Source organism: Haliotis rubra, unplaced genomic scaffold, assembly GCF_003918875.1.
Source record: "Haliotis rubra isolate DU_JTF1 unplaced genomic scaffold, ASM391887v1 Scf521, whole genome shotgun sequence".
Lineage (NCBI taxonomy): Eukaryota > Metazoa > Mollusca > Gastropoda > Lepetellida > Haliotidae > Haliotis > Haliotis rubra.
The window spans coordinates 134142-206230 of NW_025767215.1; the positions used below are offsets into that span (position 1 = coordinate 134142).

Here is a 72089-nt window from a genome sequence, read left to right on the forward strand (position 1 = left end):
TACAATTGTCTACAAGTGGTCTCTGTTTGGAAGTTGTTCGCCTCTAAGTTACAATTATCTGTTTCACACAAGTCGTCTTTGATTGCATCAATAGGAAGCTAAAGTGAGTGCATATGTCCCAATATGTATAATACGAACCAACCCGTTTAGACAGGATATATGATCCAGGAGAACTGAGAATCTTAAAGTTTGGTAAATCTTTTTCCACTGGGGAATTGTTCGTTCTTAATATGTAACGTACGTAACATCGATGAAAGAAGACGTGAAGTCGATTTCTTCTAGGTGTGATAAACTTGATAAAACAGTTAACCTTATCAAATCGGACAAAGAGAACATGAAACAAACTAGCGAGACTATGTATATGGATTTTGACGCCATTTCGGAAGAGGTTGATTACATTGACGAACGCATGACCAAAATTGACGACGACTTAGATACACTTGAGGCATTTAGTCGATTGCGTGTAAAGAAACTGTGTTGTCTACATTTGGCAAATACTTGACTTTTAAGACATGGCTATCGTCTGATGTGATTCGTGCACACCGCCTTGGCGCTAAACGTCAACAAGCAACAAAACCACGTCCCATCATTGTGGAACTCGCACAGTCAAATGAAAAGGTCCGAGCTCTGAAATCGAGACCAGTCCTCAAGGAGAATGGTCTTAGAATTTCCAGCGACTTCACGACACGACAGAGAAAACAGTCACAAGTCCTTAAGGAAACCGGTAAATTCGGATACTTAAAAGACGGCAAACTCATAACGGTAGATCGTGAAGATTCCAGTGAGTCCACACGTAGTCAGATTCAAACACGTCAACGCAAGCGGCAACCGGCGACCGACTCTTCACGTAACAGAAGCAAGACGCCTTCTCGTTCGGTACACTCATAGGGCAGCGGCCGAGGCCTGGTTATTATTTCACAAGGATCTATCGGCAATGACACCACAAATACTGACTCCGAGAGTGGTCTCGTGACTCACAACACCACTCTCTCCCTTTTGTGCTGGAACGTTAACGGTTTGAGGGACAAAATAAACGACTGTGAATTTTTAGAATATCTTCGGAAATTCAAAATAGTATGCCTTGTTGAGACGTTTGTTATCGACATGTCAAATATGAATTGTTTGGACGGGTATGACGTTTTCTATAGCCCAGTAGTAAAACTATCTGGTTTTGGTAGACTTTCTGGTGGTGTATGTGTTTGTATCCACCATTCTATAAGCAAAGTGTGCACTTTACTATCGCCATTAGTTGACAATTTGATCTTCTCTAAACTGCCTAAAAAGTTTTTTTCAGTTGCAAAAGATATCAACTTAATATGTACTTATATCCTACCCTTGGGTTCGCCGTATTATTCTAACAGAGATCATAAATGTAACATTGAACAAATCGAATTTAATAAGCAAACCTAGAGAGAACAGATAAAATATGAATTATGTATGTGGAATATTAACGAGGAAAGGTAAGACATTCATGGAGCAACCTAACAAAGTCACATGAAATCTTTTCTTTCTTTTTTTTCATGTTTTTATTCCCATAAATATGTTTACAGACTTTATCGCAGTAGTACAGTACAGTACAGGTAACTTTCATAGTATACAGGTACAGTGTTTCCTTGATCACATTGTCAAATATCATGCTGTTCACAAATATGTAAAACGGTCAAACTAGGCATGTATATGAAGTGTTACATGTTTACAGACTTTACCTCAGTAGTAGCATAGTACAGTATAGTACAGTACAGTACAGGTAGCTTCATATAACACAAGTACAGTGTTTCCTGATCGCATTGTCAATATCATGCTGTTCACGAATATGTAGAATGGTCAAACTAAGTATGTACATTAAGTGTAACATGTTTACAGACTTACCTCAGTAGTACAGTACAGTACAGGTAACTTCATAGTATACAGGTACAGTGTTTCCTTGATCACATTGTCAATATCATGCTCTTCCCAAATGTATATGAAGTGTTACATGTTATACGAGTCTGTGATAAAAGTTTAATTATTAGCAAATAATGTATGGAAGGAGGACCAGAAGCTAAAAAATTTTGGCATTTTGTTGCTTCATAATATTTGATGACTTCTGCTTTAATATATCTAATATTCAGAGTTTGCTTTTTTCTGCTTCTTCTATAAATAGCTTCTTTAACGACCAAAATTACAGCATTCAATGGATTACTGTGTTTGTCTTTAAATCCAAATATAATATTCTCTAGAGAAAAATTATTTTCACCCTCTGAAACAGTTTTCAGCCATTTTTTGTACTTCCTTCCATATCTTTTTCATATATACGCATTCAAACAGCGGGTGTACCATGGTTTCTGGATCTTGTCCGCAGAATGTGCATAAGTGTGATTCAGATATTCCTATCTTATACAAGAAGCTTTTTGTTGCTAAAATATTATTCACTATTTTAAATTGGAACCATGTCATATTCACACTCTCAGTACATCTATAAGACATCAGATTAAAATTTCCTTGTTCTGATCTGTCAACTTTCCTATTTAAACACTTTTGACATTTTTCTTGGGCATCTGTACTGAAGTCTGGAGCAAATAAAATCTGATAAAACATTGTACTGGCCTTTTGTGTATTGTTTATGCTGTATACATTAAGTGGGAGAGTAGGATCATATATCCTTTCTTGGTAATCATTAATCAAACTTCTTTTTATATATTTCGCTATTGTGGACTTGAGCCCTTGATACAGGATAAAATTGTCTCTAAATTATATGTTTCTACAAATTTGTTAAAGGAATAAATTTCCCCCTTTTCATTAAACATATCCTTAATAAAACATATACCCTTTCCTATCCAGTGCCTATATTCAACCCAATTGCCACTAATAGAAATATTAGAGTTGTACCATAATGATTGAGTCTTTATGTCAGAAATATTTGTAATCTTATCATAGCATTTGGATAGATACAAACCCCATGCCGATACAACATCCCTCCAAAAAAATATTTGTAATATAAGGCACTAAAGTAGTGTTCATATATAAGTAATCCACCAACCATAGGGTATCTATTCCTGGGATGAAAATTCCAGCATGTTTGACCCAATATGACTTTCTATACAGTCTTGTCTTTAGTTTAGGTATTGGTGTTCGTGCCTACTGTGATCCTGACTGGTACGGCTCTGATTGTCTGACATACTGCAAGGCGCAAACTACTGACTATTACGGTTGCCAGGTTTCGAGCGGGGCCAAGATCTGCTTCCAAGGTTTGTTATGAATAGTTTTATTGCACATTGTTCACAAATATCTGTTTCATAAAGTGGATGAAGAATGTAATCTTTACTGCAGGATGGAAGGGAGATTACTGTACTCAGGACGTCGACGAGTGCACTGAAAGAGTGGACGTGTGTCAACATGATGGCAGCTGCACAAACACAGCTGGAGGCTTTCAGTGCCAGTGTGTGGAGGGAATCACAGGTGAATAGACAGTTAGTGGCACACATGCATTCTCGCATACTAGATTGAAGGTACTAGACTATACACGAAGATACAACAGTAATGATAATATCACATGTAGACTTAATAAGTTAACCCATTAACCAAACGAATTAGAGCAAAACCAATAAATAACAAACAACATCTGTTTCAGGGAAGAATTGTGAACTTGTAACTAACCACTGTGCCCTGAATAAATGCCTGAACGGAGGGATCTGTAATGAAAATGAAAGAGACTTCAAATGTGATTTTCCATGGACTGGAGAAACGTGTGATCTAAATGTTGGTAAGTGAATAAGTTGGAATTTACAGTTTGTACGTACAATGTCCTAATGTTTTAGTTATCCCCTGCAACAACGAAGTTGCGGGGGATATAGAAACGAGTTCCGTCCGTCCGTGTGTCCGTCCGTCCGTCACACTTTGTCCGAAGCATATCTCCTAAACTATTCATGATAGCTTAACCAAACTTGGCACACACGTCAACAATGATCCCTAGATGTGCCTTTTGGGGGTTAGACCCAGATATGATTGTATTTTTTGCGGTGTCCATGCAAACATGACTTAGGCTGTGACTATGAGAATGTCATCTTGTCCAGCGCACATCTCCCAAACTATACATGCTAGCTTCATCAAACGTTGTACACATATCAAGCATGATCCCTAAATGTGGCTTTTGGGGCTTAAACCCAGATAGGAATTTTATTTATTGCGGTTTCCATGGAAACATGACTTAGGCTGTGACTATGAGAATGTCATCTTGTCCAGCGCACATCTCCCAAACTATACATGCTAGCTTCATCAAACTTTGTACACATATCAAGCATGATCCCTAAATGTGGCTTTTGGGGCTTAAACCCAGATAGGAATTTTATTTTTTGCGGTTTCCATGGAAACATGACTTAGGCTGAGGCTATGAGGATGTCATCTTGTCCGGAGCTGATTTCCTAAATTATACGTGCTAGCTTCATCAAACTTTGTACATATGTCAAGCATGATCCCTGGATGTGCCTTTTGGGGGTTAGACCCAGATATGAATTTTATTTTTAGCTGTTTCCATGGAAACATGACTTAGGCTGTGACTATGAGGGTGTCATCTTGTTGCATTTCCATGGCAACAAGTTACGCTTCAACTGAATTTGGTGGTAGTGTTCCTTTCTTGAGCAGATCTTAAAAACCTTTCGGTACTCCCCTTCCACTTTGCTGTATACTCTTCAAAACATTTCACATAATGATAACTAGCAGACATATTCATAAAGAGTATTTTGCCGTTGCGGGGGATACTGATGACTTTGTCTTCTTGTTGTTCTCCGCTTGACTTGTCTTAATATGACAATTTATGTTCTTTGTGTTTCTTTGAAACTATCAAATATTCTTATATTATAAAGGGGATTATCTTTTATGAAGCATATGTTCCAACACCCTAGATTTCTTAACAAATATTATCTTGGGCAATGGTCAGCAAATAAACAACGATGTTTTTTTTGTACTCCTTTTTTAAGATATTACCAACATCACCGTCCTTGGAGTGATTAATCATAACAACAAAGGCAGTCTCATTACTGGCTTGAGGAAAGTCGTCAACGATCTTGGAGGAATACAGGGGCAAGTGAATGTCGTGGTCTCAACACATATCTACAGTGAAAGCATGTATGTTTATCAAAGGTGTTTCAAATGATTCCACAATGACATCTGAACACCTTCATACCTTCACATCCTCAGATGTTTCGAAACTCAAGATGTATCAGGGTTTCATTCAGCACACACTCATAATGCTATATATTTGAAGCAAACACTATTTTGAAACCATTTAATGAGGACTTAGGAGTTACTGAACATTGTGTTATTCAATAGCTACAACAATATTTATTCTTTCTGTTTACAGATATACCATGAAATATATTAACAAGTTCTTATTCTTATTTCAGAAATATCACCACGCAAGTTCAGTTTTATGTGACACTGGAAAATGGTACTTTCCTAACGAGTGACTTTGTAAGAGAGATCTTTACATCACACAGTGATACTGACATCAACCAACACCTCCCCCTTCCCCTCTACCCAGCGAGGGACACAGATGACGAGGAGATTGGTATCACTACCCAAGAAAATATAACAGAGGTTGTCGCACGTTGTTGATATAAATATGTTGTGTGATGAACATTAAAAATGTTTCAATGCCTATAGACAAACATTATGTTATTACGTCTTTGAATAGCAAAGGTAAAATGCATTTACATCAGGTGACAATATATTCCCCGAATGTTATCATAAAAGCATTATATACAAATTGATCAGCTGTATTTCAACAAGCATACTCTCCCTTCAATCTCATCCGTCCGAAAATATATATGTAATATATGCAACATTAAGGAATTGACATTTTTGATTTGTGTGTGCATGTGACATGGATGTGATATCAATCTGATATCCATGTGTCTGTTACAACAGGGAAGTTGGTTCAAGAGTAACTGGTATAAGGTGGTTGGAGCTCTCTCTGCTGGACTTGTGCTGGTGGCACTGTGTGTATCATTCCTCATGTGGAGAAAAAAGTCGTAAGTACTGTGTCTGGGTTAGTTATTAACTGCATTTGACATTAATTATTACAATGTTTTTCTCATTATTACAAGTTTATTTACCTTTGAGGGTTTATGTTTATAAATGCTGACACAAATATTTGTTGTTTTTATCTATTCTCAAAATGCAAATTGTCTTCACGGGTTTTAACTATATATGAAATTTTTGGATGTTTGTTTAAGGCATGGATCGGGACAAATGCTTGAAGACAATCAGGGAAACGTCATTGAAATGGATGTAGTAAACAGGACCGTGCAGGGCCAGCACAGACCTACCTCAGGCTGTGAGGAGGACGCAAGAGCATCCACAGACGGATACAGACGTTCCGGAGCCGCAGCCAGACACAGCTCGCGTCAAGAGGTCGCTTCCTACAGCCAACCATTTCACGACACGCGTCCTGACGAGAACCGTTGTAGTCGTTTAGCTACACCTACACCAGACAACAGCAACTATGCAACACTTGGTAGCTGTGAGAAAGGATCCAATGACTACACTGTCATCGATGACGTTAATGTAGATGGGGCAACGGAGAATCTTTATGAGGACGTACATTTTTAATAACCGTGTTTTGCAAAGGCTAAATAGGTATTGAAGCATAAGCTATCATTTTGTGTACTAATTTCTCTGACTGCAATACACATTGTACTAGAAGTAGCAGTGTAATAGATCGTAGTCCCGGCACAAATTCTCCTGAACGTGCAAAGGGTCTTGTAGATTAAATGAAACTGTAGACAGTAGTTCCACTTTGTATTTACCCGTGTCAGTGACACATTAAGAATTGCCCCTTGAGCATACATACATAAATGTATATGACGTGATATTTTTTGGTCAGGATAGTGATGTGCGGTTCAGTCCCGTTCGTGTGTCCACAGCATTTTGCAAACAAATTGTATATGCAGTAAACCTTCGTTACCTGTGACGTATACCAGTAGAAATGATTTGACCCAAAAGACAAGTGCGCGCTTGCTGTTAAACGCCTCACCCAGCAGTAGTTAAGCTGTATTGTATGAGAGCAGTCAGAAAATAATCAACACAGACGTGTTTCAGTTTATACAATGACGAAGATGTACTTTGTTGGCAATTATCCGTTTACAACTGACATTTGACTCCATCGAATTCTAAACACTCACCACATGCATAAAGTAATGTCATAGGAGAATAGACGTAGATTTGACTGTGGTAAAAGTTGAGTTTCATATAGCTACACTTTCGGATCTGCTTATGTTAAGTCTACAGGAAGTATACCACTAATATGGAAGCATACTAGGTCTATTTCCAAACAACATCTTTGTTCAAACCATTTTCGAAAAGTACATATTCATTCATTCGTTCATTCATTCATTCGCTGCAGCCGTTCTCTGCAACGAAATTGGACATATTCTAATTATTCATCCTCGTGTACATGTGTTTGCTTTGTTCAGTCCATGTTTATGTTTACATTTTTTTCATCACAGACTCGATTTTTTTTAGTATTCAACAAATATCTAAGTCAAGGAAATTATCAGAGAACATGTTCTTTTGAGAAAAGGTGTATTGAAACGAATACTTGAAATTTCCTTAGTATAATTACCACAAGAAAGTTAAAACATAACAGTAGGATGATTTATACATGTCCCGATATTATGTTTTTATTCATATGTATAAAGTTTCCTTGCATGTATGAATCTATGTTTCCCTTTCATATCCGTGACCAGTGTTCGCGACGGGCACTATATCCTGTTTGAAACTAGTTTTTGTAATATATTAAAAATACCTTTGTTATCTGTACTGATGTAATAATTCACAAATAAAAGTAACAGAAACACTCAGTCATCATGTTATGTTTATACACGCTATATCTGACAATATTACTCTATATTTGGACCTAGTTCCTGGTAACTACCAGTATCGTCATTGTTTTGTCAGCCTCATGTTTTAAAGGTACAATTATTACCACAGCTTCACAAAGACTATGGTCAATATGAGCTCCAAGCAACGGATGTTTCTCGATAGAGGCGACTAAATGGATCGGACACGTGGTCAATCTCAGTTGGTGGGTAAGGAGGCCGCGTGAAAAAGACTCTTACTATATCAGTTTAAAGGTTTGTTCGATGTAGACCTTTTTACTATATTATTCAATATAATATTTACAAATATTATTTACACGTTTCTCTTAAATGCTTAGTAACTGATATCCAAATGACTGCAACACAACACTGACTCACTCCGTTATATTTCCGCAATAAACAATCAAATCTAAACCTGACAATGTAGACAAGTGAATAAAGACTACAATAAAAAGTCGAAGCAGTTAACAAAAAGACCCTCACAAAATTTATCACAAGTTTGTTTGATGAAAGCTCGATTTGTCTCCTCAATTATATTATTTACCTATACTATTTACACATTCCTCTGGAATATTTGCTATTTAATTGCTGTCTGCAACACACCATTGACTGACTCTATGGATTTCCGTATGAAACAATCAAATCGAAACCTAACAATATAGAGTATACATAAAGGGTAGTAGTGAAACTAGAATACAAACGAGTCAGCAATTAACAGGAAGTGGTGAAAGCATGTTAGATAAGTCATTCAGCTATATAGTGTGTTTGATACACTATCCAAAACCCGATGCCGGTGGCAAAGCTTATTCTTAACTACTTGGAAGATGAAGACGACGGGAGGACGCCAAGGGGTGACTTTACTCCTGTGGCTGTTAATAACAAGGGAAGGTACTTAATACTTTTATCACCGCCGTCTTGTAGCCATTAACGTCAATAGACTCGTGGACGCTTCCATACATCACACTGTGAAAATGTCCATTTCGTGATATGGTTACTGATCACATGCTAGAATATTGCCCACGTAAAGAGGGCTAACTGCTGGAACCTTGAAATCATTCCCCTTGCAAGACAGTCTTCGTTTATTTTGTTCTTTCTTTATTGCTATGTAACTATCAATTACAATTCATGATTATATTTTGTGTTTAGTTTTGTTGGCTAAATCAGTGGAAGGGAATTTGATTTTAGGCAAAAACCGAACGATATCAGATTACCGATATACTTGAAACTTTCGTTAAAATGCTAGTCCAAATTTCCGTGTGTTCAACTTCAAATTGATATGCATAAAGAGACATACTTTAGCTGGAAGGGAAGCACAATTGGTGGCCAAAGGTATGTTTACTCACTGTTTATGTCTTATCCGCAAATGTTATACAGATGTTATCGACGAGGAAGGGTCAGTGAAGTGTTATTTAATGAACGAAGAGACATGTATATTGTATAATGTTCTTGTGGAATCCTGTATTCAAAAGAGTCCATACAAGATAAAATATTGGTCACCCATTTTGATAGTTTAAACCTCCTATCATTCACCACATCAAGATTACACTAACCATGTCTCTGATTATATTATGTTATTTTCACAAAATCTTTGTCTCATCCCCAAATTTCCACACATGAAGATCCGGGCTACAACTGATCTTCAGTAACCCAAGCTTGTCGTAAGAAAAGACTAATGCGATCGGGTGGTCAGATTCACTGACTTGGTTGACACATGTCATCGTATCCCAATTGCGTAGAACGATGCTGATGATGTTGATCACTGGACTGTCTGGTCCAGACTCGATTATTTTACAGACTGACACCATATAGCTGGCATACTGCTGAGTGCTGTGTAAAACTAAACTCCCTCACATTATTGCCTAATTACACATGTATAATATCAATGAGGAAGTTCCACATTTCACAGATTAATTTTGTTAGTACACATCATAAAGTTCTAAAGTTTAAGTAGGCGGAGGGGTAGCCTCCTGGTTAAAGCTTTCGCTCGTCACGCCGAAGACCCGGGTTCGATTGTCCACATGGGTACAATGTGTGAAGCCAATTTCTGGTGACCCCCGCCGTGATATTGCTGGAATATTGCTAAAAGCGGCTTAAAAAGCTAAACTCGCTCACTCTATAGTGTAAGAATGTGTATTGCTTTTTTTGTGTAAACATTTTACACTGAATCAATCAAACAAGACATTTCCTCAATAAGTATCATCGTGAATTGTCCAATCCCAATTTTCTTTTTCCCGAAAATCTATTGAGCACAATTATTTGAATTGTTTATGTTTCTGAGACAAGTAATACATCATTAAAGTGGAATTTGTGCTCTAATTATAAAATTTAAACACATGTGTGATTCTTATCTTCTTGCTTCGACAGCGTGCGAGGACTGACGGCAAACTGGACATTCGATTCATCAGTTACTGGTCGGATGGCAAGGAAATCAGTGGGAAGTTTTGTGACAATCATCTACGCGTGTGGTGTAATGACAAGTGCGACCCTAAGTTTACCATTTGCATTGATGGGTGAGGAACGTTTACTCCTTCAATAACAAAACATACTAGTAAGGGAAACACATTTTGAGTGAGTTTAAATGTTACGTCGCATCGGTAATATTTCAGCCATATTGTGACAACAGGAACTCATAAATTAAGAATGAATCTAAAGAGAATTTTTAAAATGGTGTCATCGAAGGACAGGATTACATCTAGATTATCACATATTTTTAAAACTAGTCTGTAAGCAAAGGTTTGTACAAATTAAAACCATCAGTACCAGAACCACACCACCCCTTATTTGACTTCAATAGAAAGTGCGGAATCATGCTTGTAACGCCGATACATTTGGTTTGAAAATCATTCTGGCTACATTAACTATTGCCCAAAGAAAGTATACACCGCAAAATATTACATAAAAATTCACAAAAGTGAAAATGAAGTGATAAAACCATACTCAGCCAAGTCAAACACGTACAGACCCATTCTTTCCGGGAACAAACGGCGAAAAAGTTAACGAATCGCATATAATGTCGCAAAAAAACAAAACGACGTTTTCTGATGTATGACGAAATGAACGTGCATACTGACGGTATAAAACAGCCTACGCATCACGTGAGCAACAAAGTAGTAAAAAGAAAAGGAAATGTGACAAGGAACTATCCACATCGTCATTGGTAGAACCTTCGGCTGAACCCGAGCAACTGTCATCAGAATAAGATGCAGCGACTAAGACAAACAGGCAATACGTCAGACAGGCCAAGGAATGGTCGACCACATGTGACAACGCCCGGTGATGATCGCCACATCCTGACAATTTATGTGAGAAATATACTGAGTCAAAAAAGAAACTTCACATTCTTTCTTCAGGGCACTATAAAAGAACAAGTGATGGTAAGATGGTTAAATTGTTATTTTTTCATTGCTGAGATCCGTGTGATGTACTCGATACACTGACAGTGCCATAATCAGTTCCATTAGGCTACACCGCCGTTCCAAAACATGGGTATACAGAATGTCAAATCACAAGAATAAAAATACGAAATTTCTCAGTTCAATATCGTGTATGGCCGCCCCGCGCATTCACCACTGCCAAACACCGTCTCCTCATCGACTGCCTGATGCTTGTGAAGACGTGGTTGGGGATTCTGCGCCATTGCTCTTGCAAGGCAGCGCCAAGTTCCTGCACATTCTGAGGTTGGTTCCTTAGACCATGAAGCCTTCTCCCAAGTGCATCCCAAACGTGCTCTATTGGATTACAGTCAGGGGACCTCGATGGCCAGTCCATGACGTTGATTCCAGCGTTTTGAAGGAAATTTCGTGTCAACATCGCGGTATGCGGCCGAGCATTATCATGCTGGAACTGTAGACCTGGGCCATGAGCCGCCATGAAAGGAACGAGTTCAGGGGTGAGCACCTGGTCGCGGTAAGCAGCAGCTGTGAGGTTTCCACGGATGACCAGAAGTTGGGAACGGTTGTTCCCACAGGAAGCACCCCACACCATGCAACTTCCGCCCCCGAATCTGTCGACTTCCTGTAAACAACACTGGGCATACCGTTCACGACGTCGTCTCCAGACTCTATGCCTGCCGTCTGCGATTCTGAGGGTAAACCTGGATTCATCGCTAAAGACGACTCGATTCCAGTCTCTCTGGGTCCATCGGAGGTGACGTTGGGCCCACAGCAGACGTTGACGTTGATGAAACGGCGTCAATATTGGCCCACGATATGGACGTCGAGAATGGAGCAGCCCGCAACCGATTTCGAATGGTCTGTGAGGACAGTCGACCTCTAAACATCTCAGCCCTTGTTCGTGTAGCCGGCTGAAATCTGTCACGTAAGTGACGTAGGACGATTTGACGGTCTTCTTATCGTGACGTCACACGTGGACGACCCGACCTTGGGCGATCAGAAGTGGTGCCAGTTTGTTGTAGACGACCTCGCAAGTCATACACAGTACGACGGCTGCATCCCATTGCTCTTGCGATGTCAATAACTGAACTTCCCGCTTGCAACATGCCAACGGCACGTTCACGTTGCACATTTGACAATCGTGGCATTTCAAGTACTGTTAGAACTGTGGTTTAAAAGTGTTTTTTCAATTCTTGAGGCCAATGCAAACACGTGCATATGAAGAAAACTTCGATTCGAAGATCACGTGATCGACTGCACGTGCAAAACCTAATTTGGCACTAACGTCATTTGCACGACGAATAGATGGGTTTGAGTGGGTTTTGCTAACGTTTTTCTAGAGTGGAAAGATAGGGATCCCATTTCGGATACATAGATGTATCATCAGAGAAAAATTATTCATTATTTTTCAAATTACATTTTGTGAAGTTTCTTTTTTGACTCAGTATAGTTTTGTAACGGCGTCATCAACGGCAGCGACGGCACTAGGACACCGTATCTGTCGACATACACTGTACCGGCGACTGTGAGAATATGGTTTTCGAGCACGTCTACCCGACCGCGGAGTGCATCTGACTCTGCAAAACAGTCGTCGTCGATTGAGATTGGCCAGACGAGGTCGACGTTGGCAGATACGTGGTATATCTAATAAATACATGTCTTAGCTGTGTTTTCAATGTACAGTGTGGCATTATAATTGGTAGGGTTTCCTGTAGATGTGAGCTATACAACGATCTTATATTATTCCAGCCCTGACGGAAGAAAGCCTTGCTCTGCTTACAAGAACGCCACAAGCTACATAGACAACCACAACATAATCCACTTTGGAAGTAACATTCAAGGAATACCAAATCCTTTCATCATACATGCACCCACAGCAATACCGGTAGGTTTGTTGCCGAAATTTGAAGCTAAAACAGCACCGGCAGTATCTGACTACACAACAGGAAGCTGTGTACACCCCATACACTGTGTGGGGAAGGATGAAGTGAGTCAGACTGTGATAGATCTGGGATGAATCAAGTCGAGAAATCAATAAAAACGAAACTTTTCCGAGTTGTTTAGTCATAAATACTTCCAAAGGACAAAACTGCAACTGTTACATGTATATCAAATTATTGGGTTTGTGTCATTATCGTCTTGCACCAGAATAGTGCTAGCATGATTTTACTCATGGCGAAAGTCTAGATATAGACACAGCCATATTTCTGAAACAGGAATGTATTAAATATTGACTGTTTAGTGATGAAAATCCGCAGATGGTGCCTGATATATTTTATGTAAATGAGAATATTTTATGTTTGCGATCAAGTTACTATTTCGATGGACACTTAAAAGCATTATGTTCTAGATCTAGGGATTTAGATAAAATGGTCTCTTTGTATTGACCGTAAATGCTTCTATCATTTACCCGACTGTCTCAGTGCTGGCGACTGTAATTTGGTCCTCCATCAAGACGTTAACTGCACAAAGTGAATCGAAAATAAGCTTTAGAGCCTATTAACACACAATGCAAATCCTCGTATGATACATTCAAGCATTAAACTTAATTATCTTCTCACTATTCTTTCTGAATAATGCAACTGACCGTGATGTGGATGGTTTCATATTCAATTCGTTATCAAATTAGAGCCACATTGTGAGTAGTCATACTATGTCATAAATATCAAGATTTTGGTTTGTTGTTTAAATCCGCACTACGCAGTATTCCAGCTATATGGCGGATTTCTGTAAAAAAGGGAGTCTGGACCAGACAATCCAGTAATCAACAGCTTGAACATCGATCTAGGCATTTGGGATACGATGACATGTGTCAACAAAGTCAGCGAGCCTGGACACCAGATCTCGTTTATCGCCTGTTACGACAAGCATGGGTTATTGAAGACCAATTGTAGCCCGCATCTAATGGGCACCATAAGGTATTTTTATAAACTGATGCTCACAGCAGATGATATACCAGATGACAAACTGAAATGTATTGAGTGTTTTATTTCCAGGTTAAAGATTGAGGTTCGTGCCTACTGTGACCGGGACTGGTACGGGTCTGCGTGTGAGAAACATTGCAAGGCCACTCCTGACCACAGTCACTACACGTGCCACACACACACAGGAGCTAAAATGTGTTTTGAAGGTATGCTCAGATGGCTGATGTTAGTGTAGATAGCTATTACGGTCTGTAAAAATTTTGAGCTGAATACATGTCCGCTTCTTGTTATATATACTATTCACACTTTGCTAAGGATCAAATCATTGATTCAACAGAAAACTATGGTGGGGTCTAATTTGGTTTAAATATCTAAGCTTATTGTAAGCATGGGTCCTAGGTTTCAGTATGTCGCTGCATCTTGTGGATCCCATGCCTGCTATTGACAGGTGTTGTGTACTTGTCAATGACTCGTTCCATGATTTGCAAAATAGTTGATTGGTGCCATGAAAACCATTTTTATGATTACTGATGTATCAAGTGCATATGGTTAGATAAGTCGCTTTTTGCCTAAAGATGGGTTACCATATCAATATTTATCCAGTTTTAAATAGATACAATTTCAAATTATCAATCTATGTTTAAGTAAAGTTGGGAATTTTTGTGATCCTTAGCAAAGTGTGAGCAGTATATCACGATTTTTTGTGTTGATGCGAAACTACACTGAAAACAGAATACCAGATGTGCACGAGATCCTTCCTTGGTACAGATGTATATTTTTACCATCTCACTAAAATATCACGTGGAAATGCTTAGGTATGCAATATCATTATTTTACCAGAGATGGTTAACCAGTCATATACCGAGTGTTGGAATATCATTGTTGCGCACGTCTTTAATGAACTTCTATATTCCGAATGTTTATGAATAGCTTTGATGGCCAAATGTCACCGAGGTCGTTTATCTACTCTCCATAGGGACCGTTCATGATTGATGAGTGGGGTTAGGGGTGATGATGATCTTAAGGGGGTCACCCATTTTGCTCTGGGGAGGTACAGGTGGCAATCGTTTCCCATATTGGGGAGGTAAGGGAGACATAATTTTTGTTCATATGTATTTGTATTAAAAATTGTGAATCAAGATTCGTACAACGGTATTAATAATCATCAATAACTTCTATATCTTCGTTTACCTTGTTCACATCACTTTTTGGTGATTAACTAATTACCATGTCGTAAAAATGATCATTTCTGTGTTTTTTCTGAATTACTAGCCACAGAGAGCTATAATTAGTTGTTATATAGAACGCCAGTGCCCAAAAATCCGGATTAAGCACGTTCTGTCATATTGGTAGCACCCGGTAAAACAGTCGACAGAAGTACTAAAACAATAAGATAAATAAAAGCGGTGAAAGAACGCAGCCCTGTGGATCGTCAGTTTTACTGTGGGGGATCCTGTCCCAGTTACGCTAACAATTTGGGATTACACTTTCTCAGAGACGTGCAGACGCTAGTAATTTATGGGGTTCAGTCCTGTCCGGGAGTCGAACACACACTCTCAGAGACAAGCATCTAATCGCCAGTACACAACGTCAGCGATCTAACCCACCCAACCATCGCGGCTTAAGCAAAGACAAAGTCTACCTGGTTGTCAAGATAACGTATTTTCTGTACCCCTCTAGCAAGTGTTGCCATTATACACGTCACTTGACCTAGACTACCAGTCATTTTGGCGTGTAATTGTCCAACGGTTAAAGGGTTAAACAGCAACAAAAGCGTTATTTACTCAACGGGCAGCTCCCGTGGCAAGCAGTAGCAGCCTCTGTTTATTAGTTCATGTAAGGTGTTTATTACATGCTGCTTGTTCCTCGTCATATACTTCCTCAACTTTGTTTAGGAAGGCGATGTGAAAACATCATCAACCAGTGTGTACTGGCACCATGTCTGAACGGAGGGACATGTCACGGAAACGAAACAGCCTTCAACTGCACATGTTCTGTAGAGTGGACTGGCGAGACATGCGCAGAGAAGGTGAATTACTGTGACAGCGACCCCTGTAACAGAGGGAATTGTACACCGGACTTCCTGACGGCAACTCGGTTCAAGTGTAACTGTGATTTTGCATGGATAGGGGAAAGATGCAGTCATGCTGTTGGTAAGTGGAATATTATCCCAGTTTTTCAACTTTGAACTGTAATTGTTTTCTTTTATTTTAGCGTCATTTCCGGCATCATGAATTATCGCACAATAAACACAGTTTCAATATACGATAACTCTGCCTATGACTCCAGTCTAAAGGGAATATTTCTTTCATGCTCTTTGGTTGTCTCCTAGCTATTTACGTATTCTATGCATATTTATAAGAACTGCAAGTTGTGTAAATACAGATATTATCAACATCACGCTCCTGGGTGAGATTGATCATACAAAAAGAGGTGACTTGGCTTTTGGCCTGAACAGACTCATCACCGAACTCGGGGGAATTCCTGGAAAAGTGGATGTCAAGTTTACAACAAACACACAGAAAGAAAGCAAGTAAGTGGTAAACTGGGTGTTGCTGTGCCAGCACACAATGACTCCAGTATTTGAGTGTCCTACCTGTAATGAATGGTACGATCTTTATCAAGTTCGTGTTTTAAAATATTTTGCATCCAACAGTGAAACAAACAGCGGTTTACGATGACTTCAATGCTTTTCCTTGAGAATCCTCCTTGTAACTAAGTTTGTGTTTGACTATATGTTTCAGTTATACTACAACGTACATACAACTCTATTTTGCTTTGGAGAACGGCTCCATTCTAGAGAGTGCTTCATTAATTATGATCTTCGAATCCAACCCTGACGAGGTCATCAATGAATATCTGCCTCTTCCAGTGTACCCACGTCAACAAGAAGAGAAGGCGAAGATTACGGTGATCCAAACGATGGCAACAGAGGTTCGTTTCGATATCATGTTAATGTCAATGAAAAAACCTATGCATTATTTGAATTTAGCTCATGACATGAAATGTGTTTGTCCTTTGTAAGAATGTTTGTATATTTGTTGTGTGACGCTACGCAATACTCTATGACGGCAGTCTGTCATACATTGACATGTAATCAGTCAAGCCAATAGACCACACAATCCAGATAGACGTCTCTTTTGTCGAGGGCGGTGGGGTAGCCTAGTGGTTAAAGCGTTCGCACGCCACGCCGAAGACCTGGGTTCGATCGCCCACATGGGTAAAATGTGTGAAGCCCATTTCTGATATTGTTGGAATACTGCTAAAAGCGTCGTAAAACTAAATTAACTCACTCACTCTTTTGTGAACATGGGTAGGATGCTGGAAAATATGCACGTAACTTGAATCCTCACATATCTCTACGAAGCAATACAACAGAACAATACCTGGTCCTTATTGAAAGATTTAAACTGCAACTCATTAAAGTGTCATTTGAAAGCAAAAGCAATAATACTGTCACCTTCACAGTTCCAATTTAGATGTGTAAGTTTATTGTGAAAATCCCATTTGACTATATTTGTTCAATTGTTTCAGAGATTGTGTAACAGATGGGAAAACGGCCGTTACGTGAAGACCATTGGAACTCCTTTAGGATTTGTCCTTATGACTGTACTATTTCGGGTGGTTTTCTGGGTCTGGAGAAAAAGATCGTAAGTTGCACATGACATTCCCTTTGATTAACATGGAACATTGAATTAGGCAAGGACGACGGATAATTTGAAGAACGTAATTATTTTAATCAGACACACACATGCACGCACGCACGCATGCACACACTCACTTACACGCACACACGATAGATTGATGGGTTTACTATTCAGTATAACCATGTTGTAAACATATGTAAGACCATTTCAAATAGTACTTTGATATCTGAATGTCATGTCGAGAGTAGTTTAGGAGATTATATTCAACAAAAACAACAATTTATTGTGTTATTTGTTTCGATTTCCAGACACACCTCTGACCAATTCTTGGAAGACGATCAAATCAGCCTTTTTGTAATGGATGTGGCATGCAACAGGAACCTAAACAGACCAGGTAACGTCACAGGCACAGTACGTCAGGATGCAAGCGTATCTCCAGATGGATACACAAGTCTTCACTTCAATGTCCATGATGGATCACTCGACACAGACTGTGATGACACATCACACATCCACATAGCAACTGAAGATATGATATTCGATCCAGTGCTTCAAGATGACAACAATCTTCACGATGACGAGGCAAACCTAGATAACCGCCTCCACGTTGCCTCATACATCCAACCAGTCCCTGAGGATATTACCCTTGACCCGGGGAGTCAAGAGGATGAGCAGAGTACACTGTCATCGATGACAACGATGTTGAGGACCCCTTACAGGAAAACCCTTATGAAACGATAGAATCTTTGGAGGACAACGATGTTGAGAACATCTCACAGACAAACCCTTATGAAAAGAATTTTTTTTAGCTCCCTATGACGATGTATTGGTCAACCAATAATGGTGTAAGATATTAATTGCTTCTTTTATGCGACTGATAGGTGACCGGAAGTGCCAACATCAAACTGTCATCGCATGCAGTTCAAGTGCATCAGATCAGTTAATAGCTCGGTGCTTAAAGTCTTGTCTTGCACGTGGGCAGACCAGGTTCTAGTTCACAGGTTGTGAACACCCAAAGGAGGATCTATTAAGAATGATCTAATGATTGTGGGTAAGCACAGTGTAAATATCAAGGCCAAATGCCAGGTTACCTAGAGCACTGGTTAAGTCTTCAGTAAACCCTTTCCGATGTCCTGCTGGTACAATGTGTGATGTAATTATAAACAGATGAAGTTTTACTTAACTTGGACATCGCATTGCACGTGTTGATTTGTGCGTTGTAGGCTGACCGGGTTCTAATTCCAAGTTGGGCCCATGTTGTGAACACTATGTGTAAGATCTACTTACAGTGATCTAATGAATCTAGGATACCTGTTACGATTCCCCATTGGTACAACGTACGATGCCGATTCATGGTGATCCCCGCCGTGAGTGGATGGAATATTGTTTATGCTCTCTCTGACGCTACATAGTCATTAGCCATGGTATGTCCATACATTTTCTTTATTTACTGATACAGACGGAGACTTGTTTTTAAATACGCCTCATTAATCTAAGTATATTCTGTATTAGCCTTATGCAGGTTTGACTAACATTTCAGACTAACTGCAAGTTCAGGTTTGCAAATAAAATTACTCTTAACGCTTTTTTTGTTCACTTTCTCACTTCACTCCTTGGCCTTTCTAGACATGTTAGACATGAAAGATAAAACGCCCATGCAAGATAATAACCTGATATTCCCCAAAACAGATTGCATTTGGCAGAAATTGAAATGACTCTTTAAGCTTTTATTATTCACCTTTAGTCGCCATACTTGTTTTACTCAACTTATCGACCTTTCCAGACAGGTTGGGCATACAATGTTAAATGACTTCCATGCAATGACTCCAGGTGTTCTTGAAAAGGATACGCATGTCCTGCCCATAAAACTATTCCTTCCTTGCCTGACAATGCACAGCAGTACTCCTGAATTTCGGTGGTGGTCCTTAAAGACAATCAAGCAACCGACGGACCAGAAAGTCCAGACACCTGATAATGTATTTAGTAAGTTTGCTGGAAAGGTAATAACATTTTTGAATTCCGTCTGCTGTGTACACGTACGAACACTGTCCTTCTTAAGGGTAAAGAAATAAGGCTTCAGAAATATCTCCCTTATGCAACACAGTGTAGGGGCAAATTTAATGCGCAGACAAAGCAATTCTTTGTTGTAGATTCAGCATGGGTAAAGGATATTTGGCTAATGGCTGACTTTACACCACCAGCAGAATATCGACCCAGCTGAAGTAAACATAAAAGCGCCACTGCATGAGAATAAACCCTGTTTTGAATATCTTCCGGAACAGATTCTATCTTGCATTAAGAGCTAAATGTCTGTGCGAGTAATGTGAATGAATCACTGCAAAACAGTGATGGCTAGTAATCGCAGAATGGATAAGCATGTTATGCCCTACCTGTAGCACCCCGCACTAACACAGGGAACATACAGCTAATACTCAACAATCGAAGTAAGAGCTAATACATGTAGAAAAAGGTCACAAACTAATTTTTAACTCATTGCCAAAATTTCCTGTTTCCCTGCATTACGACAACATTCTCGATACAATCGACACTAATACAAGTGAGAAATCAAGCACTTGTGAACATCAGCGTTGTCGTCCTGAGAACCAAATTCAGATTCTGTGATATGAGTGAAATAGTGTTATAACGACTCAATTACTTTATGCATAACTATCCGTGCGTGGGTTATTTGTGTTGGAACAAGTTTCAAAAACTTCTCAAATGTTTTTTTTATCCTGGACATAAACGTACTACATTAATTGAGCCGAGTATATAAATGATTCCTGCATTCGTCCTTTAGGATGCCAGGGACACATCTCCAATATCCCACATTAGCTAGTTTACATAACTGTCACTGGTTTATATAAAACAGCTTTCGTTAATGTCACACTTTCGTTGTATTTCCGCAACATAACATAAAGGAAACATGAAAAAGAAACGTGTGAAACTCGATGTATGTCACTGAAGGTAAAAGGCAGTTTCGGCCACAGGATGTACCAGTCGGGTGTGTTCAGTGGTTGCCGTCTGATCTGCATCCAGCACCTTCGGTCCACGTTTGAGGGACAACACCATCGAAGATGAAGACAAGGGGAAAACGTCGATGTGTAGCTTTACTTCTCTGGCTGTTGATTATCAGGGTAGGAAGTTAAAAAGCAGTTTCGGCCACAGGATAAACCAGTCGGGTGTGTTAAGTGTTTGCCGTGCGATCGGCATCCTGTACCTTCGACGCATGTGTAAGGGAAACCTGCATCGTCTTTACAACATTTCTACATGCGTATAAGGGCATCATTGTTCTTTTGTTTGTTTGACGTTGCCACCAAATTATGAACATGGGTCGGTAGGTTGGGAATAATAATAAAAAAAAATAATCTAAAATTTTCTGAATAGTAATCTTGATTTATAGTAATTCTTATTACAATTTCTTGTGTGTGTGAGAGAGGGAGAGAGAGAGAGAGAGAGAGAGAGAGAGAGAGAGAGAGAGAGAGAGAGAGAGAGAGAGAGAGAGAGAGAGAGAGAGAGAGAGAGAGAGAGAGAGAGAGAGAGAGAGAGAGAGAGAGAGAGAGAGATATGCTTGTCGTAAGAGGCGACTAACGGGATCGGGTAGTCTTGGACTTGGTTGACACATGTCATCGGTTCCCAATGTCGCAGATCGATGCTCATGCTGTTGATCACTGGATTGTCTGGTCCAGACTCGATTATTTACAGACCGCCGCCATATAGCTGGAATATTGCTAAGTGCGGCGTAAAACTAAACCCACTCACTCACTCACTCTTACAATATATAGATAGATTAAACACTCTTTATGGCAAACCTCGGACAGTGCTATCAAACAGGAAGATATCTTCAGCGAAGAGTAACATGAACAGTCGACAGACACCAAGGTCAAGACATCTATCTTCATCAACATCACGAATAATCACTAATATACAATAAAAATAGCAGTGGTGATAGTTGGCAACCCTGTTCTACTCAGCTCACACAGCTAAACAGTTTTGTGTAGCCATCTTGCAATGATATACAATGATTTAACATTTGTATACATATTTCTAAAGAGTCTAAAACTTTTACCTTTCACATTGCCAGTCCAAAGTTTTAACACCAAACGTGTTCTGTTGATGGAATCAAATGCAGTTTTAAGATCAACGAAACAGCAGTGTAGTCTGACCTTATATAAACACATTGTCCCTGCGGAGCTATGGTAATAATTAAACATAAACAAACATGTGGCTAACCTGATAATGGCGATACCGCTAGTGACCAGGAACTATTTTTCAAATCTAAAGTGATATCTGTTTGGCATTGTGTGTATGATCATAACATGATGGCTGATTGTCACTATAACCTTTATTTCTGAAATATTACGTGATTTTCATATTATAAATACTCAACACAAAATCAGAAAGATATGTTGAATATGGTACAAAAACCTAGTTTCAAACAGGACACAGTTTTCGTCATGAGCACCGGTCACGAATAACTAGGGAAAACATGATTCATGTATGCAAAACAGCTTTTAATATATGAACACACACATAATATCTGTATATGTACAAAACATCCTACTGATATGTTTTAACTTTCTTGAATCATTCATACATAGATATATTCAAGTATTTGTTTCAATACACCAAATTAAAAAAACAAATGTTGTCTGATATTTACCTTGACTTAGTTATCTGTTGAATACTAAAGGAGTAGAGTCTGTTACTTTCATTTTCTAGTAATTCTACACGGAAAAGTAGGAAATATTATGATAATGGATTGAACAAAGCAAACATATGTACATGAGGATAAAAAATGACATATCCAATTGTGAGTGAGTGAGTTACAGCTGTCAGATCTGTGTTTATTCCACTACCACGTTACGTTATGCATGTGTTGAGTGTTGAGTATTCGATTAAGTCAAATGTCAATGGAAAACGGATAATAGCCAACAAGGTACATCTTCGTCGTTGTAAATAGTGAAACAGGTTGTGTTGATTATTTTCTGACTGCTCTCATACAATACAGCTTAACTACTGCTGGGTGAGACGTTTAACAGCAAACGCGCACATGTCTTTTGGGTCAAAGCATTTCTGCTGGTATACATCACAGGTAACGAAAGTTTACTGCATATGCAATTTGTTTGCTAAAATGCTGTGGTCACACAGACGTGACCGATGTAAGCAGTCTTAGTTCTGAAACTTTCACTATCCTGGCCAAACATATCACGTCATATACATGTATGTAAATGTGTTAAAGGGGCGATTCTAACCTCGTGTCACTGACACGGGTAAATACCAAGTTGAACTACTGTCTACGGTTTCATTTAATCGACAAAACCCGTTGCACGTCCAGGAGAATTTGTGTCGGGATTACGATCGATTGCACTACCAATTTTACTACTACTATAGTTTGTATTGCAGTAAGAGAAATGAGTACATAGTACATAGTACAAATGATAGTTTATGCTTCAGTACCTATTTAACCATTGCAATTATTAAAAATATATATCCTCATAAGGATGGTCCTCCGTTGCCCCATCTACATTAACGTCATTGATGACAACGTGGTCATCGGATCCTTTCTGACAGCTGCTACCAAGTGTTGCATAGCTGCTGTTGTCTGGTGTAGTTGTAGCCAAATGAGAATAATGGTTCTCGCCAGGAAGCGTGTCGTGAATGGGTTGGATGTAGGATGTGACCTCTTGACGCGAGCTGAGTCTGGCTGCGGTTCCAAGACGCGTGTATCCCTCTGTGGATGCTCTTGCGTCCTCCTCACAGCCTGTGGTACGTCTGTGCTTGTCCTGCACGGTCCTGTTTACTACATCCATTTCGATGATGTTTCCCGGGTTGTCCTCAGGCAATTGTACTGATTCGTGCCTTTAACGAAACTCCAACAATTTCAAATCACGTTAAATACCGCCGGTTCAATTTCCTTCATGACACATCTATTTACTTACGTGACCGGTGTTCGTATTTTGAAACATTAGACCTCAAGAGTAAACTTATAATAATAAGAATATTATTGTGATAATTAATGTCAAATGCTGTTAATACCCAACCAAGGCACATCACTTACGACTTTCTTCTATAAATGAGGAATGCCACACACAGTGCCACCAGCACAGGTCCAGCAGAGAGAGGTCCAACCACCTTATACCAGTTACTCTTGAACCAACTTCCCTGTTGTAACAGACACATGGATGTCAGATTGATATCACATTCATGTCACATGCACACACAAATCAAAGACGTCGATTTCCATAATGTTGCATATATTACATAATTAACATATTTTCAGACGGACGAGATTGAAGGGAGAGTATGCATGGTGAAATACAGTTGATCAATTTGTATATAATGCATTTATGATAACATTCGGGGAAAGCATTTTCACATGATTTTAATGCGTTTTACCTTTGCTATAATTCAAAGACGTACTTACATGAGGTTTGTGTGAAGGCATTACAACATTTAATATTAATCACACAACATATTTATATAACCCGGTATCAGAAACGTGCAACAACCTCTGCTATCTTTTCTTGAGTAATTATATCGGCCTCCTGTTTATCCGTGTCCCTCGCTGTGTAGAGGGGGGTAGGGAGGTGTTGGTTGATGTCGGAATAACTGTTTGATGAAAAGATCTCTCTTACAAAGTCACTCGTTAGGAAAGTACCAGTTTCCAATGTCACATAAAACTGGACCTGCGTTGTGACATTTCTGAAATTAGAATAAGAACTTGTTAATATATAATTGAGTATATGTTATGGAATATTTTAAACAGAAAGAATAAATGTTGTTGTAGCTATTGAATAAAACAATGTTCAGTGACTCCAAATGTTGTTTGCTTCAAATACATATCATTATGAGTATATTCTGAATTAAACCCTGATACATCTTGATTTTGGAAAACATCCAAGGACGTAAAGGTATGTGAGTGAGTAAGTTAAGATTTAGAGTCACATCGGCAATATTTCAGCCATATCGAGACTGTAAAGGTATGTAGGTGTTGAGATGTCATTATGGAATAATTTGAAACACCTTTGATAAACTTATGCTTTCACTGTTGATATGTGTTGACACCACGACATTTATTTGCTCCTCTATTCCTCCCAGATAATTTATGATTTTCCTCAAGCCAGTGGTCAGACTGCCTCTATTGTTATCATCAATCACCCCAAGGACGGTGATGTTGGTAATATCTTAAATAATAGGAAACATCATTTTTTTTTATTTGTTGTTACAGGTGTATCTGGTGTGCCCAAGGCAATAGGAATGACTATTTGTGAAGAAATCTTCATAAAAGATAATCCCCTTTATATTATATAAATATTTGATAGTTTAAGAGAAACACAATGAACATAAATTATCATATTAAGACAAGTCAAGCGAAGAATAACTAAAACATTACGGGACTAAGTATAAACTACAAATACATGTACCTTATTCACTTACCAACATTCATATCACACGTATCCCCAGTCCATGGAAAATCACAGTCACATTTGAACCGTGCTGGGGTCTCGGGTTTAGGAATGCACTTTCCCCAGTCACATGGGGCGCTGTCACAGTTTATCCGCTCTGCGCATGTCTCCCCAGACCACCGGAAAGGGCATGTGCAGCTAAAGTCTGTTTCGTTTCCATCACAGGTCCCTCCGTTCAGGCATCTATTCAGGGCACAGTGGTTAGTTACAAGTTCACAATTCCTCCCTGAAACAGATGATGTTTGTTTTTGGTTGGTTTCACACTAATGTTTTTGGTTAATTGGTTAATGTATATTGACGATATACATTACCCTTACTTTTGTACCCGGGTGTATAGTATAATGCCAACAATATGTTATATGATTAGGCAATTGTGCCACTACTGTCCTCTCACCTGTGATTCCCTCCACACACTGGCACTGGAAGCTTCCATGTGTGTTTGTACAGCTGCCATCATGTTGACACAAGTCCGCTGTTTCAGTGCATTCGTTGATGTCCTGATCACAGTTATCTCCTTTCCATCCTGCAGTACAAATGACATTCTTCATCCAGATGTTTGATAGGCATTTAGAAGTTGGTAGGGTAATACAACACACTTGATATGGATCTGGAACTTCTTTATTATTTACACACGATGTTTCTGGGCTAATACTTGCCCCGTCAAAATGATAAAGAAGTTGCATCTGTCATTCACCTGATGAAGGGGCAAGTATTAGCCCAGAAACGCCGTGTGTAAATAATAAAGTAGTTGCACATCCATATCAAGTGTCTTGTATTCTTCATCCAGTTTATAAAACAGATATTTGTGAAAATACCAAACTTAGTTCAACAGCTCTGTGTTCTCGTATTTGAAAGATATCACCCAACCCGATGTCCACATAGAAACCAAAACAATATGCAATACAACTACTCATAATGTACCTTGGGAGCACATTTTGGCCCCGCTCAAAAACTGGCAGCTGTAATGGTCAGTGGTGGACGCCTTGCAGTATGTCAGACAATCAGAACCGTACCAGTCAGGATCACAGTAGGCACGAACACTCATTTCTAACCTAAAGAAAAAATTTCATGTGACTTTGTTAGTTGTTACATGAATGTCTAACCTTTCCTTGTTTATATTTCAGATACATAATTTATATTTTATCTGTTCTCCCCGGGTCTGCTTATTCAGCAAATCGTGTGTTACATGCATTGCATAGATGCGGCTAACGTCTTAATCTATTCTAGAAGCTAGCTCGTTTTTCAGTTCAATAACAGCACGCGATCTTCGGTATATATGCTTGAAAGGGTAATGGATGGTAATGGATGAAAGTGAAATGGACCTACTTGGTTCTGCCCTGCGGGTAATATTGCATGTATGGAGACATGATTTTGTTTGGACTGACAGATATGTTGATGGATGTTGCCAGAGTATCCATGTAATCATCGTCGCTTGCCAAGTCATCATCATGCACAGTCACCTGTATCTTGATCGAGGACTGTTAAAACAACAGGTGTGCGTGTATATGAGACATACAAATATGTACATTCAACCTTTAACGAAAAATATAGACAGATTGACAGTTGTTATTATTATATTATATCATTGCTGTATCTTGGGAGTGAAAGACATTTGATTATAGATCAACTTTCCCTACCGGCACTGCTTTGTGTATCTGTATAATAAAAGGATTTAGTGTCCCTTGAATGCTGTTGCCGAAAACCACATCATTGCTTCCAGTGTCCATTCCTTCTGTAGTCCTCTTGTACAGAGAACATGGTTTTGATTCACGAGGGCTGAAATAGTACAAAGATTAATGTTTGAAAAGTAAGCATATCCGAGGTTAAAATATAAGTGAGTGAGTGAGTATGATTTTACGCCGCTTTTAGCAATATTCAAGCAATATCACAGCGGGGTCACCAGGAATGGGTTCACACACTGTACAAAGGTACACATTGTACCCATAGGCTAACACAGGGGTCAAATATGAGGGACTTGATTCCAGATTCACAAGCTGGATTTAGAAAGGGGTACTCAACCTTTGATCATATTTTTAGTGTATATTCAGTAAGTGAGCGATGTTTAGCTTTTAGTAAAAGAAAAGTGTATGCAGCTTTTGTTGATTTTAGAAAGGCTTTTGATTCTGTTGATAGAGATAAAATGTGGAAATGTCTTGGAAGTAGGGGTCTTAAAGGGAAAATGTTTGATATTTTCAGGTCAATGTATTCAAATGTAAAGTCTTGTGTTCGATAAGATGATGCTTTCAGTGACTATTTTGATTGTCCTACTGGTGTACGACAAGGCTGTGTTCTAAGCCCCATACTTTTCTCATTCTCTCACGAACTATATTTTGACGTTATACACTCTGGCTACATGGCATCCAATTATTTCCTAATCTTGTTGAACTTTCTATTTTACTTTTTGCCAACGATGTGATCCTTATGTCAAGTACTGTTATTGGCCTTCAGAGACAATTTGATACAATTTCATCTTATTCAGATAACTGGCGACTTGATGTTACTCTTGAAAAGACCAAAATTGTTGTTTTACGTAAGGGTGGTCCAACGGAAGCTACAGAAAAGTGGTACTTTAAATGTGAACGCATGATTGTTGTTAACGAATATAAATATCTAGGGAAACTCTTTACACATACACTAAATCTGAATAAATCCATGATTTATTTGGCAATTAAAGGGAAAAGGGCCCTACTCAAATTTCTCTCTGTTATACCAAAGTTGGGGGTTGCTGGTCCCAATATATTTTTCAAATTGTTTGATTCCCAAGTACAGCCTATTCTTCTTTATGGGTCTGAAATTTGGGGCTATAAGGAAGTTTATGCCATTGAAAAGGTTCACCTTCTTGCATGTAAAAGGTTTTTAAATGTTGGGATGTCTACCCCTAATAATATGGTGTACGGTGAATGTGGGAGATTTCCTTTGTACATAATTTCTTACTCTCGCTGTTCAAAGTACTGGTGTAAAGTAATAAATATGCCAGAACATCGTCTGCCCAAAAAAACCTACAATATGATTGTCCATCTTGATAATATTGGTAAAAAGGTTCTGTCCATTTTGTAATGCTTTAGAGAATGAATTACACTTTCTATTTCTTTGTCCTTCATATAATGATTTAAGGCAACTGTATTTTCCACAATGGCTACAATCAAATATTAAAGCTACAAAACAGTATTCAATACTTTCATATAAAGCATCCCTGTTACAATATTTAGCTCTGTTTATTTATCATGCGCTTATGTTGAGAAGAGATTCAATGTAACGTGAGTGTCGTATGTTGTATATGTTGTACATATCATACATATTTATTTATGCAATAAACTGATTGATTGATTAATTGGGAATCGAACCCGGCTCGTCGGAGAGACGAGCGAACGCTTTATCCACTAGGCTACCCCACCGCCCCCGTTAAAATGTAAAGAATCATACAAGCACGTCTCATTTGAGTTCACACGCACTGTGTAAGTCAGGAAACCCGAAATATATAAAGTAATGCAAAGTGTTGGTACAGAGGAACTGGAGACAAGGTTTAGCATTACTCTCCCTATTTCCACACAAAAAGTCCAAATAGTACCTGAAGTAATCTTTCAGAAACATTTCTATTTGTTGTAACATACGTTGCATATTATCAACGAACAATTCCCCAGTGTAAAATTATATACATGTACCAAACATTAAGATTCAGCAATTCTCATGGATCGTATATCTTGTCTAAACGGAGATGAGGTAGTGCTGTTACTGATCCTGCTTGGACTTAAATTTCCATGAAACAAATGGTTAGATAGTGATGCAATGGTTAGATACCTACTCTTCAACGCACAGGGTAAACATTGGATCACATGCATCGCTGCATGGTGTTCCTACCCACGCTTCACAGCAATACCCACTGGGTACCCTTCCGTCTGACGAATATCTGATGAACCAAATGTCCAGCTTGCCCTCATTCTTCACCTGCTGAAAGGCGGAAGTCCATAACATAAAGGGATATTTTGTGGTTTCGGCGCATGCTCCTAAACGGACATCTTAATGATGATATAAAAACAAATGATATATTATATGTACCAGGATTAGCAAGACATGCAAAATACTGTACAGCCTATAGAACCATAACCTTTACTTGTTGACTATATATGTCGAATTGCTGCTTTAATATTGGTCACAATTTAGTAGGCTCGAAAGACTAAGTAAAGACAAGCAGAACATTTTGAGTGAGTGTGCGTCAGTTTAGTTTTACGCTGCACTCAGCAATATTCCAGCTTTATGGCGGCGGTCTGTAAATAATCGATCCTGGACCAGACAGTTCAGTGGTCAACATCATGAACATCGATCTATTCAGTTGGGATAAGATGACACGTGTGAACAAAGTCTGACCAAGGGTGTAGAAACACTCTGAAGAATAATATGCATATATTCGATCTGTTTGTAGACCATACACATGGGGAAAATGTATTGCAACCCATATATAGAAGTTTATATCCATTTCATAATTATGTTTGGTATTTTGACCCTTCGGGAGCAACATACATTGGTCTTACATATGCACGTGCTGTGAACAAAAGCGAGCATCACGTGTAATTCGTGTACCCGTCATTAAACAAATATCAAGTTTTTCTGTAAACTGTTCCTACAGCTCAATAATACTGAAAATGTATTTCGTTCATAAACAAATATGGGGCCTCCTCATCTGACAACTGCGAAAAAATGACACGTGATCGGTCGCTTCCACATTGACCGGGCGATTTTAGAGAAAGACGATATCTCAGACGTACAATGCAGCACGACTGGCTTGGTATCAAGCTCTACTTCATTGGAATGGGACGTTATGGGAAGGGTCGAAAGTCGATATCCTTTGTTCATGGCTGAAGGCCGAGCTCGCTATTGGCGCCACAGAAACACTGCATATGCACACCGGGATATCTTGGAATAAGTATCGTTTGGCGGAGGTTCGTTGATATTTCGGGGTGCCTCCCACATGAGTGTAAACGTGGCCTTGTGATGATCAGACAAAATCTAAATGGACCACTGTTCGCTGACATCTTAGACAGGGTTGTTGTACCATTTCGATCAGCATCCTCTGAACATTAGGTCGGTCTTCATGGACGACAATGCAAGGCCACATCGTGCGCGCGCCTTTGTGATTTCTTACATCAAGAGGAGGTATCTCTTCCTTGGCGCGCCACGAGTTAAAATCGCAATACCACAGAGCATGTTAGGAGTATTTGGGGTCGCAGAACATGCCAGAGAGATCCTCCAGTACATAACTGTGATGTATTGGGACAAGCCTTAAATCAAAAATGAAACGCAATACCTAAACGTCAAAATCAACGTCTGATACAGTCATCGTTCTCGGTTATTGATACATGTATGATTTCGTGAGGAATGCATACTAATGAAATAAAGTAACAGTGCATCATTTGGTGTTTTGCCATCTTTTAATGCAAACATATAATAATATGATTTGTGGTGTTTTCCTTTATCACTGTTTAACTGTTGACGGGACAATATCGAAATCGCATTAATTTGGCACAAGGCATCGTGAGAAGTGTGAAAAGTCGTGGTGTCAAGTGCCAGTTCACAAAGTCAGTATCTGTCTCCACCATTGCCGTCGATGCAGGATCGACAACGACGACGCCGTGACGACACTAAGCGATTGAAGAAAGCTAAGGAAATGTTGTTCTATGTCTGAACAAACGCTTGTCTCAATTCAGCTTACGACAGCTGATTCTGGGCTTGACGTAAACGTCGCTCCATTTCATCCTAAGCGTGCTCGATAGTGGACAGGTCCGGAGAAACAGCTGGCTAGGAAAGTACCGGAAGGTTCAGCTGACTCCGGAAATCTATCACAACAGGAGCGACATGTGGATGGGCATTATCTTGGTGAAGCGTGAAGTTACGGATCTGTCCTTTAAAGAACGGCTGCATGATGATTTCATCCCTGTATCGCAGACCTGTCACATTGAGAATGACAAGTTGTGGCCCAACAGTTGGTTATAATAGAAATGTTACATTTTGATCAACAATTAATCACACACATTTTCTTTTTAAGTTCTGACTCGATACTTTGAAGTATACTTAATGTACCATGCATCTATCATCCAAACATTTGTTCGGTTGCAGCAGAGAAACCAGTCATCACGGTTTGAAATAGAAGACTAACCCATAATTTTCTATCCCTTATAAAACCTGTCCATCAGTTAGAGTCATTGTATTGTAATTTATTGCTACATTTGTTAAAAGAATTTGATACCATTTAAAACATTTTGAATTCAAGTACTATCTTTCAGACATTTTTCTCTACAAACAGCAAGGCATACTGACCATCCCAGAGGATGTGTATGATACCGAAATAGAATTAAAGGATATATGTATCCTCTTCTTTTGGTAACCTATTTTCCGTTACAGAGCATCTGCTATGTATAGTATTCTCAGAAATTATTGAGAAAGTTGTTCTGGTAAATATCTTATACATGTATATAACTGTTGAAGTTTTACTTAATGAATATGTTGAGATGTGATTCTCTTATAGTCTAAGTGCCTTTTCAGTACTTTGTGAGACCTCCTTGCCCTGCAATATCCGACTGAATGGGCCTAGGCGCACCACGGATCAAAGTTTGTAGGAAATCGTGTGACACCGTATCCCATTATTCGACCACTTCTTTCTTCATATCCTCAATGTTTCTTAGCCTTTTTTTGGTTTATTCTGTGCTTCATTAGTCCCCACACATTCTCAATAAGTTTAAGATCTGGGTTGTAGCTGGGCCAGTCTAAAACTTGAAGATTTTCGTCCGACAACCACTGTTTTGTGTAGCCCACGGTGTGTTTTGGGTCGTTATCATGCCCGAAAATCCAATTATCTTCGTACAGTGCTTTGGCCTTTGGAAGGAGGTGACCACTTATGATGTCAACATATCGTTCCTTCATAACATTTCCAGTGAAAATACACAACGGCGTCACTCCACGTGATGATATACCACCTCTCATGTGAAATTGCGGGCTACGTCTTGGGTGTTGGTAGATAGGTTTCACGGTATGTTTTGTCCAAATTTTCACACAGTTCGGAAAAAGCCAGACAATTTTCTTTTTATCCCAATCCTGATATTAGTGAGCACTACTACAGTTTAAACACGTTTTGTGGATCTTTCATCAATGGTGAGGGAATTCCGCGCTTTTCCACCCAGTTAAGTCTTTGTAATTCTTGCCTAAGAGTTTTATTACATACCTGAGGACTTCCTCTATTAATCATATTATTTCTGATATTCTCAACGCTTTTCAATTTTCTTCTACTCACAATCTGACCAAGTCGCCGGCGATCCGTAGTACTGAACTACCTTGGCCTATCTGCCCCTGTCTTGTGCTCAATCCACACTCCTGCCTGAATATTCTTCATGTTTCTGCATACTGTAGGCAGATGAATGTCATGTCTACCAACTAAATCTTTTAGAACCAGCTTTCTTTTCTCTTCTGCTGTCAAATCTGTCAAGCCAACAAAGGGAGCCGTGTGCTACACAAGGGGAAATATCTCTTGATGTTGGAGGGTTCATTCTAAAGCCTACAAGAGTTGCCTCCCATATTGAGTACCTTACAACATAATGTGACACGTATTTTGAAATTCTATTATTAGTGTTAGGAAACAAAGATGTTCTCAATAATTTCTGGGAAAACAGTAGCTATTGCTTTATATCTCGCTTTTACTTTCTACACTGCTCAAAGACATCTGCAGTGATATGTCTGTTTATTAGGAATCAATATATCATAGAAACTTGCTTTAAATTCAAATGTTATGATGACATACATTCGAATTTAAGAGAGAGAGAGAGAGAGAGAGAGAGAGAGAGAGAGAGAGAGAGAGAGAGAGAGAGAGAGAGAGAGAGAGAGAGAATTCAGAAATATAGCTGGAATATTGCTGAGTGTGGCGTAAAACTAAACTCACTAACTCACTTATACATCTACAAGTGTCAAAAGACATGATTCAGGCAAATGTTTCAGCAGCTGATAATGGATATTATCTTCACCTGCTGCAGTATCACGAGCTTGCTAAAACGCTGTGTGAAACTCATGTAATTTAAACAGTTCATATCTCAACCTTATGTGAATAAAAAAGAATGTGTGTTTTTTTCCTGTTGTTTCTGATGTCTCTGAAACTCAGGGACATAATTTGAAGATGATGATTTTTTTATGATGAATTAGTTTCGCCATTGAGTTGGATGATGAAATATTGTTTTGCCTTTTTCCTCGCTTTTCTGGCTTGCTGCAATCTGTATTGAACCATAGCTTCCGTACATGTTGAGTTGTAGAGGACTTTGGTATACAATCATCAGCTATTTCATTTATAACGTCAGAAAAAGTATGGATGCATCAGTTATATCACTGAAACATTCAGGTCATAGTTTAGATTAACATACAGTTTGATATAACGACCAGTAAGCCTTTGAAAAGTTCCATCTTGTATTCGATGGAGAATCAGATGGATTGATTTCTGAAAGTATAGTTGGGAAGTGGTCACTTCCGCAAAAGGTATTAATACCTAGAAAGATAATCAATTTCCCTACTAGATACCCTAGCAATGCATAATGACACATTTCGAATTTACGTATCCGTTTTTTTGTAAAAATATATTCTGATTACTGTGCAAATTGTACATTACTATTTCTATCTTTTCAAATATTTCATGCGGAAGTAAAACCAAAGGTTACAGTCATTTTCAAACAGGAATCAACACAGTTCTAGTTTTACAGTTTCGTGAATTTCTTGACATTTCATACAAACGACCTGGTTGCGGTCAATACACTGTCAAAGACTGTCAAATTTGATGTCAAGACTTTGGAACGTTAAAAATAGCTAAAGTAAGGCTACTCCGGCTTTCAGAAACTTGTATTTTGTTACAAATGGGAGTGAGTGAGTGAGGTTAGTTATTAGCCTCTTTTAGTGTCTATTTTTCAGAGGCAATTAGTAAAAGTTTTTATAGTGCATATAGTGACATGTGCATATCAATATTACGTTTATGTGAATATGAACCATTCTTTAATATCATACAGTTATTATTAATATGCACATATCAGAAGTATTTTAGGCTCAAAAAGTTTTCATATCCCCTGGTATTTAGCGCGTAGCATGCCTTTAATGCAATAAGATCACAAGCAAACACAAGATTTCTCATTCCGATTCAGTCTAAAACTGTATGGAACATGGATTATCAGTGAGACATGAGAAAAGACCTTTTCAAGAGGTAACTCCCCATGGTACCATGACTATTTCTGATAATAATGGAAATGGTTTTGTCACCTATATATGCCACAGACTGTGGTAATTGATGTGATCCTGCCAGCCAATGTTGCGGCAACCAATTTTTGTCTCAGAACATCGATCAATGCATGGCTACTCAGATCTAAAATTCCAAACATTTTACTTTCATACAGCCACTTTTTCGTATTTAAATTATCAGAACGTGGTTACCGGTTTACATTAATTAAATACATAAAGTTAAAAAGTTAAATCAAGCTATTATATTCTTCACAGTTGGCGCAGTGACGTCACACAATGAAACTATTATTAGTTGGTCGCAGCTTGATCGCCCTATCCTGTGTGACGTTGTAATTGTCTGCCATTGGTCATTAAGGATTGCTGACTCACTCCCCAAGAGAATCATTAAAGATTTGACAAGTATAAATCTCCATCAAGTCAACGTCAGTATATTCATGTTCATTCTGTCAATGCAAATGAGTATAAGTATAAAACCGTATGTTGGTATTTATACTCAGGGAGGATAGGACAGAACGGTCAGACTGGAAGACTTTCACGGGACCCAGGACACTCTTTCCCGTGTCCCCGATCACACTCTTGGTCGACCACTATCAGTGTCCGTTAAATAAAGTCTCCACCTACATGCATAGAATCTAATGACATTTGTCCGATATCGAACAACCAATAAGTAACGTTACCAAATGCATATTAAAGTTTTCTGTCACAATGAGAAAGAAAGAAAATATTTCAAGTAGAATTACAAATGGTAGAAAAAGAACATCCCAGCTATATCCTAACGAGGCGTTTCATTTATTTTATTTTCTGGAGTTGGTGATCAGCAAGTGGGTTCTCCATATATGAGCATACAAACATGCATTTTTGTGTTCACTGTTTGTATGTTCATCAGAGTTTCTAGGCAGTGTCTACTTTTTGTGAGCTTTAAATATGTAACTCAACACTGCAGGCGTCTTAAGAAAAACGAATGTGCTTAAACACAGTCTATTACAACACTAGATGTTAAACAGTAAATATTTCCTTCTCTTGTCCAATGTTTTGAAAAGATAACATCACTATTGTCCGGTAATATCCGAAACCGATGCAAGTTTCAGTTTCCTTAAGATATAAACTGATATGGCCAATGCAGAAGCGTTACTAAACAAATGAGTGGTGGATAAATGTTTAGCGTATTCTCTTGCACAATTGTTCATCCTCCACTGACCGTTGTACTACATGTCACATGTTTGTTCATGGAAGAGAGTGGTTCGTTTGCCAGATAATACTTCTCGATTTGTTTCATATAGACGTGTTCTGGAATCCGAGACAAATCTTTGTGAAAACCGTTCAGTTAGTCTCACCACTGTATTTGCTCGAAATCCGGGATACCCCATGCTCTACTGTCAAAATAATTTTCAATTTCCAGTATCTTTCGGTTAAATCTACATATAAAATTCACAGTTTAATACACCTCCATTATCTGATAGAAAGTTAAAGAAACACTGGATGTTTTCCCAGGTATTCGCGAGGACTACGCCACGTCATAACACAACACGCAGCAAATTACTGGGTTGGCAAATAGCCATTCCCACGGAAATATGAAAATAACATTACAAACACCCTACAAAACATGTCATTATGTAACCGAATACCGTATGAATAGGAGCATGAAACTTTCAGAAAAGTATATAAACCATCGACAATTTATGTACATGGGGATATCGTTGAGATTACCAGATCATGTGGTTTCATCTGATTGCAGCATAAAAATCACACTGAAATCTGTTTTTATTTATGAACAAGTACTGCATGTGCACACAGAAGCTATAATCACTATTGCAACTGAGCTAATGAATGAATGAAGTGCGTTTCACGTGCCACTTTAGAAAAATTCAATGTTTGATATTTTAACTTTCAAATCAGAATAATTATTCTTCCAAAACACTGTGCTCTTTTCAAAGCTTTTGAACTTTAAAGTGCATTTTAACAAGATTACAAATTCACACCTTGCGCTGCAGCGTTAACTAACCACATATTATAATAACTGTTGAACTATTTTCACAATCCCCGTTATATATGAACAGAGAGAGTCGATTTGAGGTGAGACCTCTTTTTAACTTAAGAAAGGGATTTGTTTCCCATTGTCTGTCTTGACATTGCGTTAATGAGAACACAGGATATTGATTAGGATAGCTCTGTTTTTAATGTATAAACATTTATACATTTAGCTTCCAAAAACAAACAAGGGATATGACAACGGCCAGCAAGGATAACATCACAAGTGCCCAAACATGCCATAACTCAAAGCAAACTAGTTGTCAGTCTTTAGGTAATTATGTTCATGAAATTAAATCCAGCAATCTCGCTCTCCGTGTCAACATGCTTTCAAGAATTAAAGACAAAGGATCCAAACCGCGTGTTTAGCTCCTCAACGAGGGTGACCCTCTCTCAACTGATGAATTAGACATTGCAAATATATTGGGCAAAATGTTGCCCCAAGACACTTCATGATTCACTCGACGACATATGCACTGCCCAGGGTCACGCTCGCGATTTTGCAACCAAATCTGATAATATTTATTATATGCTTCTGTAGCATCGGCCTGATTCATGTCTAGAGACGTTTTTGCAAATATATTTGATCAGACCTTGCATAAGCAAATTTTCCATTTCCTCGCGTGATGCCATTGTTGTACCGACAACTAAACATGGCATAGGTAATACGTATTCCTTTAGTTATCGATCAATGAGGGTGCTTAAGGTATAGAATGAGCATAAAGCTGAAGAAAATAAGCATAATTTGTAAGTGTAATCACGCCTGCCTGGTGGATATGTGTGTGTGTGTGCGTGCGTGATGGTGCCCATGACTGCTTGCCTCTTCTTTCATCATGAACATTGTCCAAGTCCCAACAATCCCAATGTAGCGGGATTCTAATATGCGTCTCATATTAACCTGTATTCGTCAGGTGTTTTTTCTCCACCGCTTTAGTAAGAGAGTATGCGGTTACCGATATCAACAGGAGCCATAGCACGAGAGGAACGCCCAAACTGTGTCTCGACCATGTTGACATCACACCTTCATGTCGTCATCAGAGCTGTTCTTGTTGGAGGGTTGTTTCTCATGTCACGTTCACAGTTCAGTCGACTGCGATTGATGGCGTAGACGTTCAGGCGCACATCTGTTGTGACGTGAATGACATGTGACCAAAGCATTCTTAATGCGCGAATCAGTATCATTAGAAAGGACCACAGCGTGAGAATTTCCGTTTCAAATACTTCCTTAATTTTCTGATACATGTATATATGTTCCTGTACGTGTTCCATAACCCGAGGAACTATTTATATTATAAATATAGATATAAATTGCTCACATCAGACAACAGTTGTTAGCACCATCTAGTTTTCCTACTTACTCATTTTCAATCCTATATAGGCATGTGCATTAATTTCGTAATGGACAAATAAACATAAAATACCTGGAAAACAATACATACATGCCATTCCAGACTTAAAAAGACAGGGGCAGAAAAGAGAAAACAGATATGCACAAAAATATCTGAATGCATCACAGAAGGTGTCGCAGAAAAGGATAAGCATGACCTCCTCTCCCTATTCTGAAATAGGAATGTTTTTGCTAACTGGCAGCTCGGGACTACTCCTGTCGAGAGACTGCCAGCAAACAAATACCAGGTCTATATTCTGAACGTCCGTATATCTTCCGGATAAATCTACACATGACACTGATCTCATTTCCTGCATGTCTTACAAAGACTAGGTCATATCAGATAGAAAGCAGAAAAAGGAAATACGATGGAAGTCAAATAACTGTTCTCGTCGAAATGTAACAATATGATATTATGAGATGTCGTGCCATGCATCACAGATTTTGGTTTGTGTATTTCAGTGTCACTTTTCGGCCCCCCAAAATATGTGCTGTCAGAATTCGACTTTGCTCAAAGCGAAAGATCGCATACTATCATGGATAAATAAGAAACGTAACGATACCATGGCTGTCACGAAACGAAACAGCGTCCATCATGCCAAGTAGGGCGTGAATAACACGTGGAGAAAGTTAATATCTTTAAGATGTTATTTGAAAAAAACTTTCACCAACAGACAATAACCACATGCTGGTAGTTATGCTACACATCATATGCCCTGCGATTGAAAGGAATTATTGAAAAACTTGGAGGAGAAATCCCACATGATAACATACAGTACATTAAAAGGAATTTGAACATTTCATAACGTGTTTACTGAAGAAATAATATGTGGAATGTAGGCCTGTGTGAAAATTTCGTATGCGACTTGTAACTACGAAAAGGAAACATCACTAATTGTGCATATGAATAGGAATTTCTGTTTTAATTCCACTCATTTTACCACCGAAACTAAAGAGAATAATGAGTCATATTTGCCTCATTTATAGATCATTGCATAAAAATTCAGTACCACGGCAAGTATCTACTAGACTTTATGATAAAAGGGATGACTTCATCGCCCAAATATTTAACTTTATATTGTTGAGCGGTGGGGTAGCCTGGTGGTCAAAGCGTTCGCTCGTCACGTCGAAGGCCCGGGTTCGATTCCCCGCATGGGTACAATGTGTAAAGCCCATTTCTGGTTTCACCCGCCATGATATTGTTGTAACATTGCTAAAAGTGGCGTAAAACCATAGTGGCTCACTCAACTTTATGTTGAGCAATATTCCGCATTACATCTCCATGCTCTGGTGTTTACATTTCACGTCTTTAAGGTACCATGATAATTAGACACTATAAGCATGTGATCAATAACTGTATCACGAACACGGCATTTCCACAGTATGATCTATGGAAGCGTCCTCCAGTCTATTGACTCTTGTGGCTAATGGGCCGCGTCGGTAGACCCTGGTAATCAACAGCCACAGAAGTATAGTCACCCGTATCCCCCTCGTCTTCATTTTCAAAGTGGCTAAGAATAAGGATTGCCAGGAGTATCGGGCTTGGAGTGTGTATCAAACACACTATACAGCTGACTGACGTTTCCAATATATGATATACTTTCACTACTTCCTGCCAACTGTTGTGACTCGTTTGTATTCTAGTTTCACTTCTACTGTTTATGTATACTCTATATTGTTAGGTTTCGATCTGATTGTTTCCTACGGAAATAACATTGAGTGAGTCAATGCTGTGTCACAGTCTGCAATTGAATGCCAAATATTCCAGAGGAACGCGTAAATGGCATACATAAATAACATTTTGAGTAATATATTGTGTATTTTAGCACAGAAATCGAGGTTATATCGAACAAACCTGTGATGAATTTTGTGAGGATCTTTTTGTTAACTGTTGTGACACGTTTTTATTCAAGTTTCACTTGTCCATATTATCAGGTTTCGATTTGATTGTTGAACAGAGTTCGGTTCTGTTTGATATCAAATCCTCAAGAGAAACGTGTAAATAATGATTGTTAATAATATATTGAGTAACTTAGTACGAAAATCTAGCCTACATTAAACAAATCTATGATTGATATTGTAGGGACTTTACTCACCAACTGAGAATGACCACGTCTCCCATCCATTCATTTAGTCGCCTCTAACGAGAAACATCAGTTGCTATAGCTCATATTGACCATTGCCGTTGTGAAACTATGGTAGTAATTGTACCTATAAAACATGTGGCTGACATGGTAATAGCGATACTAGTAGTGACCAGGATCTATGTTCAAATGTAAAGTAACATTTGTTTGGTAAAGTGTGTATAAACATAACAGGATGATTGAGTGTCTCGGTTACTTTTATTTGTGAAATATTACTTTATTTTAACATTAGGAAAGCTTCATGCAATATCACAAAGATATATTAATATTACAAAATCTAGTTTCAAACAGGACATAGTGTTCGTCACGAACACTGGTCACGCAAGGGGAAACATGGATTCATATATGCAAGAAAACTTAAAATATAATATATGTACATGTTCACTCTATTCAGTTAATTATACATAGAAATGTTCAAGTATTCGTTTCAATACACCTTTTTTAAAACAAATGGTTCTGGCATTTTTCTTGACTTAGTTATCTGTTAAATACTAACTCCAGTCGGCGATAGAAAAAGATGTTAGTTTCATTGTCTAGTAATTCTACACAGGACGAGAGAAAACGTTATGAAAGTGGATTGAACAAAGCAAACATGAGGATGAAATAGTACATGTTCAATTGTGTTGTGAATGAATGAAGGAAGGGAGGAAGGAATGGATGAATGAATGAATAAGTGGATTTAACAAAGCAAGCACTTGTACATGTGGAGGAAACTGTTTCTAAATAAACCTAATGTGATTCAAAGTAGAGGTATACATTCCTGTAGACTTATATTCCACTATAACAGTACTATAACAGCAAATGATGTGTGGTGAGAAATCGATTATTTTCACTCGCTCAGTCACTCTGAACCGCAAATCACTATCCTGATCTCATGCTGCTCGTTTAGACCCCAAACATATAACGTAGCATACATTTATGTAAGTATATTCACAGGTCAATAAATAATTACTACTTACTATTGATGTATAAATCACGAATTCAAAAGGAATACGGTTGAGGCCAAAAACACTGTGAACTCTGGTGGTGATGATGTCACCGTCATATCATATTTTTGTGTCAGTTGTTGTTATTTGAACAACACTGACCAGTTACACTACAGTAATTTCGAATGTAATTGCAAAATCAGCCACGTATTGTGATTCTGGACTTGATCTAGGCGAGGTTATGTGACACTCAAGATCATATGTTCTGTGGTGTGTGTCCTCGTTTACACATTCGATTATCAATGAACGAAACATGTTTGAATAACCACATTGATTTGATACATGCATATTGTATTTGTATTTGCAGGTAGAGAAAAGAGTACGTAAAATGATAAGTTGTGCTTCTATACTTATTTAAGTGATATTTAACCATTCGCAATTTCTGTCTCATCGCTAATCACCATTGATGGCTATAGGAAAGACGAATTATCCATCTGATATTACAAAACACATTCAACCAAATAATGAACAAGGATCTGTATACCAATGTCAAAGTTTTGAATAACCATACTCATTCAATGCGTGAAATATGTATTGCAGTTAGAGAAATGAGTACATAAAATGACAGCTTATGCTTCAATACCTATTTAACCTTTGCAAAACAAAGAAAACAATGAACAGGGATTTGGTCTAACAATGTGACATTTCTAAAGAACCATACTAATTTGATACGTGAAATATGTATTGCAGTTAGAGAAATGAGTACAGAGAATGATAGCTTATGCTTCAATACCTATTTAACCTTTATAAAACCACGTTTATTAAAAATATGCGTCCTCATAATGATGGTCCCCATCAACGACAGAGGGGTCATCGGATCCTTTCTGACAGCAACTACCAAGTGTTGCTTGGTTGCTGTTGTCTGGTGTAGGTGTATTTAAACGACCGCAGCGGTTCTCGCCAGGAAGCGTGTCGTGAATGGGTTGGATGTAGGAAGTGACCTCTTGACGCGAGCTGAGTCTGGCTGCAGGTCCAAGACGTGTGTATCTGTCTGTGGATGCTCTTGCGTCCTCCTCAGAGCCTGTGGTACGTCTGTGATGGTCCTGCGCGGTCGTATTTACTACATTCATTCCAATGACGTTTCCCTTGTTGTTGTTGTCTTCAAGCCATTGTCCTGATTCGTGCCTTAAACAAAAGTCCAAAAATGTCAAATCACGTTGTTAAGAGTTGGTTCAATGTCCTTCATAAAACTCCAACTTATACCTTCCCTACAACACAATTGGAATAGGCTAAAACAACACATATTTGTGTCAGTATTTTTGAACACAATATTTTTAAACGTCCTCAAGAGTAAATTTTTAATACTAAGAAAAAATATTGTGATAATTAATGTCATATGCAGGTTAATACCCAACCCAGACACAGTACTTACGACTTTCTTCTCCACACGAGGAATGCTACACACAGTGACACCAGCACAAGTCCAGCAGAGAGAGGTGCAACCACTTTATACCAGTTACTCTTGAACCAACTTCCCTGTTGTAACAGACATATGGATGTCAGATTGATATCACATCCACGTCACATGCACACACAAATCCAAAATGTCAATTCCTTAATGTCGCATATATTGCATAATTAATATATTTTCGGACGGACGAGATTGAAGGGAGAGTATTCATGGTGAAATACAGTTGATCAATTTGTATATAATGCATTTAGGATAACATTCGGGGAAAGTATTGTCACAAGATTTGAATGCGTTTTACCTTTGCTATAATTCAAAGACGTAATTACATGAGGTTTGTCTATAGGCATTGCAATATTTTTAATGCTAATCACACAACATATTTATATAACCCGGCATCAACAACGTGCAACCACCACTGTTATCTTTTCTTGGGTAATGATATTTGTCTCCTGGTCATCTGTGTCCCTCGTTGAGTAGAGGAGGAGAGGGAGGTGTTGGTTGATATCGGATTCACTATTTGATGAAAAGATTTCTCTTACAAAGTCACTCGTTAGGAAAGTACCATTTTCCAGTGTCACATAAAACTGGACCTGCGTTGTGATTTTTCTGAAATTAGAATAAGAACTTGTTAATATAAAATTGAACTCATTTTATGGTATATTTCAATCAGAAAGATAAAAATTAATGTTGTAGCTTTTGAATGAAACAATGTTCAGTGACTCTTAAGCCTTGCTAAGATGGTTTCAAAATGTTGTTTGCTTCAAATATATAGCATTACGAGTATATACTGAACTGAATCCTGATACATCTTCAGTTTGGAACATATCTGAGGACGTACAGGTATGAAGGTATTCAGATGTCATTGTGGAATCATTTGAAACACCTTTGTTAAACATACATGTTTTCGCTGTTGATATGTGTTGAGACCACGACATTCACTTGCCCCTGTATTCCTCCCAGATAATTCATGATTTTCCTCAAGCCCGTGATCAGACTGCCTCTATTGTTATCATCAATCACTCCAAGGACGGTGATGTTGGTAATGTCTTAGAACATAGGGAAGAACATCGTTGTTTATTTGTTGACCATTGCCCTCGACAATAGGAATGACTATTTGTTATGAAATCTAGGATCTACATATACAGCATAGGCTTCATAAACGATAATCCCCTATATATTTTATGATTATTTGATAGTTTCAGAGAAACACAATGTACATAAAATCATAAATCATCTTAAGACAAGTCAAGCGAGGAATAACTAAAACATTACGGGCCAAAGTATACACTACAAATACCTTATTCACTTACCAACACTGAGATCACACGTCTCCCCAGTCCATGGAAAATCACAGTCACATTTGAAGTGTGTTTCGTTTCCATTACAGGTCCCTCCGTTTAGGCATTTATTCAGGGCGCAGCGGCTAGTTACAATTTCACAATTCCTTCCAAAAACAGATGTTGTTTGTTATTGGTTGGTTTCGCTCCAATTCGATTGGTTAATGGGTTAACGTATTAAGTTGACATGTGACCATGTATACACTATAATTGCTGTTGTATCTTCGTGTATAGTCTAGTACCTTCAATCTAGTATGCGAGAATGCATGTGCCACTAACTGTCTATTCACCTGTGATTCCCTCCACACACTGGCACTCAAAGCTTCCAGGTGTGTTTGTGCAGCTGCCATCATGTTGACACAAGTCCGCTCTTTCAGTGCATTCGTTGACGTCCTGATCACAGTTATCTCCCTTCCACCCTGCAGTACAAATGCATCCAGTTTATAACAGATATTTGTGAAAATACCACACATACGTTCAACAGCTCTGTGTTCTCGTACTTGAATGATATCACCCAACCAGATGCCGACATAGAGACAAAAGCAATATGCTATAGAACTATTCATAACTTACCTTGGGAGTACATTTTGACCCCGCTAGAATCCTGGCAGCTGTAATGGTCAGTGGTGGACGCCTTGCAGTATGGCAGACAATCAGAACCGTACCAGTCAGGATCACAGTAGGCACGAACACGAATTTCTAAACTAAAGAAAAGATTTCATGTGATTTTGTTAGGTTGCCCCAAGAATGTTTAGCCTTTCCTCGTTTATATTTCAGATACATAATTCATATTTTATCCGTTCTCTCTATGTTTGCTTATTCAGCAAATTGTGTGTTACATGTATTGCACAAATATGGCTAACGTCTAAATCTATTTTAGAATCGTTGAGTTCAATAACAGTTCTGGATCCAAGGTATGTATGCTTGAGAGGGTGATGACTGGTGATGGATGAAAATGAAATGGACCTACTTGGTTCTACTCAGCAGGGAACATGGCTTGTATGGATACGTGACTTTGTTTGGACTGGCAGATATGTTGATGGATGTTGCCAGAGTATCCATGTAATCATCTTCGCTTCCCAAGTCACCAACATGCACAGTCACCTGTATCTTTATCGAGAACTGTTGAAACAACATATGTGCGTGCATATGAAAATATGTACATTCAACCTTTAACGAAAAATATACACAGGATGACAGTTATTATTATATTATATCACTGCTGTAGCTGGGAGTGAAAAACTTTTGACTTTAGATCAACTCGACAATATTCTCCCTACCGGCATTGCTTTTTGTTTCTGTATAATAAACGGATTTGGTGTTTCTTGAATATTGTTGCCAAAAGCCACTTCATGACTTCCAGTGTGCACCCCTGCTGTAGTCCGGCCTCTTGTACAGAGAACATGGTTTTGTATCACGAGGGCTGAAATAGTACAAAGGTTAAGGTGTGAAAGGTATGTATATCCAAAGTTGAAATGCAAAGAATCACACAAAGCCCGTTTCATTTGAGTTTTTTACACAACCAAACTGTGTAAGTAGGAAACCCGAAATATGTAACGTAATGCAAAATGTTGGTACAGAGGAACTGGGGACAAGGTTTAGCATTACTCTCCGTATTTACACACAAATAGTCCACACAGTACCTGAAGTAATCTTTCAGAAACATTTTTATTTGTTGTAACATACGTTGCATATCATGAACGAACAATTGACTTCTCTATTCTCATGGATCGTTTATCATGTCTAAACGGAGGCAAAATAGTACTGTCACTGATCCTGTTTGTACTTAATTCCCATGAGAAATATGTAGTGATGCATAGGTTAGATACCTACTCTTCAACGCACAGGGTAAACATTGGATCAGATGCATCACTGCATGGTGTTCGTAGCCACACTTCACAGCATAACCCACTGGGTACCGTTCCGTCTGACGAATATCTGATGAACCAAATGTCCAACTTGCCTTCATTCTTCACCTGCTGAAAGGCGGAAGTCCATAACATAAAGGGATATTTTGTGGTCTCGGCGCATGCTCCAAAATGGACATTTTAATATAAAAACAAATGGCCTCCTATTCTTGCCAGTAATATATATGTCCTGTACCAGTACCACTGTACTCGCTGACTATATATGTCAAACTGTTGCTTTAATATGGATCATAGTTTAGTGGTTTTAAAAGACTAAGTAATGACAAGCAGAACATTCTGCAAACAATCTGCATACATTAGATTTGTTTGTAGACCACACACATGTAAAAAAGTATCGCAGCCAGCATATAGCCGTTTATATCCATATCATAATTATGATTGTTTGTACGATTAGTTTCACCCTTCGGGAGCACCATACAATGATCTTAGATATTTACGTGCTGTGATCAAAGTTGAGCATGACGTGTAATACGTGTAGGATTGCGTAGGGCCTCCTCAACTGACAACTGCGCAAAGATGGCACGTGATTGGTGGCTTCCACATCCTCGTTTTGCTGAAATCACTCAAATTCGGCCGGATATAGAGCCAGACGATCTCTAGGACGCACAATGCAGCACGAAAGGTTTGGTATCAACCACTAATTCATCAGAATTTGACGTCATGGCAAGGGTCGAAAGTCGATATCCTTTGCTCATGACTGAAGGCCGAGCTCGTAATTGGCGCCACAGAAACCCTGCATATGCACAACGGAATTTGTAAGGACAAGTATCATTTGGCAGACGTTCGTTGATATTTTGGGTGTGCCTCTGACAAAATCTGAAAGAAGCACTGGTAACTAACATTTTAGACAGGGTTGTTGTGCCATTTTGATCACCATCCTCTAAACATTAGGCCGGTCTTATGGATGACCGCCATACAGAGCATGTGCCGCTTATGATTTCTTCCATCAAGAGGAGGCATCTCTTCATTAGCCCGCCAAGACTCCAGATCTCAATATGGGTCACAGAACATGCCAGAGAGATCTTCCAAGTGCATAATGATGTGATGTATTAGAACAAGCCTTCAATTAAGAATGGAACGCAGTACCTCAATGCCAAATTCAACGTCTGATGCAGCCATTGTTCTCGGTTATTGATATTTATGTGCTTCCTTGGGGTTTGCTTACTACTAGAATAAAGTAACTGTGCATTATTTGATGTTTTGCCATTTTTAATGCACAATGATAAGAACACGATCTGTGGTGGTTTTCTTCATCACTATTTAACTTTTGACAGGATAATTTCGAATTCAGCATGATCTGACACGAGGCATTGTGAAGAAAAGTGTCAAACGTCGTGGTATAAAAAAAGGCAGTTCACAAATTCCGTAAAGTATGTGTCCACCATTGGCGTTGATGCAGGCTTGACAAAGACGACACCTAGACGACACTATGCAATCGAAGAAGCTGAAATTACTGAAAGGGCAATTTTAAAGTGTGCAAATAATTAACTACAAGCTATGAAAACTTTAGAAGTCCATCATATCACAGATCTGGCGATAATCACATGTATGAAACATATCGTTACCAATCTAACGGTAATTTAATATATTAATGTATGGGGAGGTAATCCAAATATCTGCGTCCTATTACCCTACTACATACCCAAACACTGCAAAATTACATGCTTTTTTTCTTGGAACATTTTCTGATTACAATGCAAATGTTTCTACGTGTGGGGAATAAATTCACAAATGTCCAAGTTTTGTTTATGAGAACAAACTGACAAATGCTTGCGTCTGACACCACGACCGTCCCGTATGCAACAATTCCGTATGAAATATGTTCTTTACATTCATGTGGCACCTACATTGTATCAAGCAAAAATTGTTTAGAAATTGTAATCTCTGTTTTTATGCGTATTTCTGTTATTTGGAAAAGCAATGAAAAATGACCTTCAGCTGGACATCTGGAATGTCCATCACATGAGTTCATGTAGTATGACCAGGAGTTCAGATGACCAGTGGATGTGTGTTACTTTCCACGTTATGCTGATTATGCTACAGCACCTACATGTGCTCAGTAAGTTAACTTCAATAACTATCACCGGTAGAAAATGAAACAGCGAGCGTGGTACTTATGGAGATTTCTGCCATAGTGTGTGTGTTAACTGACATGTATACAACGTGGGCGCTTTGCCCTAAGATCTTAGAATTCCGAAATGTTAAATGCAGTTGATCCAGCATTGCCTCAAATGACGTTTTTATTCATTAGTTAGAAAGGAATAATTCTATTCTTTATAACTTTACAATTTGTAAAACTTGCACTTCTTAAAAGAAATACAATCCTTAATGTTTAATCTCGTAAAACAAATGTCTATAGTACATGGACAGATGGCCTTTATACTGGAATAAACAAGTGTCCTCAAGTTAAAGATGCGTTTGTTCACATCAACACGTCCTATGTCAACGTAATCTAACACCACACGATTCATGAGGAAATATTTCTGTTAGTTATTCAATTAGTCTCACGTCAGGTTTTGCTTAACAACAACAGATGTTTGGCTGTGCTACTCTAGAACTCACTTTCGGTTTCCATTATCTTTTGAATAAATCTGCACATGAAATGTGTTTGATTTCCTGAGTGTTTACACACCACAATTGCCTAATAGAAACTTGCTCCCAAACACTGTATGCTTTCAAAATGGGGCGGTGGCGTAGTCTAGTGGTTAAAGAGTTCGCTTGTCATGCCAAAGACCCGGGTTCGATTCCATCACATGTGTAAAGCTCATTCCCGGTGTCCCGCGCCCTGATGTTGCTGGAATATTGCTAGAAGCCACTCACTCACTCAAGATGGTCGAAGGAACAATGTCACATCATCAGATGCAGATGCAGCAAATTATATAATTACTCCCACGGAGATATCATTTGAACATTTTAAAAACATCCCAAAATATGTCATGATGTAATCGATTTGGGTTTGAACAGGAATTTGTAACATTCGGGAAAGGTATGCAGTGGAAGCCCTCTAAACCGGCATTTGCTGGGACCGGCACAAAATGCCGGTATAGAGGATGTACCGGTTTAGAGGGCTTCCACTGTATTATCGACATAACATTAGGGAACTAAACTAGACGCAACGACAGACACTTTAAACTTGAAAATGCAAAAATAATATACATGTATATTCCTAATCCTGACTATCCTCGATACAGATTCCTTTTAGTATAATGGGGAAACGGAAAATAGCTATGAAAATTATTGTGCCAGACTACATCGTTCGCAAGTGGTCAGGGATTATCTTCGACAAGAAAGCGTACTAGACTGCCAAGCCACTTGACACTTTATCTTATGGAGCATGTGCAAGTTATTCTAGTGAACTTACACAAGGGACCATTAACGAATTAAAGTGGTCAGGTTCTGAGTTGTTCTTCAGGAGGAATGGCGTGAAATACTAAGGTCGAGCATAGTGAGTGAGTGAGTGAGAGTGAGTGAGTATGGTTTTACGACGCTTTTATCAATATTCAAGCAACACCACGCCATGGGGGCATGCAGGTAGCAAAGGTACTGTAAAGGTACCTACCTTTAGTTGCCCGTTTTTATATAGAGTATTGTTCATAAAATTTGTTTGATTTTACAGTTACATACTAGTTTTAAATCTCTATCTGTGATGATCTAGTTATTTGACTGTCCTTCGTTGACAGTTTTATTTATAATTTAATTGCATTTAATATGAATTTGTAATTTGTCAAAGTCACGATATGGCTGAAATATTGCCGATGTGACTATTAATCGTAACTCACTCACTCACTCAATCACGCCACGGTGGACGCCAGAAATGGGCTTCACACATTGTAACCATGAGGGGAATCGAACCCGGGTCTTCGGCGTGACGACCGAACGCTTTAACCTCTGTGCTACCTCACCTGACATAGTAGACAAACCAGGTATTTAAACACGCCCGAAAATATTCACAGGCGTGTATCGTCATTACACCTTCGTTGTCATTTTAGGCAAGTTAACAAATAGATCAAATAGATCAAAAGTTATGTGAAAGAAAATACTGCGATAGTGGCAGAAGGTTTGCTGTTTGCTGTAGTCGATAAACAAGGATGCATGAAACAGTGTCCTCGTCACCGTATGTTGTTGTACTCATAATGCATATTTACATTCTGCTACTGGTATCTATTCCGCTATAGATCCGTCATTGATATCCAAATCTATTGAACATTTTGAAAACTATTTCATGTACAGTTTAACCTGAACTGTCCCCCTAAAAATATGATCATCTTATACATGCATTGGACATTCAGATCAAGCACCCGACAACAAGGTGCATGTCCTTAGGCGCTCACATCGATGTGTGTGACAGGAAAGAAAATATACTTTACGATATGTCCTTACATAAAATGACACCAGAGAGCGTAAAGCTTCACATATTTTTTTCATAACAAAACGTGAGTCCATGATGTAATCTGAATAATTTCTTCTCCCTGAAGATAAACCTGTAGGAGAACTAGCGGTCTCGTGTGTGTAAAGCACAGATACACAAAGTACTCACTACTGCTTGCACCTGTCCGTAGATCAAGAAATCATAGTGTAGCTGGATTTCTTAATCTTTATTTGCTGGGCGATTCTTTCAGTTATCAAAGCTTGATCCTTAGCTCTTACAGCAGTATAGCTAACTGTGCTGTATACATTAAAGAGGAATATAATCAAAATTGGTGTGTGCAAATATGACTTATGATTATGCGCTTACCGATACCAACAGGAGTAATAGCACGAAAGATACTCCCAAACTGGGTCCCGACCATGTAGACATCATGTGCTTCTTGGTGGAGGTTTGTTTCTCATGTCCCGTTAACAGTCGACTTCTTGCGCACATCTGTTGTGAGGTATCTCACATGTGACCAAAGTATTACTAAATTCGCAAATCACTATTGTTAGCAAGGAGGAGGGAGTGTGAGTTTTCATTCCAAATGTTTCCCTAATTTTCTGATATAAGTAAATGTTTCCGGTTAAAATATATTTCTCTGAATGTTATCATAGATGCATTATTATCACAAGACCCTCACAAAATTGATCACAAGTTTGTGTGATGTAGGCTCGATTTGTTTTCTAAATTATATTATTTACCTATACTATTTACACGTTCCTCTGGAATATTTGCTAAATGCAACATAACATTGACTCACGCTATGGATGTCCGTATGAAACAATCAAATCGAAACAGAAGTGAAACTAGAATACAAACGAGTCACAGCTATATTAACAGGAAGTGGTGAAAGCATGTTAGATGTATAGTGTGTTTGATACACCATCCAAACCCGATGCCGTAGCAAACCTTATTCTTAACCACTTTGAAGATGAAGACGACGGGAGGACGCCAAGGGGTGACCTTACTTCTGTGGCTGTTAATAACAAGGGTAGGTACCAAAAACTTTTATCACCGCGGTCATGTAGCCATTAATGTCAATAGACTCGTGGACGCTTCCATATATCACACTGTGAAAATGTCCATTTCGTGATATGGTAACTTATCACATGCTAGAATATTGCCCACGTAAAGAGGGCTGACTGCTGGAACCTTGAAATCATTCCCCAAGACAGTTTTCGTTTATTTTTTTATTTTTTTATTGCTATGTAACTATCGATTACAATTCATGATTATATTTTGTGTTTAGTTTTGTTGGCTAAATCAGTAGAAGGTAATTTGATTTTAGGAAAAAGCTGAACGATATTAGATGACCGATATACTTGAAACTTTCGTTAAAATGCTAGTCCAAATTTCCGTGTGTTGATTTTGCCAACCCAAGCCGAAATCCAAATTCATATGCATAAAGAGACATAGTTTAGCTGGAAGGGAAGCACAATTGGTGGCCAAAGGGATGTTTACTCACTGTTTATGTCTTATCCGCAAATTGTTACACAGGTCTTCTGATTGAGCAGTTGTCCTTGATAAATGGCGGAATAACTTTTGCTCTTAATTTTCGAAACAAGAATCACCCAGTTCCAGTGATACCCATTTTTGTCATGTAAACAATGAAATTGACAACGGTCATGTGACCAGTCCTGTTAGCTATGACACAAGTGACCTAGACTCATCCATTACCTTAGCAGAGGTCGAGCGTGCTATTGCACGTGCACAACAAGGGAAGGCGGCGGGGCCCGACTGTATACCGGCTGAGGCGTTGAAGAACAAGGCTGGCGTTGATGTCCTTTTTCGCATTTACAGTTACTGTTTTGATAATATTATCTGCCCCGAAGCATGGCGTCATAGCATTATTAATCCTATTGGGAAACCTGACTCTGACCCCCCTGACCCGTTGGGATATAGAGGCATCTCTTTGTTATCAGTCCCGTGTAAAATTTATGCGAATATACTTAATTCTAGACTTAGTTCTTGACTGGAAGCGAATAAGATTTTAGTGGATGAACAAAATGGGTTTCACTCTAAACGTAGAAACCTTAGAGCACTTGTATAGCATTTATTCAGTTATAAAAAAATAGAAAACAAGCTAACAGGTCTACTTTTGTTTGCTATATTGATGCTATGAAGGCTTTTGATAAGGTAAACAGACACTGTCTTTGGTATAAACTACTGCAGCTTGGCATTAACGGGAAGTTCTTACACGCAGTTCAGTCCATGTATGACAGTACCTCGGCCCGGGTCCGTGTTAACGATGAATACACAGACACTTTCTCTGTAATCTCCGGCGTTCGTCAGGGGTGTGGGTTGTCGCCGACGTTGTTTTCAATATATGTGAACGAGACAAACAGTTAAGGATGTGGCATTGAAATTGATGATGTTAGGCTCAGTTTGTTATTATATGCAGATGGCATAGCACTTATCGCTCCTGAGGAGGTGTCACTGCAGAGAATGTTGGATGTTGTAGCTGATTGGTGCTCCCGCTGGCGAATTCTGGTTAATATTCAGAAAACCAAAGTTATTCATTATCGTCCTAAACGGTTTATGAGATCTAAATTTGTTTTTATGATTGGTGATGATTATGTTGATTACACTAACGCCTATAAATTTTTGGGACTATGGCTTGAGGAAAATCTAAATTTAAATTACACTGCTAAAGAAATAGCGAAGTCTGCTAACTGCGCGCTGGGATTGGTGATGTGTAAGTTTAAGTCCATGGGAGGTATGGCTTATAACGTCTATAATACGTTGTACAACAACTTAGTGCAACCTATTCTGTCTTACGGTGCAGCACTCTGGGGAACTAAGGATTTTAATTGTATAAGTGCAGTACAGAACCGTGCTTGTAGATTTTTCATTGGCGTAAATAGCACAACCCCTAATTTGGCAGTAAGGGGTGATATGGGATGGACTAGTACTTTGTCAAAACATAGAACAGAAGTACATGTATTACGTTTTTGGGTTAAGTTGCACCATATGGCACCTGATAGATTGCCTTCTGTTATTAGCAGCTGGTCACGGCGTTTAGCTAAATCATGTCATAACACAGTGTCATCTTTATTACAATCGTTGCAACTCCCAGTGCAAGACCTGCTACACATGTCTAGTAGTGAATTGACTTTGTCATTTCAACATTTACAGTTGTTAGATCATCAGGGGTGGCTACGGGAATTGTGGAATGACCAGGGTAATCCCAACGGTAATAAGCTACGCACATACAGACAGTTTAAGTACACTGTTACTCCAGAACCATACATAACTGATATACTGCCCAGATGGAACCGTAGCATTCTATGTAAACTTCAGTGTGGTACACTTCCATTAGAAATAGAACGTGGTAGATTTTCTCGTCCTGCGACGCCACTTGCAGGCAGGCTTTGTCGTCACTGTAGTAGTCAGGCTGTCGAAGACGAAGTCCATTTCTTAGTTAGCTGTCCTTATTATTCTGATCTTCGGTATGATTTGTTTAGAAAATCTAGGATCTTACACCCAAATTGTGCTCAGTTATCAAACACTGAACAAGCTACATTCCTCTTACAAACAGAAATTATTGTTAATCCACTGGCCGCTTTAGTTAGCCGTATGTATCGGCGTAAGCTATCATCCCTATAAATTTCTTTCTTTTTCCTTAGGTCTTTCATATGTGTTATACTCCTTAATGTTTTAATCTTATATTTTATACATTTTATGCACATATTGTCTCAAGTGTCTCATGGCCATCTGGCCTGGTGTCTGTATTTTTCTATGTTTTTTTGCTGTTGCCATTTTTGACATGTACATTCACGTGACACATAAATATACTAGTTTGTCTGTCTGTCTGTTATCGACGAGGAAGGCAGTTTTATCAGTAACTTTCCGAAGTGATGGCTTCATATGGACAGGGAAGTGTTATTTAATGAACGAAGAACGAAGAGAAATGTATACATATTGTATAATGTTCTTGAGGGATCCTGTATTCAAAAGAGTCCATACAAGATAAAATATTGGTCACCCATTTTGATAATTTAAACCTCCTATCATTCACCACATCAAGATTCCAGTAACCATGTCTCTGATTATATTATGTTATTTTCACAAATTCTTTGTCTCATCCCCAAATTTCAACACCTGAAGATCCGGGTTAGAATTGATCTTCAGTAACCCAGGCTTGTCGTAAGAGAAGACTAACGGGATTGGGTGATCAGGCTAGCTGATTTGGCTGACACATGTCATCGTATCCCAATTGCGTAGAACGATGCTCATGATGTTGATCACTGGACTGTTTGGTCCAGACTCGATTATTTGCAGACCGCTAGCACATAGCTGGAATATGACTGAGTGCTGCGTATAACTAAGCTCCCTCACATTATTGCCAAATTACATGATATATAATATCAATGAGGAAGTCCCACGTTTCACAGATCATTTTTGTTAGTAAAAATCACAAAAAATAATAAACTCTCCAGGACACGTTCTAAAGTGCAAGTAGGCGATGGGGTAGCCTAGTGGTTAAAGCGTTCGCTCGTCACGTCGAAGACCCGTGTTCGATTCCCCACATGGGTAAAATGTGTGAAGCCCATTTATGGTGTCCCCAGCCATGATATTGCTGGAATATTGCTAAAAGCGTTTTAAAAAATAAACTCACTCGATCACTCTATAGTGTAAGAATGTGTATTGTTTTTTTTGTATAATCATGTTACACTGAATCAATCAAACAAGACATTTCCTCAATAGTATCGTCTTGAATTGACCCATCCAATTTTTTTATTCCGAAAATGGAATGAGCACAATCATTTTCAATTGTTTATGTTTGAATTCTGAGACAAGTAATTAAATTAGAATTTACGGTCTAATTATTAAAGTTAAACTCATGTGCGAATATATCTTCTTGCTTCGACAGCGTGCGAAGACTGACGGCAAACTGGACATTCGATTCATCAGGTACTGGTCGGATGGCAAGGAAGTCAGTGGGGATTGTTGTGACAATCATCTACGCGTGTGGTGTAATGACAAGTGCGACCCAAAGTTTACCATTTGCATTGATGGGTGAGGAACGTTTAATTTTTCAATAACAAAATATACTAGTAAGTGAAACACATTTTGAGTGAGTGAGTTTACACCGGTAATATTTCAGCCGTAGTGTGACAACAGAAACTCATAAATTAAGAATGAATATAAGAAGAATATATAAAATGGTGTCATCGAATGACAGGATAACAACTAGATGATCACATATTTTTAAAACTAGTTTGTAAGCAAACGTTTGTACAAATCAAACTATCAGTAGTACCACCGCTACACCGCCCCTTCTTTGACTTCAATAGAAAGTGCGGAGTCGTGCTTATAACGCCAAATCTGTTTGACATTCGGTTTGAAAACCATTCTGGATACATAAACTAGTGCCAACAAGTATACGCCGCAAAATATCACGTAAAAATTTAAAAATAGAAATTAACTGAACCATGTCACACTCGTACACATTCTTTCCGGGAACAAACTTCGAAACAAGTTAACGAAAAACGCCCAAATGACGTTTTCTGATGTATGACGAAATGCACGTGCATACTGACGGTACAAAACAGCCTACGCGACACGTAAGCAACACAGTGGTAAAAAGAAGACAAAAAATACGACACTTTTAAGGAATGGCCCAACAAGGAGCTAACCGCACCGTCATAGCCAGCAACTGTCATCAGACTGATGCAACAACTAAGATATACAGGCAATACGTCAGACAAGCCTAGGAGTGGTCGACTACGTGTGGCAACGCCCGGTGATGATCGACACATCCAGACAATTCATCTGAGAAATTTTGTAACGGGGTCGTCAACGGCAGCGACCGCACTAGGACACCGTAGATTATAGTATGGTTCCCGAGCACGTCGACCCGACCGAGGAGTGCATTGACTCTTCAAAACCGACGTCGTCGATTGACATGAGCCAGGCGAGTTCGACGTTGGCAGAAGCGTGATTAGCGACGTGTGATGTTCACAGACGAGAGTAGGTGTTGCCTCTACAGTAAGGACATCCGGACTCGTGTTTACAGCCAAATTGGATTAACGTTTTGCGCCGAGTTGCCTTCAGCAAATCCGGCTGTTTGGAGCCGGTAGCGTGATGGTGTGGGGAGTGATCTGCGGCGATATCAAAAAGAGACTTGTGATTATTCATGGCAACCCGAATTCTCGATGATACAGGGATGAAGTTTTGTGACCAGTTTTGTTGCCATTTATCCAAGTATGTGACATTGTCTACCAACATAGAATACTTATGGGACTATCTGGATAGACAAATCAGAAGACTACCAGCGCAACCTGTCACCGCTCAACAACTGTAACAATGTCTCCTTCAGGAATGGCTACGGATCACGCCTATCGTCATTCGTATTCTAACGTCATCAAGGCGTCGAGATGTTTTGGCGTGTACTGAAACGCTTTATTGATTTGTGTAAAAAGCAATGATACCACGTGTCTTTTAGTGTCAGTCAAACGATACTTTCGACTTTGTATAAAATGAAACGGTGTAATTTGCTGTACACTTAAATACTCTATTGAAATTAAACAAATGTTCCTTTATGTATGCTTTGTTTTCTGTTCATGTTTGGTCAAACACGCTGTATACTTTCTTTTCAGCACTAGTATATCTATAAAATATGTGTCTTGGCTTTGTTTTCAATGTACAGTGTGGCAGTACAATTGGCAGTGAGTCCTGTTGACGTGAAAGCGCTATACAACTATCTTATATTATTCCAGCCCTGAAGGAAGAAAGCCTTGCTCTGTTTACAAGAACGCCACAAACTACATACACAACCAGGACATAATCCACTTTGGAAGTAGCATTCAAGGAACACCAAATCCTTTCATCATACATGTACCCAAAGCAGTACCGGTAGGTTTCTTGCTAAACTTGAAAACTAAAACTAGAACAGAATCTAACTTATAGTATCCAGTACCGGTATGTGTGACAGACACTAGACCTTAACAAGGAGTCGAGAAATAGCATGATCTGGCTGACTGCTGTGTTAAACAACGGACTTATGCGGAGAATAAGAATCCGGGTTACAATTGATCTTCATTAACCAATGCTTGTCGTAAGAGGAGACTAACGGGATCGGGTGGTCAGGCTCGCTGACTTTCTTGACACATGTCATCGTATTCCAATTGCGTAGAACGGTGCTCATGATGCTGAACACTGGATTGTCTGGTCCAAACTCTATTATTTTCAGACCTCCGCCTTTTTGCTGAAATATTGCTGTGTGCGGATTATAACTTAACTCACTCAATCACTCACTAACACACTCAGAGAATGACAAACTATCAATCTGGTGAATGATTAATTTACGTAACCTTTTAAAATATTAGCTGGAATATTGTTCTTTTTTCAAGTCCTCGATCGAAATAACGGTGGAGGTGTATGACAGCGATGACACCTCCAGTGATGACCACATGGACACGCTCTCTAAGCTGATCAACATCCAAGCCGCTGCTACAGAACAGGCAGCTGTGTACACCCCATATACAGTGTGGGGAAGGACTAAGTGAGTCAGACTGTGATAGATCTGGAATGAATCAAGAGATGAAACTCTTCCGTGTTATTTATTCATAAATACTTCCAAAGGACAAGACTGCAACTGTTACATGAATATGAAATTATTGGGTTTGTGTCATCATCGTCTTGCACCAGAATAGTGCTAACATGAATGCATAAAATCACATGGCCATTCTAACAGCACCAAAAGAACGTTTAGCTTATGGCAAAAGGCTAGATATAGACACAGACATATTTCTGGAACAGGAATGTATTTAATATTGACTGTTTAGTGATGAAAATCCCGTGATGGTGCATGATATATTATATTTAAAGAGAAACGTTTATGTTTTCAATCAAGTTACTGTTACGATTGATATTTAAATGCTTTATGATTTAGATCTCTTTGTATTGACCGTAAATGTTTCTATCATTTACCCGACTGTCTCAGTGCTGGCGATTGTATTGGTTCTCGATCAAGACCTTAACTGCACAAAGTGAATCGAAAATAAGATTTAGAGCCTAGTAACACAATACAAATTATCGTATGATACATTCAAGCATTAAACTTAATTAACCTCACTATTCTTTCTGAATAATGCATCTGACCGGCGTGTGGATGGTTTCATATTCAATTTGTTATCAAATTAGAGCCACATAGTGAGTAGTCATATTTTTTCATAAATATCAAGATTTTGGTTTGTTGTTTAACGCCGCACTCAGCAGTATTCTAGCTTTATGGCAGCGGTCTGCAAATAATCGAGTCTGGACCAGATAATCCAGTGTTCAACACCATGAGCACCGTTCTACGCAATTGGGAACCGATGGCATGTGTCAAGAAAGTCAGCGAGCCTGACCACCAGATCCTGTTAGTCGCCTCTAACGACAAGTATGGGCTACTGGAGATCAATTCTAACCCGAATCTAATGCACACCATCAGGTAGTTTAAAATCCCGTTTATGAGCTGATGCTCATAGGAGATGATAAACGAGATGACAAACTGAAATGTATTGAGCGTTTTATTTCCAGGTTAAAGATTGAGGTTCGTGCCTACTGCGACCCAGACTGGTACGGATCTGCGTGTGCGACATATTGCAAGGCCACTCCTGACCACAGTCACTACACCTGCCACCCACATACAGGAGCTAAAATGTGTTTTGAAGGTATGCTCAGATAGCTGGTGTGAGCGTTGATAGCTATTACGGTCGGTAAACATTTTTAGCTGAATACATGTCCGGTGTTTGCTATATATACTATTCTTACTTTGCTAAGGATCAAATCATTGATTCAACAGAAAACTATGGTGGGGTCTAATTTGGTTTAAATATCTAAGCTTATTGAGCATAGATCCTAGGTTTCAGTATGCCACTGCATCTTGTGGATCCCATACCTGCTATTGACAGGTGTTGTGTACTTTTCAGTGACTCGTTCCATTTTTATGGTTACTCATGTATCAAGTGCATACGGTTATATTAAAGTGTCTGTTTGCATAAAGAAGGGTTATCGTATTATCATTATGTATCCAGTTTTAAATGGATACAATTTCAAAGGATCAATCTCTGTTTAAGTAAAGTCAGGAATATTTGTGATCCTTAGCAAAGTGTGAGGAGTATATCACGATTCTTCGTGTTGATGCGAAACTACACTGAAAACAGAATACCGGATGTGCACGAGTTCCTTCCTTGATAAAGATGTATATTTTTACCATATCACTAAAATATCATGGGGAAATGATTAGGGATGCAATATCATTATTTTGCCAGAGATGGTTATACTAGTCATAAAGCGAGTGTTGGTATATCATTGAACATTGCGCACGTCTTTAATGAACTTCTATATTCCGATATCTAACGAATGTTTATGAATAGTTTAGATGGCTAAATGTCAGCGAAGTCGTTTATCTACTCTCCATAGGGACCGTTCATAATTGTGAGTGGGTTGGGGGTGATGATGAGTTTAAGGGGGTCACCCATTTTGCTCTGGGGTGGGGTGGGGTGGGGTAGGGTGGGGGTACGGGTGGTAATCATTTCCCATTTTGGTGAGGTAAGGGGGTCATCATTTTTGTTCATATGACAACGGGGGCAGTCACTGATTTTGTACATGACATGCAGGCGGGGAGTCGGGTTGTCACTTAATTTGTACATAAATCTTAGGAGAGTTCTGCTTCTCCATAAAATATCTCTCCTCTCCCCCCCCCCTTCCCCTTCAGCCATAAATCATGAAAGATCCCTTAACTGGTCATTATTACCTCCTTGAGTATTGAGTTATATTTATTCTTTTATGTAAACATATTCAATTCCTTTCAATCATACAATTGCAGGGTGGAAGGGAGATAACTGCGACGAGGATATCGACGAATGTGCAGAAATTAACAACTTGTGTCAGCGTGGGGGAAGTTGTACTAATACACTTGGAAGCTTTATGTGCAGTTGTACGGAGGGTGTCACTGGTGAGTTGACTCTATCACTTATTAATTTACACTGTGTCTACATTCTGATACCTGTAGGCTCAGCCAGACAGAGAGCATTTTCGAATTGATTTTATTTGTTTAACGCTATATGGCTGTGTTCTGTAAATGATCGTGTCTTGACCAGACAATCCAGTGATCAGGAGCCCTAGGTTCGCGGTTGGGATACGATGAGGGGTGTCAACCAAATCAGCGAGCCTGACCACCCGATCCCGCTAGTCGCCTTTACGTCAAGCATGGGTTGCCGAAGACCAATTCTGATTCGAAGCCTACAATACATGCAATATGTGTCCCCCACTTGGTTTGGTTGTCAAACGTCGTTTCTATTATGGATTTGTCTCTCCATATGAGGATCTAAGTAAAGGGAGATACACGAAACAATAGATAAGATTTGCAATTGGTTTACGGCTAACGGGATCTGTAAAACAATATACAACAATGGAACACGGTATTACAGTAGTTCCATTCTCACATTCATAATGTTGGGTAAAACTTGGTTACTTATTATTATATCTTTTCCTCACTGTAGGGAGACTTTGATACTCATTAGAATTGGTGATGTCATTAGGTAAAAAGCAGTGATGTTATGAGCGCTATTGATACGTTTGAGTATTATGTTTATTTGTTGAACAGCACAATTCCATCAACAATTTAAGTTAAAAGTAAAAAAGGTGTGATTAAATGGTTTATAAAACAATTTGATAAGAGTATGCCTTATGCGAAGAATGAAATACTAGAGACCTTTCTTATTGTTGATCTGTATTTGTTTTAAACGTTTTGAATCAAGATTCGTACAACGGTATCAATAATCATCAATGACTTCTATGTCTTCATTTACCTTGTATACAACACTAATTGGTGATTTACTATTCACCTGGTCGTAAAACTTTCTGTTCTACAATGTGTTTTTTTTCTGAGTTACTAGCCGCTATAATTAGTTGTTATGTAGAACGCCAGTACCAACACGTCTTAACTAAGCAAGTTCTGTCAAACTGGTAGCACCAGTTAAAACAGTTATCAGAAGTATTAAAACAAACATTTGCAAATAAGATGAATAAAAGCAGTGACAGAACACGGCCCTGGGGATCGCCAGTTTTACTGTGGTTGATCCTGTCCCAGTTACACTAACAATTTGGGATTACACTATGTCTTTCTCAGAGACGTTCAGACGCAAGTACTTTTGGGGGTTGATTCCGGTCCGGGATTCGAACTCACACTCTCAGAGTCAGGCATTTAATCGCCAGCACACCACGTCAGCGATCTAACCCATTTAGCTAGCGCGCTTAAGCAAAGACAAAGTCTAACTGGTTGTCAAGATAACGTACTTTGTGTACCCCTATGGCAAGTGTTGCAAATTTCACGTGACAAAGTACTTGACCTATAACACCAGTAATTTCGGCGTGTAATTGATGGGTTAAACAACATCAAATGCATTTTTAACTCAACGGTCATGCAAGGTGTCCATTACATGCTGCTTGTTTCTCGTCAAATACTTCCTCAACTTTGTTCAGGAAGGCAATGTGAAAACATCATCAACCAGTGTGCACTGGCACCATGCTTGAACGGCGGGACATGTGACGGAAACGAAACAGCCTTCAACTGCACATGCTCTGTAGAGTGGACTGGAGGGACCTGCGCAGAGAAGGTGAATTTCTGTGACAGCGCCCCCTGTAACAGAGGAAACTGTACACCGGACTTCCTGACGGCAACTGGGTTCAAGTGTAACTGTGAGTTTGCGTGGGTAGGAGAAAGATGCAGTCATGCTGTTGGTAAGTGGAATGTTATCTCAGTTTTCAACTTTGAGCTGTAATTATGAATTGTTTTCTTTTATTTTAGCGTCATTTCCGGCATCATGAACTATCGCACAATAAACACAGTTTCAATATACGATTACTCTGCCTATGACTCCAGTCTAAATGGAATATTTCTTTCATGCTCTTTGGTTGTCTGCTAGCTATTTACGTTTTCTATGCATATTTATAAGAACCGCAAGTTCTGTGCATTCAGATATATTCAACATTACGCTCCTGGGTGAGATTGGTCATACAAATAGAGGTGACCTGGCTGATGGCTTGGACAGACTCATCACCGAACTCGGGGGAATTCCAGGAAAGGTGGATGTCAAGTTTACAACAAACGCACAGAAAGAAAGCAAGTAAGTGATGAACAGGGTGTTGCTGTGCCGGCACACAATGATTTCAGTAAATTGAGCGTCCTACCCTGCAATGAATCGTACGATCTCTATCAAGTTGGTGTTTTGAAATACTTTGCATCCAACAGTGAAACAAACAGCGGTCTACAATGACTTCAATCCTCCTGCAAATAATGTCAAGGTTGTAACTAAGTTTGTGTTTGAATATATGTTTCAGTTATACTACAACGTACATACAACTCTATTTTGCTGTGGAGAACGGCTCCTTTCTGGAGAGTGATTCATTAGATAGAATCTTCGAATCCAACCCTGACGAAGTCATCAGTGAATATCTGCCTCTTCCATTGTACCCACGTCAACAAGAAGAGAAGGAGAAGATCACGGTGTTCCAAACGATGGCAACAGAGGTTCGTTTCGTTATCGTGTTAATGTCAACGAAACAACCTATGACAAATTTGAATTTAGTGAGTGAGATGAAATGTGTTTGTCCTTTGTAAGAATGTTTGTATACTGAACCACAACAAAAATGTCGCACCGATAGGGGTTTCTTAAGGCACACACTTTAATTCACTCATATTAACAATCAAAACGAGGACTGAGTTCATACTTGACAGTTATGGTTAACACATTTTCGGGAAACACATTTAGAGTTCACACAAACAAAATCACCAGAAATGGTACCATTAAGATACCCCAAAGTCAGTATCGTGTGTGGCCTTTATGGGCATCGATGAAATCGTTGCATCGTCTGTACATAGAATGAATTAGCCGGTCGATGAAGATCATACGCATTTGGGTCCATACTCTGCGAAATGCCTGATTGACTCTAGCCGTAGTTGTCGGCCTTGGTTGGAGGCCATTCAGTCTTCTTTGAATCTCGTCCCAAAGATGTTCTACTGGAGTTAAATTCGGACTGAGTACAAGATGTTGTAGGGTTTGGATGACATGCTATCTTATGAAGTCCAATGTTGCTCTGGCAGTGTGGTCACGACCGTTGACTTGCTGGAAGATGTGATTTCTGTAACGTCCAAAATGTGGTACAACGTGGGGTCTTATGACTTAATCAATATAGCGAGCAGCTGTCACGTCATTTCCTCATCCTGGACCAAGATCCTGGAACACCACGGTATTAACTAACTGGTTCAGACCGATTGCACCCCACACTATGCTGCTTGGACCACCCCACGAGTCTCTTTCAACAATACACTCATTGGAAAACATTTCACCACGCCCTCGCCATACTCTCACGCTGCGTTTGAGACTCGCTTTCATTGGTAGGGTTGTCACGACATGCACGTGCATTTTCATTTTCACGAATGTCATACGGAACCTTTTACCATGTCTGCCTTCTTCGGTGCGTTTGGTCGATATGCTTTTTCATCAGAAAACACACTGATGTTGGTAATAACTGTCAATTTGGATTGAAAAACATGTTAAGAAAACGGTACAATCATAATAAAAACACCACCTTGCAAGAACAGAATTTTGCATTTGGTTTTAAAAAGCGACGTTTCTTTTGTGGTTCAGTATATATTTGTTGTGTGACGCTAAGCAATACATACTTTATGACGGCAGTCTGTAATACATTGACATGTAATCAGTGAAGTCAATAGACCACTCAATCCAGATCGACGTCTCTTTTGTCGAGGACGGTGGGGTAGCCGAGTGGTTAATGCGTTCGCTCGTCATGCCGAAGACCTAGGGTACCACATGGGTAAAACGTGTGAAGCCCATTTCCGATATTGTTGGAATATTGGTAAAAGCCGCGTACAACTAAACTAACTCACTCACTCTTTTGTCAACATGCTTAGGTTGCTGGAAAATACGTAACTGGAATCCTCACATGTCTCTACAAAGCAATACAACAGAACAATACCTGGTCCTGATTGAAAGATTTAAAAATAACTCATTAAAGTATCATTTGAAAGCAAAAGCAATAATACTGTCACCTTCACAGTTCCAATTTAGATATGTAAGTTTATGGTGAAAACCCCATTTGACTATATTTTTTCAATTGACTACTGATGAAACCTGCTGTTTCAGAGATCGCGTAACAGTTGGGACAAGGGCCAGTACGTGAAGACCATTGGAACTCCTTTAGGATTTGCCCTTATGACTGTTATACTTTGGGTGGCTTTATGGATCTGGAGAAGAAGATCGTAAGTTGCACATGACATTCCTTTTGATTAACATGCAAAGACGGCAGACATTCTGAGTAACGTAATTATTTTAATCAGACACACACATTCACGCACGCACGCACGCACGCACGCACGCACGCACGCACGCACGCACGCACACTCACACACGACAGAATCATGGGTTTACCATTCTGTATAACCATGTTGTAAACATATGTAAGACCATTTCAAATAGTATTTTGATATCTGAATGTCATATCGATAGTAGTTTAGGAGATTATATTCAACAAAAGCAACAATGTATTGTGTTATTTTTCCGATTTCCAGACACAACTCTGACCAATTCTTGGAAGACGATCAAATCAGTCTTTTTGTTATGGATGTCGCATGCAACAGGAGCCTAAACAGACCAGGTAACGTCACAGGCACACGTCAGGATGCAAGCGTATCTCCAAGTGGCTACACAAGTCTTCACTTCCATGACCATGAAAGATCACTCGACACAGACTGTGATGACACATTACACATCCACATAGCAACTGAAGATATGATGTTCGATCCAGTATTTCTAGATGACAACAATCTTCACGATGACGAAGCAAAACTAGATACCGGCCTCCACGTTGCCTCATACATCCATCCAGTCCCTGCAGATATTACCCTTGACCCGGCGAGTCTAGAGGATGAGGAAGATGAAGCAGAGTACACTGTCATCGATGACAACGATGTTGAGGACCCCTTACAGGAAAACCCTTATGAAACGATAGAATCTTTCGATGAAAACGATGTTGATAACATCTCACAGACAAACCCTTATGAAAAGATAAATTTTTAGCTCCCTTGGACGATGTATTTGTCAGCCTATAATTATGTAAGATATTAATGGCTTCTCTGCTATGCGACTGATTGAGAACCGGAAGTGCCAACAGCAAACTGTCATCGTGGGCTGTCCGAGTGCATCAGAATGGGTTAATAGCTCAGTGGTTACAGTGTTGTCTGGCACGTGGACTGACTCGGTTTCTAGTTCAACAGATTGGGAACACCCCAGGGAGGATCTATTTAGAATGATCTAATAATTGTGGGTAAGCAAAGTGTAAATTCTAAGGCCATATGCCAGGTTACCTGGAGCAAGGATTAGCCTTCAGTAAACCCTTTTCGATTCCCTGCTGGTACAATGTGTACCTTGGGCATCGCATTGCACGTGTTGATTTGCACGATGTCGGCTGACGGGGTTCTAATTCCAAGTGGGGCCCATGTTGTGAACACTATATGTATTATCTACTTACAGTAATCTAATGAATCACTATGAAATAGGTTATCTGGGACGATTCCCCATGGGTACAATGTACGATGCCCATTCATGGTGATCCCCGCCGTGAGTGAATGGAATAATGTTTAAGCTCTCTCTGACGCTACGTAGTCATGAGCCATGATATGTCCAGACTATTTTCATTTATTAACTGATACAGACGGAGACTTGTTGTAAATATGCCTAATTAATCTAAGTATATTCTGTGCAAGTTCAGGTTCGCAAATAAAATTACTCTTAAAGCTTGTTTTCTTCACTGTCTCACTTCACTCGTTGGCCTTTCTAGAATGACAAGCATGAATGATAAAACGCCCATGCAAGATAATAACCTGATATTCCCCAAAACAGATTGCATTTGGCAAAAATTGAAATTACTCTTTAAGCTTTTATTATTCACTGTTATTCGCCATACTTGTTTCACTCAACTTATCGACCTTTCCAGACAGGGTGGACATGCAATATTAAATGACTTCCATGCAATGGATCACTGAACATTTTTGATGACTCCAGGTGTTCTTGAGAAGGACACGCATGTCCTGCCCATAAAAATAGTCCTTCCTTGCCTGACATTGCACAGCGGTACTCCTGAATTTCGGTGGTGGTCAGACAATCAAGCAATCGACGGACCAGAAAGTCCAGACACCTGATAATGTATGCTGGAATGGTTACAATATTTTTTAATTCCGTCTGCTGTGTACAAGTACGAACATTGTGCTTCTTAAGGTAAAGAAATAAGGGTTCAGAAATATCTCCCTTATGCAACACAGAGTAGGGGAAAATGTAATGCTCAGCCAAAGCAATTCTTTGTTGTAGATTCAGCATGGGTAAAGGATATTTGGCTAATCGCTGACTTTACACCACCAGCAGAATATCGACCCAGCTGAAGTAAACATAAAAGCGCTACTGCATGAGAATAAGCGCTGTTTTGAATATCTTCCGGAACAGATTCTATATGGCATTAAGAGCTAAATGGCTGTGCGAGTAATGTGAATGAATTGACGGCAAATCAGTGACGGTTGGTAATTGTAGAATGGGTAAGAATGTTCCGCCCTACCTGTAGCGCCCCACACTAACACAGCATGCAGCTACAGTACAACCAGAAATTATTCAGAATTTAAAGATTGTATTTTTTTATATTTTTTTCACTCATTACTCACGTATTAATGTGAATATTGGCAGAACATAACTCCAGATTCAAAGACAGGTGAACAGTTAGTATATTGTCAAGTCACCATGGGCAGCAATGCAGGCTTCAATGCGGCGGGGCATACTACTCATTAAAGAAGTTAGAAAGTCGTGGTCCATGCTGTCCCAATATCGGACCACCTCTTCTTTCATTTCAGCAATATTTCAGATTTTTGTTATTGACACTTTCCTTCATAAGTCCCCAAACATTTTCTATTGGATTTAGGTCAGGGCTATATCTTGGCCAATCTAATAATGTCATATTTTGGGTCCGAAACCAGGCCTGTGAATGCTTTGAACGATGTTTTAGGTCGTTGTCCTGCTGGAAAATCCAAAAATTTCCATAGAACACGTGAGCAGATGGAAGTAAATGTCCCTCGAGAATATCTGTGTACCGCTCACTGTTCATATTCCCTTCAAATGCACAGAGGGGCGTTGCCCCTAACAGAGATATGCCACCCCACACGTTAAATTTCGGACTGTACTTTGGGTGCTGATACAAATGTTTTTCAGTTTGTTTGGTCCAGAATTTCAGGAAACAGCCACACAGAACTTTCATCTGAGAAAATTACATTGTCCCAGTTAAAATTTCTATGTTGTAAGCACCAGTTCAACCTTCGCTCTTTTTGTTCAGGTTTCATGATCTGTGATGGAATTCCTCGACTTTTCTGCAAACTCATTGCATGCAGCTCAATTCTAATTGTCTCCTTACAGACAGACACAGTTCCTCTATCAATCATTTCCAGCCTTAAGTTTTCTAAACTCCTTCGTTTGTTTTTAGAAACAAGAATACCAAGCTGCCTCCTGTCACCGACAGCCAATTTTCTGGGCCTACCTGCGCCTCCCCGGTGCTCAATGCCATATCCATTTGCATTAATTTTTTCAAAACACGATAAACAGTGGACAAAGGGATGCCTGTTCTACTTGAAATCACTTTAGCTAATCTGATGTCCTTGTTATAATACTCTAAACTCAACTTACTCTTCTATAAATCATCCATACTGAGGATCACTGAAAATGTCGTCTGCTAGCAAGTAAACAAAGGGGGATAACTCTTCACAAACTAATGAAAAAGGGATTAACGGAGTTGTCTCTCTTGAATGAAACCAAGCACTTGATAGCTGGTCAAGGTTGTTTATACTAGAAAATCCAATTAAACATATTCCTAAAATTCTCAATAATTTCTGGTCATACTATAATACCCAACAGATAGTAACAGGTAATACATTTTTTAATTATTGACAAAAATTTCCTGTTTCCTTGAATTAAGGCAATATACTCGGAACAATCTACACTAAAAGAAGTGAGAAAGCACGCACTTGTGAACATCAGTGACAGCAGTTGTGTTGTCGTCCTGCGAACCAAACCAGAGTCTGTGATATGGATGAAATAGTGTCAAAGCGACTAAATTAATGTATTGCATAACTAATAACTATGGGTTATTTGGGTTGGAATAAGCTTCAAAAACTTCTCAAATGTGCTTCATTCATCGTAATTCATTAAGGCCCTTACATAATTTATTTCCGGTATTCATATCCTTTAGGAACACATCTCCAATATCCCACATTGGTTAGTTTACACAGCTGTCACTGTTTCAAAGTATTGTAAAATTATTGTTCTCCTGTGGGGGTGGGTGGGGGTGGGATGTACTATGTCCCAAAACATTCAAAGTAAAATAAACTTACCGAATTTTTAAAACGCAGTATTTTTGCTTTTTTAAGTTATGGCTACATTTAACCAACGACTGAGGGGATGATATACACCCGTCATGGGTCCATGCAGGTAGCCAAAGTACTATAAATCCCCATGGTCTCTAGTATGGTGATCTATAGCCCGTTTTTATATTGTATTGTCTTGCATTATAGTGTAAGGTTTCAGTTACATGCTAGTTTTATATCTCTATCTGTGATACACTAGTAGTTTTACTGTTCATCGTAAACAGTTGTATAGCTTCTAATATTATTGCTCTTTACTGATAATTAATTGTTCTCATCACGATATGGCTGAAATTTTGCCGATGTGACGATAAATATTATCTCACCCACTCACTTACTGTTACTGGCTCATATAAAACAGCTTTCCTTAATGTCACACGCTCGTTGTATTTCCGCAACTCAACATAAAAGATACATACAAAAGAAACAAGTGAAACTCGATGTATGTCACTGAAGTTAAAGGCGATTTCGACACATGGATAAACCAATCCGCCATATAAAGTATTTCCGCAACACAACACGAAAGAAACTGAAAAGGAAACATGTGAAACGCGTGAAGTTAAAAGGCATTTTCCACCTATGGATCAGCCAATCTGCCATATAAAGTGTTTGCCGTCCGATCTGCATCAAGCACTATCAGCCCACGTGTAAGGGATACCACCACCGAAGATGAAGACAAGGGCTTTACTTCTCTGGCTGCTGATTATTAGGGTAGGCATATAAACATCTCTCAAAGTGGTCCAATTAGCTTATATTAGTTAGAGGACATAAGTACACTCCACATATATCATCCTCTGATTTTATTCTCCACGTTATAAATTGATTGACGTGCATTGTCTACGTGAGTATATATATATATATGCAGATCTTACGTGTGAATTCGTTGATGTTATCTTCATCTGTTTTTAAACGATGATCGTCACGGGCTACTTTTTGCCCCTGCATCGGAGAAGAAGGTATACCAGAGAAACGCGCCACACATTCAATATGTACATATTATATAACAAGGGTTTGTGTCCGGTGTATATGATAGCATTGGAGTTTTGAAAGCCTCAGGCCATGTTTCTAGGTACCTTATAATTACGAGCTGACAACCATTATATTTCTTTCTTGATGAGATGAGCATTTACTTCCTCAAATTTACACCCGAGAGCATTGTAACAAGAGTGTTAAGTGGATACCTGGCTTTGAGCTATCCGCCCGTGTCACACACTATTTCAAAAGGAAAAAGCGAAATACAGTTTCTACTAGTCTTGAAGGCACAATGTCACACATTTTCGGCATTCTGTATTTTGGACTATATTATATATATTGGGGCATATGCACTCACCTTATTTTCTTATTGAGGCAATTAAAGACTTAAAACGACTTGCCTGAATCGATAATGGAAACTTCGAGGCGAACAGCTTCCAAACAGAGAACACTTGCCATATATGGAATTAAACAAGTACTCCGTACACCGCTAACTGTGGCACGCGGCCGGTAGAGGGCGCGAGAGTCGATTTAATGCAACGTTGTATTGATTCATTCGAACTTTTAACGATATGACTGAAATATTGCCGATGTGACTTGAAATCTTAACTCACTCACTCACTCGAACTTTTAAATTTATATTTTTGTTATCTAAATACGTATTTTGGGGGGGAATGAATTATATGTTAGCTTCCGTGGAGACTCATAGTTCGTATTATAGAGGGAAATGCATTATTTATTTTTTAGAGAAGTGTGGTGTGATTTAGTGCCTTTAAACGAAACGAATTTCTAATGCAATCGAATAATGAGGACAAGGTGATTATACAAATCACAAGCCTATTAGAGTGAGGTCATATCTCTCATCCTGTCTTTTACTGATTAGTCTGATGCAAATTCAATATAATGTGAAAACAATATGTAACAGGCTGGACTTTCTCATTGATAACACCTTTGTAAAATTTGGGGGTCAAATATTTTGACAAGATGTAGTCATACCCATGGGCACTAACTGTGCTCCCCGTGTGGATCTGTTCCTTATTTTTATTTCTGCCTTGCAAAATCAAAACAAGTTAATTTGGACAAGAAATTTAACTTGAGCTTCAGGGTCCCGTTTCACAAAGCTCTCGTAAGCCTAAGATCTCGCAACTTTTCTCGTAGCATCCTATGTTACAGTGTAGGAGATACGACTGCTACGAGAAAGGTTACGAGATCTTAGGCTAACGAGAGCTTTGTGAAGCGGGGCCCAGGTACCCACCTGAACTTGATTTTTTAATTTTATTTTTTTCATGAAACCAAAGTCTTACGTCATAAACGGCGGTCTTTACATGATGACATATACAAATACATCAACATAATCTGATATCCAACATACCAGGATATAACATAGTTAGACCATTGAAATATCAACCTGTATAGGGTGCTGCATCTGGTGCCATACCCAACATATCAAGTTTTATATAGCGCAACACGCAGCATACAGTGTTGCATATAGCGTCATATCAGACATAGCATATTGTATACAGGGTCACATCAAACATATGCTGTATATTGCGCAACATCCAACATAAGTTGTATAAAGTGTCATATCCGAAATATCGTATTTAATATAACGACATATCATAATGTATATAGGGCCACATCTAATCTTGAAATTTAGTAGACAAGTGAGAACGCCTTTTTCATATATAGATCTATGCATAAAGATTCCGAGTGACAAAAAACTATCCACAAGGAAGTATGACAGAAGGGATGATTTCAACTTCCAAAAAGTCAGCTTTCCTTTCATGCCAAGCAATGTTCCAACGGCTCCAGCCTTTGGTGTTTACATTTGAGGTACAATTGAGCATGGCCTTTCAACAAGATTTCAAAGAGCGTCATACAACTCTTGCTCAGAAGTTTGATCAAAGCGACAACATTCAAGACCATAGGAGGGCTTTCAAAAAGTTTTATGGAAGACATGTGGTGGGCATGTGATACATCAGAGCAATATACCAACAGCTGCAGCCTTCGGTGTTTACATTTCACATCTTTTGACTTACAAAAGTGACAAAAATGATGTCAGATGCAATTCCTTGTTTTGACTTATACCATACGTTCCCGAATTATTTCAGGTGAACAATTGACTTTGAATATGTTTATGACGGGCGTTACCGATGAGGCAAGATACGCTCACCTCTTTGCGAACACCTGGTATCGTCACTATTTCATAGTGATTCATAAACACGTGCTCTGTCATTTCGCATGGTGACAATCACTAGATTGTCTGGTCTAGACTGGCTTTGTTTACAAACAACATTGTACAGCTGTAATCCTGCTGACAAAACATATGCTCATGATTTTGTCACATAGCAGAAATTTCTCATGGGTGTGGAAAGGGTTTTGTCGCTTCTATTTACAGGTCATTGGGAGAAAGCCGGGCCGAGTGAAGTTGCTGAAAGCGTGAAATAGAAGTCACAATATCACTTTTTGAATGGAAACT

The 72089-nt window shown here is 39.0% G+C and overlaps 5 protein-coding genes across 5 annotated transcripts in view; 4 read left to right on the forward strand and 1 right to left on the reverse strand.

Annotated features, from left to right (window-relative positions):
• The first annotated feature begins 2802 nt into the window (after window positions 1-2802).
• On the forward strand, window positions 2803-7782 carry LOC124252704 (complement component C1q receptor-like). The gene is made up of 7 exons (XM_046686358.1): window positions 2803-3227; window positions 3310-3438; window positions 3611-3742; window positions 4956-5103; window positions 5382-5574; window positions 5905-6008; window positions 6213-7782. Exons 1-7 carry the CDS (start codon window positions 3041-3043, stop codon window positions 6586-6588), a joined length of 1269 nt encoding a protein of 422 aa, XP_046542314.1. The 5' UTR covers window positions 2803-3040; the 3' UTR covers window positions 6589-7782.
• Window positions 7783-8643: 861 nt separating this feature from the next.
• On the forward strand, window positions 8644-19400 carry LOC124252695. The gene is made up of 9 exons (XM_046686349.1): window positions 8644-8744; window positions 9231-9249; window positions 10221-10366; window positions 14245-14378; window positions 16068-16325; window positions 16558-16705; window positions 16917-17106; window positions 17707-17822; window positions 18128-19400. Exons 1-9 carry the CDS (start codon window positions 8644-8646, stop codon window positions 18558-18560), a joined length of 1545 nt encoding a protein of 514 aa, XP_046542305.1. The 3' UTR covers window positions 18561-19400.
• Window positions 19401-22154: 2754 nt separating this feature from the next.
• LOC124252703 (delta-like protein 1) lies at window positions 22155-37624 on the reverse strand. The gene is made up of 11 exons (XM_046686357.1): window positions 37522-37624; window positions 29088-29233; window positions 26923-27061; window positions 26612-26763; window positions 26207-26337; window positions 25680-25808; window positions 25257-25511; window positions 24854-25003; window positions 24329-24519; window positions 23878-23981; window positions 22155-23678 (listed from the first exon to the last, which is right to left on the reverse strand). The coding sequence occupies exons 1-11, from the start codon at window positions 37582-37584 to the stop codon at window positions 23297-23299; spliced, it is 1842 nt and encodes a 613-aa protein (XP_046542313.1). The 5' UTR covers window positions 37585-37624; the 3' UTR covers window positions 22155-23296.
• A 13407-nt stretch (window positions 37625-51031) lies between these two features.
• LOC124252702 (protein jagged-1-like) lies at window positions 51032-65720 on the forward strand. The gene is made up of 11 exons (XM_046686356.1): window positions 51032-51163; window positions 55046-55191; window positions 56895-57030; window positions 57528-57679; window positions 58699-58832; window positions 59990-60118; window positions 61648-61905; window positions 62144-62291; window positions 62506-62695; window positions 64332-64447; window positions 64757-65720. Exons 1-11 carry the CDS (start codon window positions 51104-51106, stop codon window positions 65262-65264), a joined length of 1977 nt encoding a protein of 658 aa, XP_046542312.1. The 5' UTR covers window positions 51032-51103; the 3' UTR covers window positions 65265-65720.
• Window positions 65721-68807: 3087 nt separating this feature from the next.
• LOC124252696 (protein jagged-1-like) overlaps window positions 68808-72089 on the forward strand; it is a 13699-nt gene continuing 10417 nt past the window's right edge. The window contains exon 1 of the mRNA XM_046686350.1: window positions 68808-69349. Coding sequence (XP_046542306.1) covers window positions 69308-69349 — 42 coding nt within the window. The 5' untranslated portion in view covers window positions 68808-69307. The remainder of the gene's footprint in view (window positions 69350-72089) is intronic.

What these genes read in the sequence shown, in the direction of transcription:
- LOC124252704 (XM_046686358.1), top strand. Translation starts at nt 3,041, where the DNA reads ATGAAAATTCCAGCATGTTTGACCCAATATGACTTTCTATACAGTCTT. An exon ending in CCCAAGAAAATATAACAGAG is followed by an intron (nt 5,575 to 5,904) that starts GTTGTCGCACGT and finishes CTGTTACAACAG; the next exon opens with GGAAGTTGGTTCAAGAGTAA. An exon ending in CTCATGTGGAGAAAAAAGTC is followed by an intron (nt 6,009 to 6,212) that starts GTAAGTACTGTG and finishes TGTTTGTTTAAG; the next exon opens with GCATGGATCGGGACAAATGC.
- LOC124252695 (XM_046686349.1), top strand. Translation starts at nt 8,644, where the DNA reads ATGCCGGTGGCAAAGCTTATTCTTAACTACTTGGAAGATGAAGACGAC. An exon ending in TTTACCATTTGCATTGATGG is followed by an intron (nt 10,367 to 14,244) that starts GTGAGGAACGTT and finishes TTTTATTTCCAG; the next exon opens with GTTAAAGATTGAGGTTCGTG. An exon ending in AGCTAAAATGTGTTTTGAAG is followed by an intron (nt 14,379 to 16,067) that starts GTATGCTCAGAT and finishes AACTTTGTTTAG; the next exon opens with GAAGGCGATGTGAAAACATC.
- LOC124252703 (XM_046686357.1), bottom strand. Translation starts at nt 37,584, where the DNA reads ATGTCAACATGGTCGAGACACAGTTTGGGCGTTCCTCTCGTGCTATGG. An exon ending in TATGGCTCCTGTTGATATCG is followed by an intron (nt 29,234 to 37,521) that starts GTAACCGCATAC and finishes TCCGCCTTTCAG; the next exon opens with CAGGTGAAGAATGAGGGCAA. An exon ending in TATCAACAGTGAAAGCATAA is followed by an intron (nt 24,520 to 24,853) that starts GTTTATCAAAGG and finishes CTAATTTCAGAA; the next exon opens with ATGTCACAACGCAGGTCCAG.
- LOC124252702 (XM_046686356.1), top strand. Translation starts at nt 51,104, where the DNA reads ATGAAGACGACGGGAGGACGCCAAGGGGTGACCTTACTTCTGTGGCTG. An exon ending in TGTGGCTGTTAATAACAAGG is followed by an intron (nt 51,164 to 55,045) that starts GTAGGTACCAAA and finishes TTGCTTCGACAG; the next exon opens with CGTGCGAAGACTGACGGCAA. An exon ending in AAGATGCAGTCATGCTGTTG is followed by an intron (nt 61,906 to 62,143) that starts GTAAGTGGAATG and finishes CTGTGCATTCAG; the next exon opens with ATATATTCAACATTACGCTC.